The sequence below is a fragment of the Helianthus annuus genome, chromosome 4 (genome assembly GCF_002127325.2).
Source record: "Helianthus annuus cultivar XRQ/B chromosome 4, HanXRQr2.0-SUNRISE, whole genome shotgun sequence".
NCBI lineage: Eukaryota > Viridiplantae > Streptophyta > Magnoliopsida > Asterales > Asteraceae > Helianthus > Helianthus annuus.
In genome coordinates, this window is record NC_035436.2 from 161,565,562 (window position 1) to 161,637,650 (window position 72,089).

The window sequence follows — 72,089 nt, forward strand, 5'->3', positions numbered from 1 at the left end:
AGTTCTTATGGTTCTCACAACTCGTGGTGGTTCTTAATTGAACCAAAGCCCCCCCCCCCTCACTCTCTCTCTATCTCTCTCTCTCTCTCTCTATATATATATATATATATATATATATATATATATTAATAAAAGACTCTAATTAATGTCACATGACAATCTCTACTTCAACCTCACAATTTTACTTTTAATTTATTTGAAAATAAATTGGTTATCATTATCCTCCTTCTTCTTATTATTACTACTATTTATTATAAGTTATCTCAATTTTAAATTTTATGAGCTCTTCTTCTAACTTTAATTAATATTATATATTAAAACATCTTCTTAATATTATAAAATGATATTAGCAAATTATGGTTATTTAACCTCTTATAAATAAAACTAATAAAGCTTTTCACTAATTCATTGAAACTTATTTTGATAAATGGTTAATTTTGATTATGTATACTTACTCATGGGTAAGTATGGTTATGTTTGACGAATTTCAATTGTGTCTAATTAATTAAGACTATTACTAATCAAGTATCGTTATGTGACCAATTCTATCTAATCACTAATATATAAAGGCTAAGAAACAAGAAATCTTTATAAATATGTTACGTGAAATATACATAATATATAGAGATTAAAAAACAAGATGTTTTAAACCTAAAATCATAAATTATTTTTAACTTTACAATATTATTACATTTAGAGTTTACATTTATTAACGGTATTACAAATTTTTTATAATAATGTAGTTTATATTTCCTCAACCTGTGTTAGGGGTGAGCAAGAAAACCGAAATAACCGAACCCTAACCGAAAAACCAAAATAACCGAACCGAAAAAACTGAACCGAAACAAAAACCGACGGTTCGGTTTTCGGATTTTTAATAACCGAAAATTTCGGTTCGGTTTTCGGATAAACGTTTTCAATAACCGAACAAAACCGAACCGAACCGATAAGGTACAATCCATATATTTTTATGTTTAAGTTTAAATTGTTTAAGTGTTTAACCCAATGCTAGTAGAAAATGTTAATTTTATTCTTGAATGTTAAGTGTTTATAATTAAAACATTATAACTCAAATGATTTATTATTACCTATAAGATATAACAAAATTTAATATAAAATTAAATTTAATAAAAACTTTGAAGAAACAAAAAAATAGATTAGAAGGTTAGGTTTATGTAAACAATATTAATTAAAAAGGTTAACTAAAATAACTTAAACGTACACATATAAAATGATTGTTATAATATAAATTATACTTTTTATTTTTTGAATCTTACATAATTTTTTTCCAAAAACCAAAATAACCGAAAAACCGAACCGAACCGACGTAAAAACCGAAAAACCGAAACCGAACGGTTTTTAAAACCCAAAAACCGACATTTCGGTTTCGGTTTTGATTTTACCCAAAAACCGAACCGAACCGAACTGTGCACACCCCTAACCTGTGTGATAAAAATAATAAATGTATAAGATTATAATAATATTATATTCTTTAACCATGTGATAATGATTATAAAAACTTATGATTTATATTTTTTATATTTAACCCATGTAATACACGAGCTTATACCATGTGACATTTTTTCTTTAATCTAGGTCTTTTATTATTATTATTATTATTATTATTATTATTATAATTATTATTATTATTATTATTATTATTATCATTATCATTATTATTATTATTATTATTATTATTATTATTATTATTATTATTATATAACATAAAGGATATTTTCTAATAATTCTAATATTATTATTAATTAATATATAACATAAAGATATTGATCTAATTCGCACCAATCTAATCTAATTCTAATATTACTTGATTAATATATATATATATATATATATATATATATATATATATATATATATATATATATAGAGGGGTAGCGGCGTAGCTTGTTGCCCGTTTACCAACTATTTCGATGTAAATTTTTCTTCTTTTAAAGAAAGGACTATCAATGACCCAAAAAAAAAAAAAATATATATATATATAGAGGGCGGTTAACATACATTACGCCTTATCCTACATTAGGTATGAGATCACCCCAACCGTCCGATCTCGCAACCAATAAACACGGAGAAACTAATTAATTAAAAAAAATAAATGAAGTTAAAATACGTAATTAGAAGCGAGAAAGGTTAAAGTCGACAATTTCCATCTCAAGAATCCTGGTAATTCAGTGGTGATTATTCAAAATTAAAAGACTTTTTATAATTGATGCCAAACATAATATGTCGTCGAAAGTGATGATGATTTGATATTGTTGAAGTTGAAAGTGATGATGATTTTGATATTGCAGAAGTTGAAAGTGACGATGATTTTGAGTTACCTACAGGAGAATTAATGTGTCTTGCCATACGAAAACATCCTATGCGAATTTACTTTATTTATTCTCCCGTACCATTTAATAACATGCGAAATGTTTGGCTCATGATATGCGAATTCACTCTATTCCTTCTCAAAAACTAACAGTAAATAACATGCGAATTCACTCTATTTGAATGGGATTTCACAAGCGATTTCATTTGCTTGGGATTTCAAAACATGCGATTTCATTTGCCTTTTTATAACATGCGAAGATTGAATTCGCACAAGATCATACGGCTGGGATGATCGCGTACGTATCGTACGATAACCCCTATTGTATGTTACACTTTTTCTATATACATACATATATATATATATATATATATATATATATATATATAGTGGAGAGTTCAAATGAAAAAGAAATTACAAATTAAGAATAAAAAGAATAAAGAGTACAAAGGTAATTTGAACAAATCATTTAATGAGTCTGTCCTTTATTTTTGTTATTCAAATTAATGAATGTCTAGTCATTTAATGAGTCTATCCTATTAAAAAAATGTGCACCTTACACAATAAAAACAATCATGCACATGATCCTACATATTCAACTTTTCTTACACCATAAACACAACATTTCCTACACCATAAAAAAATGTTTGGGTGTAGGCAACAGAATGTGTAGGACCACAACATTTTTCATAAATTTGCGACACATAATAAAATATGTGTAGGACATTAACACTTTTAAATACTTTTGTCACTCCTAATAAAATTGGTGTATGACTTAACACATTAATGGTGGTGAAGAAGAAATTATTGTGTCATTAATGAGACTTGAGTAACTCTTGATAATATTTATTAGTATTCTATATCAAATTGTCTATCATACCCTTATTAATTAAAGCATTAATTAAAAGAGGACAAAAATGATATCTTGATTCACAACCATTGATCACAAAAATGTAGGGCTTAGATTAATTTATTTTTCTTCTTGCAAGAACATTCTTCTTAAATGAACCTCCCCCTATATATATATATATATATATAAATTTTTGTGAGTATAACTATAATTATTAATTAGTATATAACATAAGGATATTGATCTAATTCGCACGAATTTAATCTAATTCTAATATTATTTTATTAATATATATATTTATATAATATAAATATAAATTATTACTGAATATGGCTATAGAAAGTTGAAGAATTAACGAATATACCCTTTTGAATTTAAATTAATTTTATACAGTTACTAAATTCTATTTAACTTATGGTTGTAATCTATTTACAATCAATCATATATATAAGCTATTTTTCATTATTGTAAATAATATTTACATAGCGCCTCGGTTTACATTTGATCGGTGGATTAAAATATGGGACGAGTTTAGTTTTTTTAGTTGTTAACAATAACAAATATATAATTTAAAATTATAAATAGTGGAATCCCTCACACAATGCGGCAGAAATTCAACTTTGATCGGTATCGGTTTGATTTGTTACGATATCGTCATTCAGTATAGCAACTAAAGAAAAAACTAATGGAATAAATTCCTTAAATATTAGTATAAAATCTTGTGGTAACTTAAAAAATTAAATTATATTATCCTTTGCAAAAACACAAAACATGATATAAAAATGAAACTCATTAATGAAATATGTGCTCTAGCTAATATTAAGATTTAGACATATTAGCAGATTTATCATTTGTAGCTTTCCATTTCAAATTATTCATAATTCAAGTTGTGTAAATTATAAGTTATAACTTATGTATATATTGATAAATAACAATAATTATGTATGATATATTAGCATCTTAAAATGTGTTAATTATTTTGATTTTCTTCAAATTTCAAAGAAATTGGCATTTTTCTGATTATAGATGGTCTTAAACAATTTTTTATGGTATTTATCATTTTTATTTACGTGAAACCTTTTCTTTATTCAATCCGTTTAACATGCGGGTTCACAACCTAGTATATATTTATCAAAAATTGAGTGAAAAAACTTGTTATATATAATATTAAAATTGGAAAACAAGATTTGATGATGAAATATGAAATATAATATTATTTGGAATCATTTATTTTTTATAATAGTGATAACCATATATCCTTCTATGTAATTTTCTTTTGATTAAAATACTTTGAATGAATTATTGTTTTACAACACTAGAAAATTTGTGTTTTTTTTCATCAAATAAATATACATGGCCATCCACAAAGATCCATGAAATAAGTGGCCTCTAAAAATATAATAATTGTAACAGAATATATAATAAAAACTTAAAAATATTTATATAACCTTTTTTTTTTTATCTTAAATCAATCCCCAAAGAGAGCGGGGGCATGTGTAACCGTCTTTCATGCCCTTTCTCTGAGCCGGCCCTGTAAATATATAATAGGCACGTTGTAATTTTTTATTATTAACTTGTAACTTGTTTGATTATCCAACATTTTTAAATAGTTTTTGAATCATTAATCTAATATACTGTTTTTATTATAATTGTTTCAAAATATTATCTTAATGGATAAATCCCCACGTTGGTCATATTAGATATCTCAAGATTATCCTTTTTTTAAGCAATTGATACCTACTTTGTCGTTGAAGACCAGCTGAAGTATATATTGTATGTTTGCTAGAACATACTTCCTTGTATCAGTGGTTAAATAAACAAATTTAATATTTTGGGGAGTCCAATTGTTGACATTATATAATAGTTAGTTATAGCATAGAGTTTTTGACTTTACAAGCACAAGATAAATTATTTGATACTAACAAATCAAATATCAGCATCTAAACCTGAAGCACTTTTCTTCGTCCCAAATTAAAATCATATATCAACATCTAAATCGTAAGTACTAGCTATTCTTTGTTAATTTCCTGCACGCGTATGTATGTGCATAGAGAGAGAGACACATGTATGTATAATATATAGAGATTAGAGAGAGGGCAATCATTTACCAACACTAAATATTTACAAGAACACCAAGAAAGAAACATGAACCATTAAATTTGTTTAATCAGTTATTGATATTTTCTGTATTTTGTAGTGCTTATATGATACAAATGTTTAGATTGTAAACATAAAAAGTTATAAAACTAATGTGTTCATATGTATTTTTAAGCGGTGGAACAAGGCTGGAATAAGTGTAATGGTTGAATAGGTGAATGTTTAGCTTCTGGCTAGAGCCATTTGGTTTAATAAAAGTTGCCCTTTTTTGGTTAATGGGGAAAGTTCAAGAAAACCACTAGTTATCGCGAAAACTCAAAAACTAACTAAAAAAGTCTAAAAAACATACTATTTTGTTTTTTTTGCATACCAATTTTCGCTATTTAAATTATATAAAAAAAACTTTTTTTTCAAAAAAAAAAATTGTAGTACGCATGTGTATGTGTACTAAACATGTGAATTATTACACATGTGCACTACAATTTTTTTTTGAAAAAGGTTTTTTTATACATAAAAACTAGCGATTTTTAATAAAAAAAATTGTAAAAAAAAATTGGCGTGTTTTTCAGGCTTTTTAGTTAGTTTTCGAGTTTTCGCAATAAAAATGTTTTTCATTTGAACCTTCCACTTTTGTTAATATATATATATATATATATATATATATATATATATATATATATAGGATAATGCTAGATAAAAAACCCTAAAATTCTTAGAAAACTCTGGAAACCCAAATGGGAAGCCATTTTTACCCAACCTCCCGACATTTTTTTTTTTTTGAAAAAAATTACACATGTAATATACATGTTTTAGAGTGTTTTGGGCCAAAAAAAACAAAAAAGCGCCGAACGGATTTTTTAAAAAAAAAATAAACAAATTTCAGCTCCTAACACGTGTTAAGCAAAAAATCCATAATTTCGCTGAAAATTGCTGAAACTTGTTTTTTTTTTTTTTTTAAAAATATCCCTTCGGCGCTTTTTTGATTTTTTTGGCCCAAAAGTCTTAAAAACATGTATATTACATGTGTTATTTTTTTCAAAAAAAAAAATGTCGGGAGCTTGGGTTTTCTCGGGTTTTTTATATATATAGGGTTTTCTATCTAGCCCTACCCTATATATATATATATATATATATATATATATAGGGAGCCGCTAGAATGAAAACCACCCCGAGTTGTAAGAACCGTGAGAACTACACCCCACGGGTGGGCGTTCACCGTGATTTTTTTTACAACTAGATGTGTGTATTATAAACACAGCCGTAAAAAAAAATTTTAAACGTCGCGGCCGAGGGGGTAGTTTTTTACACCACAAGTTTGGTGAAAAAAAAAGAAAAAAGAAAAAAAATTAAAAACACCAAACTTGTGGTGTAAAAAACTACCCCCTCGGCCGCGGCGTTTAAAATTTTTTTTTTACGGCTGTGTTTATAGTACACACATCTAGTTGTAAAAAAAAATCATGGTGAACGCCCACCCGTGGGTGTAGTTCTCGCGGTTCTTACAACTCGAGGTGGTTCTCATTCTAGCAGCCCCCTATATATATATATATATATATATATATATATATATATATATATATATATATATATATATATATATATATATATAGGGTAAGGTTCATGCGAGAACCACCTTTATTGCGAGAACCAATGTGAACACAACCTAAAATAGCTAAAAAAACCTAACCCCCACCCCCCCCCCCAAAAAAAAAAAAAAAACCTAAACCCCCCTCCCCCAGCCCCCAAAAACCTAACCCCCCCTACACCCATCCCACCCAAGCTAAAATGCTAAAAACTAAACCCCAAAAAAATCTAAAAAAATAAAAAAAAACACACAAATTATTTTTTTACTATTTTTTACATTAAAATCGCTACTTTTAGTAGCAAAAAAAAATTATTTAAAAAAATATATTTTTTTGGCTACTAAAAGTAGCGAATTTTTTTATAAAAAATGTTAAAAAAAATTTTGTGTGTTTTTTAGGTATTTTTGGTTGTGTTCACATTGGTTCTTGCGGTTCTCGCAATAAAGGGTGGTTCCTAATGGATCCTTCTCATATATATAGGGTTAGGGGGAGCCGCTAAAATAAAAACCATCCCCAGTTGTAAGAACCACGAGAACCACTCTCCACCAATCAAACTTTACCACATGTGCACTTTTATATTATATTCTAAATGGTATTTTGGTCTTTTACTCCTAATGTCTAATCCCATGTCATATACATCTGCCATTTAAAAGATTTACAGATCTCCTCTCTCATCAAAATTTAAATCTCATCCATCTCTCTCCTGATTTGAACCTGCAATCCATCCTTTTTCTCTCTCTTCTTAACCCTTTCTTTCTTCCCCAACTTTCTTTCTTTGTTTCTATATTTGTTTCTTTGAAGCTAAGCAAACAGTCTCCAGAGAGATTTGATGAGAGAGAAAGGGAAACAGAGAAGGAGTTCGGAGAGAGGGAGAAAGACGGCGGAGGCCGGTGGCGATTCCCGGTGACGGCGCCGCCGTGAGCGATGACGATGATGATGATCGGTGACGATGACAGACGATGTCAATGATGATCATTATCATCTCAGTTGGTGGTGGGGGGTGTTGTTGGGGAAGACGTTGGTGGGAGGTAGTGGTCGGAGGCGAAAGACGGTGATGGGGATGGTGGAACTAAAAAAAACCCAGATGCAAAAATTTGAATCAGTCGACAAACCTGAAACTCAGTTGTGTTACTTCTTCTCATCTCATGGTGTCGATGAAGATGGTGGTGCTTGGTTCGGTGGATCTTCCCGACGGCAGTGGCGGCTCAGGTCAGTCGGTTCAGTCTCGTCTAAGTTCGATTTTACTTCAGGTCAGTTTCGATTCAGTCGTCTTTGTTTCGATTCGGCCAGACTCAGATTCAAGTATTAGTTCACCAGTGGTGGTGCTTGGTTCGGTGGATCTTCTCGACGGTAGTGGCGGCAGCCTATGCTTGTTCTTCGACGAATTCTCCGGTAACCCCCTTTCACTTTTCGGGTTAGATTCGTGAATCAGGTCAACTGTGTTCCGTATTGGTCAGATTTGGTTAGGCTCGAGATGGCCAGGCCTGGTCAAAGAAAAAAAAATTGGTTCAAGTCGGGTTTCAGTTCGATCAACAACAATCAACTGGAGGTTGGTTCAGATTACGGTCCGGATCAGTTTTGGGTGGTTCGGGTTCGCGACACGGTCAAAGTCAGTAACGAAAGTCAACTAGTCAAATCCTAGTCAACGGCAGTCAACTGTCGGGTCAACAGGTCAAACGCTAGTCAAAGATCGTCAAAAGCAGTCCACACGCGACCCGGTAAAGTTAACGACGCGAAAATTAGTTTTAGAATGATATAGTTATTTTTAGTTTTAGACTACGCGAATCGAGCTCGACCGATACCTCTAGTGTTTATCTATGTTTTAGTTTGTCGAAAATTTATTATATATTGATTGAATCAATTGAAATATTGTTGAATCTTGAAAAATATATCGACACTCATTTGTCGGGATCGACCAAAAACAAAGGAACCTCTGTCCATTTTTCTAAAGCCCGACAATTGAAACATATTTTGCTATAAAAACGACGCCTATTGGAATTCAAGGCATTTTTTTTAAATAAATGTAAGGTAAAACGTAAAAACGTAAAACGTAAAAACGTAAAAACGTAAAACGTAGAAACGTAAAACGTAAAAAGTTTAACGTAAAACGTAAAAAGTAAAATGTTTAACGTAAAACGTAAAAACGTAAAATATGTTAATGTAAAAAAACCGGCGCGTAAAACGTAAAACGTAAAAAACGTAAAAACGTAAAACGTAGAAACGTAAAACGTAAAAAATGTTAACGTAAAAAACCGGCGCGTAAAACGTAAAAAAACGTTAACGTAAAAAACCGGCGCGTAAAACATAAAAAAACGTTAACGTAAAAAACCGGTGCGTTAAACGTAAATAACGTTAACGTAAAAACGACGCGTGAAAAAGCCGGGTGTAAAAACGGCGCGTGAAAAAGTCGGGCGAAAAAAACGGCGTAAAAAAAGGGCGTTAAAAAAGGCGTTAAAAAAACGGCGGTAAAAAAAACGGCGTAAAAAAACAGCGCGTCAAAAAAACGTAAAACGTAAAACGGGCGAAAAAAAGGCGTAAAAAAACGGCGGTAAAAAACGGCGCGTCAAAAAAACGTAAAACGTAAAAAGTTTAACGTAAAACTTAAATTGTAAAAAGTATAAATTTTTTTTTAAAAAATTTGAATTTAAAGAAATTATGTTTTAAAAATAAAAGTAATAAAAAGTAATTAATGAATATGACAAAAAAGCAATTAAATATAATATATATAAAAAGACAAAAAAAGTAATTTTACTTAAATACCCTTTTCAATTAAAATATTAAAGACATAATAAGACAAAAAAAGACTTAATATTATTTTTAAATACTTTTAATCTCATCCATCCATCAACTTGATCTAATGGCTAGAAAGTGGTTCACGCAGTTCTTACAACTGGAGGTGGTTTTTATTTTAGCGGTCCCCTAGGGTTAGGTTAACGTACAAATGCCCTTATCGTACATTACGTACGTAATCATCTCAGCCGTCAGATCTTCATCCCACATTGAAATTGCATATTGGTTTTTTGTAACAATTTCGCATGTTGGTTTTTTAACATGCGATTTCATCAAAATTACCACATGCGAAATTGTTACAAAAACCCAACATGCGATTTCATCAAAATTACCACATGCGAAATTGTTACAAGAAACCAACATGCGATTTCATCAAAATTATCACATGCGATTTCATCCATGCTGTTTTATAACATGCAATTTCACTATATCGTACGTATTGTACGTTAAGCGATATTGTATTTTACACTTTCGCTATATATATATATAGGGGAGAGTTCATTGAGAACACTAAAAAAGTGGGGAACCGGGGAACACTTTTAAAAATTCAACTTAACATGTTAAAAATCAATTTTTCTAAAATTTTTTCGGTGCTTTTCCTTATAAATACATGTAGAAACATTTTTAATAAAAAAATAAAAAAACAAAAAAAAAATGTTTAAACAACAATTTAAAAAAAAATATATCTTATAAAATTAACTTAACATGTTAAAAATCAATTTTTCAGCTCTTTTCCTTATAAAAATGGGTAGAAACTATTCAAATAAAAAAAAATAATTTTTGTAAAAAAATAAAATTTAAGCCGTTTTTTTAACTATTTTTTTATATTTTTAGTATTTGATTTTTTATTAAAAACGCTTCTAAAAGTATATATATAGAAAAGTGTCAAATATTTTTTTCTAAAAATTGATTTTTAACATGTTAAGTTAAATTGTTAAGAGTGTTCACCGGTTTCACACTTTTTTAGTGTTCCCCAAAAAAGTAAAAAAAAAATTGTCGAGGCGTTAGTTTTGACTAATGCAAGTTTTTTTTTTACATGCTGACGTAAAATTTTACAACTGATAACTATTTTTTTTATCCGGGCATAAAAAAACTTGAATCGGTCAAAACTAACGACTCGACAATTTCTTTTACAGATATGTTTATAATGTTTTCATCTACATTTATGCAAAAAAAATTTGGCCCAGCTCGCGCCGGATCAAAAAGTTCTCACGGTTCTCGCAACTCGTAGTGGTTCTCATTTTAACTCATCCATACACACACACACAAGTGTATATATATATATATATATATATGTATGTATATGGGGGGCGCTAAAATGAAAACCACCCCTAGTTACGAGAACCACTCTCCACCAATCAGATAATGACACCCAAAAGGGTAATATAGTCATTTAATCAAAACAATCAAATCATCTATCTCTCCTCTTTAAAGTCTTTTTTTAAGGTCATTTCAATTTCTTTCTCTTCACATCAAATTTTGTTATTTAAAAAAAATTGTAAAAAAGTTTTTGTAAAAAATGTTTAAAACCGTAAAAAAAAGTTTTCGTAAAAAAATGTAAAAAAATTTAAAAACATGTGTGTAAAAAAAGGTTAAAACCGTAAAAAAGCTTTCGTATAAAGTTCTGTCTTTTGTAAAAAAAGTTTAAAATTGTAAAAACAGTTTTCATAAAAAACGTAAAAAAAAGTTTATAAAACATGTGTGTAAAAAAAAGTTTTTTTTGTAAAAAAAAGGTTAAAACCGTAAAAAAGTTTTCGTATAAATTTTTGTTCTTTGTTAAAAAGTTTTTGTAAAAAAAAATTGTAAAAAAGGTTTTTAGAAAAAAAAGTCTAAAATCGTAAAAAAAAGGTTTCGTAAAAAAAAGTTAAAAAACGTGTGTGTAAAAAAACAGCGTGTAAATATGGGACGAAAAAACAGGGCGTAAAAAACGGCTTGTAAAAAAACGGGTGATAAAACGACGCGTAAATACGAGGGCATAAAACGACACGTAAAAACGGGTCGTAAAAATGGCGCGTAAAACCTGGCGTTAAAAAACGGCACGTAAAACCAGACGGAAAAACGGCGAAAACCGTGCGTAAAACATGTCGTTGTTATATATGTAGCTTTATATGTTTTTGATTATATATCATCTGTCTACAACACTTTTTAAACTGACCAAGAATTTTTATAATGAGACTTTATCTAGATGCAGTCACTAAACACATTCCATAAATTGTAGCCATTTTTTAAGTGTTTGTTTTTTGGTGTCTAATCCGCATATATATCATCATTGCTCTTGATTTTCTTGAATATATATCTCTTAAATGTTAACATATACACTAACAACCGCATGTTGTTACCATCACAAAAATGCACACGATAGCGTGAACACAGTAGAACCATAATATAAGCGATTTTTTTACACATAACATTCCTAGAAACCAATCACAAAACATAAATAGACCACCACATGACCTCCTTGTATTTCTACATATTTATTCCAACACACGATCCGTCATGAGTGAAGCAAAATGATAGAGGGCATAAAAACGACGCGTAAAAAACAGAGCATAAAAAATAGCTCGTAAAAAACCGGCTCGTAAAACCGTTTTTTGTAAAAAAATCCTGACAAATTTTTATTTTTTGTAAAAAAAAAATCAAATTTTAAAATGTTTTTTAATTAAAAAATCAGATTTTAATAAAAAAACAATTAATTTAATAAGACAAAAAATGGAATAAAAAACAATATATACAAGAAGGCAAAACAAGAAAATTTACTAAACTACCCTTTTAATATTAAAATATAAAAAACATAAGAAGACAAAAAGATTTTAATATTATTTTTATAACGTTTAATCTCATCCATCCATTTTCAAAGATTAATGATTGGAAAGTGGTTCTCATGATTCCCTTAACTGGGGGTAGTTTTCATTTTAACGGCCCTCATATATATTAAAAAGGTAAATACAATAAAACCAACTTACTTTTGAATTATCTGAAAAAAGTGTTTTAACAATTTTTTACACCTAAAAAAATTAACATACTCTTTTTTAGTTTCACAAAAGACCCTTAACAATTTTTTTACACATTAAAGTCCCTAGACATGTTAAATTTAAATAAACTTGTGATTTATTTTACTTATTAATACTACTAAGAAGATAATTGAGATAAAATAATGTTTTACATTGGACAAATGGCAAAGCAAAGTCAGTTCAATGGTCGTCTTTTTTCCATGTTTTAATACCTTAAGTTAAAAATAATAAATAATCTTTTAAAAACAATATAATAAAAATATACGAGCATGGATGACGTAGCTCAAAATAAAATAAAAAAAAAACTAAAAACTTAAAAATCATCTATACAAATTTAAATCGTTTAAAAGTTATAAACACGTGACTTTTATTGCTATTATAATGTAATTTGTGAAATAATTTTATCATATTTCATTCGATAATAACTAAAAGATATTTTTTGTGTTCTACTTTAACTTGTCAAGGGAGTTATATGATAAAAAAATCAGAAAGTATGTTGATTATTATGTGTGAAAATTGTTAATGGATTTTTACGAATAATAACAGAAAGTGTGTTGTTTTTATACGTAAAAAGTTTGTTAAGAGACTTTTACGAGAAAAAACATAAAATATGTTGGTTTTTATGATATTTGCCCTATTTTAATTTTGTGCCGTTTACATACATATGTTTAATTTAATTTATACTATGCGTAGATTATATACATGAACAAACTGCTAAACTAATTTGTTTGAAGAAATTTTTTGTAAAAAAAAAATAATAAGTTTCAACCAATAAGAATGTTCCATTTTATTTCATTTAATATTTGCATTTATTTTTAATGTAAGGATATATTTGTAAACTTCTATATATAATTAATTTCTAGACTTCCTTTTTAATAGCTAATACATTAAATTTGTAACTTACTTTCAAAAATTTATTTTTTCAAGAAATAAAAAAAATTAATTTAGAGTGTAGGACAAATTACTAGGTGTGTAGGATAAATTACGAGTTGTGTAAGAAAAATTTAAGTTTGTGTAGTATAATTTTCAAGATGTGTAGCATAACTTTTTATGTGTGTAGGCAATGAAAATTAGTGTAGAGAATAATAGTCCTTATGAGTAATTAGAGGACCCGGGGCACTCCCGTGATAATATCACGGAATAAAGTTCGACGCGTTATATCCCACCGCCGGTCCATACTTCAACGCGTTAATCTTCCACGGAAACCGATTTTCGTGATGTATTCAACGCGTTATGGTTTATTTTTGTGAGGGTATTTGTTGGTTGGGGGGAAATTGTTGGGTGTGGTGGTGAGTGATGACCACCCCCACTAAAAATGGTTGTGAGTGATGGAAAAATGGTCAATGACATGGCGAAACTTGATTGGTGCTTGTGAGTGATAAATTCTATCACTAGTGAACCACCACTAGTCCCCTTAGTTACTTAAAATTGTAATAAATGAGATGAAAAAATAACTACTTAATACTTACAATTGTACCCTTTGTTCTTTTTATTATCAATTAAATTTTCTTCTCAAATGAACCTTACCCTAGCTCATAATTGGTAGCAAAAAATTAACAACCACCTATAACACTTATAACACTTTCCTTCTAAGAAAAAAATGAGATTAATAAAATGAATCGTTTATTATAGTTTTATAGTGACTCTATAGAGGTATATCCTATTTGGGTTCGGTCTATCAATCACGATAGTCACGTCCATTGATTTTTGGTCAAGACTCTTCACCGCCAACTCGTCTCATTAAAGACCTACATTTAACCCGCATTCAGTAACATATTTAAGAACTTTTGTCAGCGAGATAAACAAATGGATGAGGTTAGAACAGGTTAAGGAAAACGAGTCAGGACAAAAAAAAATATAAGAATCTAAATCTGTTTGTTAAAAGATAAATATGTGACATCTACTTATGAGGAGCCATTGGGTTCTAGCCCAGTGGTAAAAGACAAAGCCTCTTTAAAGAAAACTCAGTTCAAATTTGAGTAGGTGTAGTTTAGGAGTAATGTAGGTGAGGGTATGTATTAGTTGTTAAAAAAATAAATTATGAGAACTGGACAAATTTATTAGTTTCACTTCAAAATGAAGCTGAGATATACTCGATGTGAAAAGAAGAATCAAATTCTCTACATAAAACTACAGCAAATAACGTGTAATAAAACTAGGAGAGTGCAATTGTAATTTAGTCTATTTTCCTGGAAAGAAAAGCATTGGTGGGTTAAAACTTAAGATTTAAGGGGCCGGAAACATGGTATAACCACCCCCCCCCCCCCCCCCTGCAGCCTCGCTACAACATCAAGTAAATGAAGATTATGCATATATGCAATCAATCATGATTAGTAGGTTTATAATGTATATTTGACTAAACATATTTATCTAAGAGGTTAAAAATATGACTTGCTAAATACTAAATTACTTATCATTGTCATTTTTTCCTCCGGTGCCGGTATCACTTCAGGATGTCGATTCAACCATATGAATCGGTTTTTATCCACCTCTCTTGATAACCTATAACACGTAATAATTGCATCTCAACATATTAAGATTTGATTCGACTGTTAGATTTCATCCTTTAAAGTATAATTATCATCACCCATAAATAAAGTACCTCATATATAATTAACCTGCAAAAAAAAAAAAAAAAAAGAAAAAAGAAAAGAAAAAGCAAGTCAACCTCGGTCATAATTTAAGTTATTTAACAATGGAGTCAGTCTACGATCGTTTTATTTGATACAGAAAGATTTCCCTAACATCTCAAAGAAGGACCCCATTTAATGAACTGGAAGTTAGGCTTTACTTCAATAATAAAACATAAGCGTAAACAAAAGTTTTTCAAAACTAAAAAGCAGGTATGGTATCATGAATATTGTATATCTTAAACATATAATATACCAAATTTTATATATATCAAAGTTGCTTGTGATGATAGATGTCTCCATTTCTTTAAAGTGACTCTAGAGGCACACTTAAAATATTTGTGTCACAGTTTCAAAACGTGCTTCACTGCTTCTTGTTGATTGTTACCAATAATGCACTCATTATCTAGTATTATCGTTATCGATATTTGATCGATGTCGTAAGGTCGGTCAAAAATAAAGTTAAAAGTGTCCTATTCACCTTTTACTAGTAAAGGGCAAGTAGGGTGTCGAATCCACGGGGAATCAGTGGAAAGTATGAAAGTTCGTTGCTTTAATTACCATCTACGTCTAAACTAATTGCTTTTTGCAGTTTTTAGAATGATTGTGAAAACAAAATAAATTAGATTTGTAAACAATTGTGAGAAGAGGGACCAATCTCCGGGTTTTCAGGTTGTGTAGAAACACGGGTAACCTAATTACTACCAATTGGAAATCACATAGACATGATTTGCTAACTACTTGTTTTGATAAATAATTAACAGATAATATATTTGATTGCAATGATCCACGATCGAAACCGAAAGATTGATGCAACTGAATAGTAACCTAGATAATTACCAATCCTAGATTTCATAAACATGAACAAGTTCAATGGTTAAAGGTTGAAGACAATGACAACTTAGAATTTAATCCCAATTGTTGATGACAAAACCAAATAACTGATGAACAAGTATGCAAATGATAATCCAACAATGTTTAATCAAAAACAAATAAACAATAAAGATAAACTAACCGAATGATTAGTCAAATCTTTATCCAAAGGTTTGTAAAACTAAGTCAACTCGGTTCCTAACACAAACCCTAGTCCCGGAGATGATCATGGGTGGTTTAGCCGCTCATGTTCTTGATTTGATCTTCAATCTTGATGAGGAATTGCATGATTGATGATTGGATTGAGGTTTGGAACTCCAAAATTCGTCCTTGGGAAGTGGAAAACGGCTAGGGTTAATGATAATTTCGTTTGGGGAATGTTTGTGCTTAAATATGGTGGAAAAACAAGAAATTCGCAAGTCAGGTCTGGGTTCAGCGCCCAGTGCGCTGAAATCAGCGCCTAGTGCGCCAAATGGTATTTTCCTTCTGTGGTGCGCTGAAATCAGCACCTAGTGGCGCCGATTGCTACCGAACTTCCCGTTTTTCATATTTTGGCCTTCCAACTTGTGTGTATGCTTCCAATACTCCATAATGCTTCCCGACAACCTTCTGTCAAGCTCCAAAAGCCATCCGTTATGCTCCGAGTACATGTAAATCAAAATCAACTCAAAGTAACCCGTTTTCATACACATAATCATGTAAAACCTCATAATTAAACACTTTAAAACATGATTAAACACCCTCACATCACATCCCCACACTTACCTTTGATTGTCCTCAAGCAAACCAATACGGAACTACCCACCATAGTAACAACACCTCTAAGCCGCTTAACCAGTTCAACTATTTAAGTCCCAAGTCATACCCGTCCCATAGACTAACACAATCGAGATTGACAGTCCGACAAGCAATTGATGCAATTTCTAAAACTTAAGACTTGTTTACTCAGAACTAACATGCTTAGGATTACAACACATGCTACACGCCCCTCACAATAAACTCTCCTCTCGGTTTAAAAATTGAACTAGCGTGTAATGTGCTAGTATGTATAACACTCAAAACCAATCATGAAATTCTGTAAATCATAAGCTTGTATGACAATCACACCTCCACTGTATCATATAACACGGCACATATCAAAAGGACTTTCGGTTTTGGGCTTTGGCTACAGGTAGGAGATTTTTTTGCTTATATTTATATTTTTATGTGGCGAACAAACAAACGACCAAACCGTGACAACTTTATTTGCAAACATCATGGGTTGGTTTCTACCCAAGAACATAAACAATAATAAGAAAACTTTCTTTTTTTTTCTCTTTTTTTTTTCTTTCTTTTCAGTTGTTTTCTCTTTTTTTTTTTTCTTTTTCAGTTGTTCATAATTTGTCGTTCACGGTCGGTATCAAACAATTCACATTAGGTGGACAAACGAAAAGGTAACTAGGCTCAACAGGGCTACTAAGGGTGATAACTAGGTAAACATATAATGAACAAACAGGTGTACGGGATATCCTAATGCCTTTATCATTTACGTGCACATGTTAAACCACAGTCTCAGCATGCATCAAATCATACAAGTTCTAACACAGAATAACATGCGGCCTGCTCTCAACAAATGAATTCAATATGTAAAGCATTCTATCATTCTACAGGCTCAAAATCTCACCAAGAAAGGGTAAAAGGGTTGCCGACATGTAGCATATGCAATCTAAAGCATGTTACCCCTAAATAGACATCTCTTTTCACTTCTTTTATCCTTAAAACACCTGTCAGACCTACTCTCATGAAACTTAAAGGAACGACTATGACAAGGGACTATGTTAGTTTACTACCGGTAAGGAACCCATTAGTGATTGAAACGTTTGGTTTTCATATCCATTTAGTTCACTTAAGACGATGAAATTCTTTAAAATTTTCAAAATTTTCAATTTTTTTCGCTTTTCATCGTTTTCAATCACTTCAACCTCTTCAGGCCTTTGTCCAAACCTTTCCCTTCCCGGGTTTCCATATCCCCACACTTGGGCGACATTGTCCCCAATGTATCGTGCTTTTAAAATAAACCCGGGAATACCAACTAACAAACATCATGAGCGACCAATCCCTAACACAATAAGCAAAAACACATTCCCTAAACACCACATAGTTTAACACCACCAAGACACGAATAAAAATGCAATAATAAAAGTGGAACAGACTCCCCTGGTTTAAAGTGTAGAATCCTCATGTGCCCTGTTCCACCACGACCGTATAGCATTTCATTCGCAGTCGTGTCCAACAAGTACTCAGGTCAATCTCTACAGTTAGTGTTCAGATCATCCCCATCCAAATGGAGATTGAGTATGGACAGTTTTTTACTGAACTCTAATCCGCGCATTGTCCGCAACTGCAACTAGAACGTATCGGGACTTCACCAAACATCCCCACACTTGGACCATTGCATCCGTAGAGATTCATAACCTGGTAACCTGCAAAACATACTCACACAAAAACAAAACAAATATACACTACTCTACATCCTCGGGCTGCCTCCCGAGAGCGCTAAGTTTATTGGTCTTCAGCCAGACCGTACCTGATGTTCCCTTATGGTGGTCGAGTGGGATGCTTGCATCCCATGGTCTCTATGTAGGTACCCCGCCAATGCTCTAGTAAGTCATCCACTGTATTCCACATTGGACCGAATAAATTTAACCTCCGTTTTGCATTATCAACTTCAGGCGGTTTCTTTTTCTTCTTCTTCCCTCGTGGCTTCCCTTTGTCCGTTTTAAACTCCTCATGAGCCACACTTTCCTTTTTCCTTACTGCCTTGCTCCCTGCCACTTCAAACCTGTCAATCATAAAACACTCATGTTTGGTTTGAATCTCCTTTGCAGGAGAGACTTGCTTATCACCACTTTCAGCTTTTGAGTGTTCACCTGTAATAAGAGGATCAGTAGCATTTGAAAACACATTTAACCGCAACTCGCGGTCACCAAACCTCATACTTACCGTTCCATCAACACAGTTTATAATTGCATGAGCAGTCGCTAAGAACGGTCTACCCAGAATGACTGGAGGGTGCGTGTTCTTTGAACTTGTGGCACAATCAAGAACTAAGAAGTCAACTGGGTAGTAACACTCTTCTATTTTCACAATTACGTCCCTTACAATCCCCCTCGGACACATGGGAGTCTGATCAGCCAACACCACGGTGGTGTTGACTTTTTGTAGCGGACCAAAATCATATTGGTCATACAGACTCCCTGGTAAGATACTAACACACGCTCCAAGATCCAACAGTGCCCTGTCTATTTTAAATTCACCCACTTGCACTGAAATGATGGGTGCTCCTGGATCTTGGAGTTTTGGGGGAAGGGTACCCAACAAAACGGCATTCACATTTGCAGTCAAATCAAGTTTTTTAGGAAACTTGTGAAGTCGTTTTTGGGTACTTAACTCTTTCAAACACTCAACCTGATCAGGATTCTCTTTAATCGCATCGAGTAAGGGTAGATTAATTTTAACTTGTTTAAAATTCTCCCACCTTTTATCCCTTGGTGGGCCCCGTTTACTCAAAACAAATGTTTCAGATGGTTCTAATAAAGCCATAGGATATGGAACCTTCACTTTCTTACCATCAACTTCCCTAAACATTTCCTTTTCACAAAAAGATTTTTTCAACTTAGTGCTTTCCTGATCATGTTGAGAATCTGATTCAGTATCAACATCCTCCACCATCTCCTCAACTAATTGTGATGGTGGAGCTACCTCAACGTTGCCAGTTTCAAAAGTTGGACAAACACTTACCGCATTGATGTGCACATTTCTTCCATTCTTTGAGCTAGATGACTGATGTGCTGGATTAACTGTGGTAGTGCTTGGCAACTTACCTGGATCTCTTCTCAGCTGAGCTAGATCTTCTGCTAGCTGCCCCAACTGCTTCTGCATTGCTTCAGACGTTTTGTCCCGAACTTCATTCTCTTTCTGGACGTCCTTCATGAACTTCATAATAGCATCCAATTTTTCATCACTCGTTCCACCACTAGCACTTGAGGAGTTCCCTTGCTGAGTACCCGGATTATATGGGCCCTGATTTTGGTAATTACCTTGCGAGTAATTACCTTGACGACTCTGATACTGCTGGCCTCCTTGCATAGGTACCTGAAAATTAGGGTTCATTTGATTAGCAAAATTACCGTAACTAAAATTGGGGTGGTTTCGCAAACCTGGATGATATGTATTCGATTTCATATCATACTGCTTTCGTTCACCGAATACTTGGTTCACTTCTTCATTCGGACCCATCCTTGCGAGACACTCTCCAACCTGGTGTCCTAACTCACCACAATCTGTACATACAGCGAATGCATTAGCTGCCCTAACTTCAGTTCCCTTTCCCAACTTCATCTGAGCTACCTGTCGCTCTAATAGCAAATTCTGTTGTTTTAATTTCTCAACCCGTTCTTCAGCTTCATAATCAACTGATCTCGCTGATGCTGATCTTGCTCTCCTGCTAGACTGCGCCTGTCTCTTAGAAGTAGCACTCTGTCTCTCCAAATATGCCCAATCTGCAGCTTCTGTATTCGTGAGAAACGTCCCATTACTGATAGCTATGAGATCTCTTACATCATCAGGAAGTAGCCCATCGTAGAACGCTTTAATCAATTCCCATGTCTGAATGCTATGATGGGGGCATTTACTAAGCAACTCCTTAAACCTTGTGAACGCCTCATGGAACGCTTCCCCTGAATGTTGCTGGAATGCTCTGATTGCATCCCGAGCTTCACTGGTTCTATTCATGGTGTAGTATTCCTCCAAAAACACCAGCTGCATCTCTTGCCAAGTGTATATACTACCTGGAGGTAATGTCGCGAACCATTGTCGAGCTTTGTCTTTCAAGGTGAACTGAAACAACATCAACTTTACTTCATCTTTTGTAAACCCCGAAACCCCAATTGTCTGACAAATTGAATCGAAGCTTGCAATATGCAAGTATGGTTCTTCAGTTCTTTTTCCATAGAATTCCGGCAAATGGCCTAAGTATTGAGGCCTCACCTCGAAAGGTCGATTATTGTTCCCAACCGGTGTAACTATAGCTGATGAGTTGGGTACTACAACTGGTCGACAGTGACCTTCAACGCCTTGAATGGGTGCCCCTTGAACGACTTGTGGGACACCATCCACAAACTGTATCTGATCGCCCCCAACCCGATTAATAGCTCTTTGATTCCCCGCATTGAATCGTGGGACTCCATGTTGAACTAGATTTTGTGGAATCGGGCGCGGGATGTGATTTCTTTGGTTGACTTGTTGTTGTACTGGGTGTCCTTGATTCACGTTGTACCCCTCATCGTATCTGTAATCCGCGTACCTCCCATCATACTGATTCTGATAATCATCTTCTTCCCAACCAGATTCCCAAGTATGCACACTGCCTTCTCTGTGTTGAAAACCCTCATCATACCCGTGTTGATGCTGTGGTTGGTTGAGACGAATAATTTCCCCATGTCGGAGATTCAGATTTCCCGATTGGTTTTGTGGGCCTGGGTTGAATTGTGGAAATGGTTGTGGTGGTGGTTGATTCTGGTTTTGGTTATTGGGCTGGTTTTGGTTTTGAGGGATTGGTGGATCTGGAATGGGCGGGATTGGTTCGTTTTGTGGAGCTTGGTTTTGTGGCTCTTGGTCAGCCATCTCGTTAGCTGCTTGTTCAAGGTCTTGAGCAACTGTTGACGACTGAGCTTTAGCTTTCACTGCTGAACGTAGAAGAACGCGATTCTGTCGAGCAGTCTTTTCTATCTCTGAATCAAACAAAAGCGGTGATGATTTCTTGGAAAACCTGGTATGCATGCAACACGAGAATCACCTGCACACAGATAAACAAGAAACCGAGCGTAATACTGAACGAAACAAATAAAAGACAAACAAAAAGAAATATTTTTGGATTTTTGGGTTTTTTTTTTCTAATTTTTTTTCGAAAAACAACTAACTAAACTAAGCGCACCGATTCCCCGGCAACGGCGCCATTTTGATCGATGTCGTAAGGTCGGTCAAAAATAAAGTTAAAAGTGTCCTATTCACCTTTTACTAGTAAAGGGCAAGTAGGGTGTCGAATCCACGGGGAATCAGTGGAAAGTATGAAAGTTCGTTGCTTTAATTACCATCTACGTCTAAACTAATTGCTTTTTGCAGTTTTTAGAATGATTGTGAAAACAAAATAAATTAGATTTGTAAACAATTGTGAGAAGAGGGACCAATCTCCGGGTTTTCAGGTTGTGTAGAAACACGGGTAACCTAATTACTACCAATTGGAAATCACATAGACATGATTTGCTAACTACTTGTTTTGATAAATAATTAACAGATAATATATTTGATTGCAATGATCCACGATCGAAACCGAAAGATTGATGCAACTGAATAGTAACCTAGATAATTACCAATCCTAGATTTCATAAACATGAACAAGTTCAATGGTTAAAGGTTGAAGACAATGACAACTTAGAATTTAATCCCAATTGTTGATGACAAAACCAAATAACTGATGAACAAGTATGCAAATGATAATCCAACAACGTTTAATCAAAAACAAATAAACAATAAAGATAAACTAACCGAATGATTAGTCAAATCTTTATCCAAAGGTTTGTAAAACTAAGTCAACTCGGTTCCTAACACAAACCCTAGTCCCGGAGATGATCACGGGTGGTTTAGCCGCTCATGTTCTTGATTTGATCTTCAATCTTGATGAGGAATTGCATGATTGATGATTGGATTGAGGTTTGGAACTCCAAAATTCGTCCTTGGGAAGTGGAAAACGGCTAGGGTTAATGATAATTTCGTTTGGGGAATGTTTGTGCTTAAATATGGTGGAAAAACAAGAAATTCGCAAGTCAGGTCTGGGTTCAGCGCCCAGTGCGCTGAAATCAGCGCCTAGTGCGCCAAATGGTATTTTCCTTCTGTGGTGCGCTGAAATCAGCACCTAGTGGCGCCGATTGCTACCGAACTTCCCGTTTTTCATATTTTGGCCTTCCAACTTGTGTGTATGCTTCCAATACTCCATAATGCTTCCCGACAACCTTCTGTCAAGCTCCAAAAGCCATCCGTTATGCTCCGAGTACATGTAAATCAAAATCAACTCAAAGTAACCCGTTTTCATACACATAATCATGTAAAACCTCATAATTAAACACTTTAAAACATGATTTAGCACCCTCACATCAATATTGTTATTATCGTTATTTTAACTATCTGTTTTTAGACAGCAACTATAATTTATTAAGAAACTAAGCAGTTAGAAAATACAAGAAATCAATAACATTAATACACAAACCAAAACATAAACTCAACACCTCTAAGCTAGAATTTAAGAAAAGGGTGTGCATATTGGAACACCAACTTGTCTATTTACACATCAAACCCTACCTGTACCTACGCTGCGTATAGGTCTAGACGCAGCATAGGTACAGGGTAGGTACACGACCAGTCAGTCAACCTCGTACAATGTCAAATCATGCAGATATACGCTGCGTATAGAGCCATACGAAGCCATTATACGAGGCACCTATACGCTGCGTATAGAGCTATACATAGCGTATGTCAGTCAGATTTGATATTGATACAATGTCGTTCAGGCACGTGAATAAAGGTATGCACCGAGTATGGAGCTATACGAGGCTTATAATTGTGAATTTGAAACACTATTTAGATGTCCATCAGCATACGACGGAAGGAGAAATATATTGCATTCTTCACTTCCTCGGTTATTCACTTCATCGGTTACTATTTGTCACACGACTGTGAAACTATTTGGGACGGCAATTATTTATTTAGACAGTATTTTAACAACTCGTGGGGAGTGAATGATGCTAATGAGGAGGAGGAGGTTGTGTCTGGTGTCCCTGTTGATCAAAATATACAGTTTCCGGACTTGAACGAGTCTCCGACTCCACCTGTTGATGAACTATATTACCCGGCGCATCAAGTGTATACGAATTACGGATACGGGTGTGAATCTCCGCATGTGCAACAAGGTTATAATCCGGATGGATATGTAGGATACGATGAGCATGCCCCTGTTGATAAATCATATTACTCGGCACAGCAATCGTATCCGGATTACGGATACGGGTGTGAAGGTTCTGACGTGCAACAAGATATTTCGGATAGATACGGAGGACGAGGTGATGAGCCTCCGAACACACCACTGTATGATGATTATCAACCCTATAACCCAGGCAATCTATTTCAAATTAATCAAGTATCACATTAAAATTTGTATTATTGTTAAAATATTATTAATATTATTTTAATCATTAATATTTATATTATTGTCATAATATAATTATTAATTGTATTTGTATTGTTGTTAAAATTCTTAATATTATTATTATCATTATTATTATTATTATTATTATTATTATTATTATTATTATTATTGTTTATATTATAATTTGTATTATTGCTAAATTATTATTAATATTATATTTGTATAATTGTTAAAATTTGTATTATTGATTAAATATTATTAACATTATTATTATTATTATTATTATTATTATTATTATTATTATTATCGTTTGTATTGTTGTTAGAATTATTAATATTATTATTATTGTTAAAATTTGTATTATTGTTAAAATATTATTAATATTTATATTAATATTAATATTATTATTATTATTATTATTATTATTATTATTATAATTATTAATATTAGTATTGTTGTTAGAATTCTTAATATTATTATTATTTTTAAAATTATTATTATTATTTTTAAAATTATAATTATTAATATTTTTTTAATATTATATTTGTATAATTGTTAACATTTGTATTATTGTGAAAATTTATTAATATTATTATTATTGTTACTATTGGTAATATTGTTATAATATAATTATTAATTATATTTGTATTGTTGTTAGAATTCTTAATATTATTATTATCGTTAAAATTGTAATTATTATTATTATTGTTAAAGTTATAATTATTAATATTTTTTAATATTATATTTGTATAATTGTTAAAATATGTATTATTGTTAAAATATTATTAATATTAATATTATTTTTAATATTTGTTTTATTGTTATAATATATTATTAATTATATTTATTTTGTTGTTAGAATTCTTAATATTGTTGTTATTGCTAAAACTATAATTATTAGTATTGTTAAAATTATAATTATGATTTTTGTTAAAATTATAATTATTAATATTTTTGTTAATATTAAATCTGTATAATTGTTAAAAATAAATAATATTTTTATTTTTTAGTCGAAGTCGTCCGTAACAAGCGTCGAAACTGTAACGAGTCCAAAATATATATTATTTTTATTTTTTTAGTCGATGTCGTCCGTAACGAGCGTACGTCCGTAACGCGCGTCGAAACCGTAACGAGTAAAAGTATATAATATTTTTATTTTTTAGTCGGTGTCGTCCGTAGCGCGCATCGTAATCGTAACGAGTCTAAAATATATATATTTTTTTTATTTTATTGTCGAAGTCTGATTAACTGGTCTCCTATGTGCAGGTATCTTCACTGGCTGATCTCCTCTTCCATCACCGCTCGTGGGAAGAGCCGGGAATGGTGTACGAACGATGACCTTTTTTTCCTTTATTGCCTCTTGTACAAGAGGCCGTGCGCTCTCGCACATTGGCGCAATACTTCGCCTTCACATATCAACGACAGGAGGGCAGATTATTATACGGCGACGCCTACGTCATTGTGATAGCCTTTTCGTTTGTCTATCACTCGGAGAGTCACCCGCATTTACGCTCGACGATACAGCCGAAGAGGTTGGGGTTGAACACGCTATCCGTAATGAAGATTATAAAAAAGTTCCCACCTGACGAGAAGCGTTTTAAGGGTGTAGATGGTCGGCCCTTCGTGCCAAAGCAACTGGTAGCACAGTTCGACCTGGTATATCCCCCAGTTATGTCGGAGGAGGTGGCAGCGCATGAGCAGGATATGTACATTCCGGACCTACAACAGCCGCGCGGACCACCCGGGGCGCCTCAGTTCCCACGACATGTTGGGCCCGGTCCTGCCCTAGGATATGCGGCGTATCAGCAGTTGCGTCACGACATTGACAGGCTGGCGTATGTGATAGAGCGGTTAGCTGAGGAGGCGCATGAGCGTCGACAGCGTGAGGGGCTACCTCCACGATACTTCATTCCGGCTCGAGCCTGGCATCATCATCAGCAGTAGGATCCGCTGCCATAGTATTTTATCTTTTATTATGTATTTAGTTATATTATATCTTTTGTTATGTATGTACAAACTTATGCTGTATATATCATATTCAGTCATATGGAAACAAAATAGTATTTTAATTTAAAAGGTATAGCATGGAAACGATATAATATATTCAAACCGTACCCGGGTATTTCAAAATAATTAACGTTATAAAAAATTAGAACTTGTATAATATTTTAATTTAAACGGTATAGTATGGAAACACGGTAGAATATATTTGAACCGTACCCGAGTAACTTAATATAATTAACGGTATATAAATCTTAAACGGTATAATATTCGAACCGCACTGAGACTTGGTATAATATTTTAATTTAAACGGTATAGTATTGAAACAATATAATATATTCGAACCGTACCCGGATATTTCAAAATATTTAATGGTATAGTATTTTAAAGTTATAGCATTCGAACCACACCCATACTTGGTATAGTATTTTAATTTAAACGGTACAATATTTTAACGTTATAGCATTGGAACCGCACCTATACTTGGTATAGTATTTTAATTTAAACGGTATAGTATTCAAACGGTATAATATATTCGAACTGTACCCGAGTATTTAAAAATAATTAATGGTATAATATTTAAACGTTTATAGTATTCGAACCGCACTAGACTTGGTATAATAATTTAATTTAAACAATAACAATATAATATATTCGAATTGTATATAAGTTTTTCAAAAAAATTTAATTTTAATGGTAAATAATATTAATGGTATAACATTAACATTATATATTTTAAGTGATTTAACGTTGGAACCGAGTGAGAATTTATAACACAAATACACCAAAATAACCAAACAAAATTCTGATGGGTTATATACGTTGCGTACAGAGCTCTTAGCATATATAAACCCTAGTTGTCTGTGCCTATGATTGTTGGGCCAAGCTCTGAATTTCATGCAACCTATACGCTGCGTATAGCTCAATACATAGCGTATTAAAACCCTAAGTGTGCAAATATCAATAGTGTGGTCCTAATAAAATATCAATCCAAGACATCACTCCTCTAAATGATCACTCTGAACACCAAAATAATTGCCGGCTAACCAAAATACCGGCCAGACTATCGCAATATATATGATCAAAAGTGAGCCGAGCTTCACAAAACCGAAAGAACGCTAAAATAGCCCTTTTAACTAAACACCTATGGGAATAAACCATGACATAAATTATCATACCATGGATTTGTTAGCCACAACCGGACATCATCTAGATAAGAATGACTTTGAGGGTGTCGCCATCGTGTTCCTATGGATCGCAATTTATTTTAATATCCCAAAAGTGAATGACCCTCCTAGATTGGTGATTATGATCCAATTAGCCTAGTTAGGTGTAGTATAAAACGATTACAAAAGTCATCACCAATTGACTTTTAAAAGTAATTTTTCCACTTGTTAGCGAAGTACATCCTACCTATATAATGTATTTTTTTCACTTCTACAAGTAATTTTTTCACTCTACGGATTAACAATTAATCAACACTTTAACATAGACCTTAAGTGTGAACCTTTTGAACTGGCCAGCCTATATGAATAGAATATCAAATTTTAGTTAGTTCGTACGTTTTTTTTAACCAGTATTTAAGTTGTTTATTATTTGATTCTGTAATCTGTATATGTGAGCATACGGAACGTATTATATTTGTTTGTATACTATATACATTTCTCTATTATGGTGTATATGTTTTCAGGTTTTTTGTTTTTTTGGGTTTTAGCAATTATTCACGCCCTGCTTGTGGTGTGCACATATAATGTATATATGTGTCGGCCCTTGGGGGCAAAAGTGAAATTGCACTAATTTTTACGTTATTTTACTAATTTCGTGAAAATAACGTTAAAAGCGACGGACGGTTAATCATGCATCATGTGGTGGCGTTGATAGCCGAAGACAAGGGGTAGATGCACTAATCAGCCTTTGTACCGATTGCTAAGTGTTATTTGTCTTATGTCCAAGGCTTGATGCAAAACTACTATCGGGGGTCTCACTGGAAGTAGCTCTCTATTTCTACGAAGTAGAGGTAATGTTGTCTATATCTTACTATCCTCAGGTCTTACCTTAGTTTTGCTATTGATGAGATTTAGTGGATATGACGACGATGATGGATTTTAGGAATTATTGTAAAAGAAAGATGCCAGTTAAAAGATGTCAATTTAAAAATTAGAGTAAGTTACAAGTTTTGTCCTTTACGTTTACACCAAATTGCAGGCGTTGTCCTTTAGCGCAAAAGTTGACAAAATCTGTACTTAATGTTCCAAAATCTTGCACGTTATGTCCTTTAGATCAAACCCAGTTAGATTTTTTAGTTAAATATGGTCATGTGCCTTGCACATGAGGGTATTCTTGTGATTTTATATTCTCAGGGACTATTGAGTAAATAAATTATAACAAGGGACTATTTCTGTAAAACATAAAAAAATAAAAACCTTTAATATCTCTCTCTAAACTCATCTATCTATCTCTCTGTTCCTCTCTAAACCGAACTATCGAACCCTAACACACCTAAAGTATATGGTCCATAATCTCATACACTTTGCACGCTTATTCTTTATGATTACCACCAAAACTTTGTTGAATGCAATCCAGTGAATCCACCGAATCCGTTGATGCGATTTCTCTATTGAAGATTCCTTCAAAATTTCACAATGATGTAGTTTCTCCAATGAAGATTCCTTCAACTTTTAACAACCAAATGATGACCACGATCAAGATTTTTCAAAATGGTTCCCATCTACTTTTCGATTTTTGGTTCTTGATGAAATTTAGGTCATTTGCAATTTTGCATCCATATGTTAGTACCACCCTCAACCACCACCACCACCACTCTTCATCATCTACAAACATTTCCGATCGCAGACCTGCGATAACTACGCCACCGCCGTACACTCCCCCGTCTCCGATCTCAGATCTGGTCTGTCGTCACCAATCTTAGCCCGGTTCTGTCGTCTCCGATCTCAGATCTGTTTCATCGTCTCCTATCCCAGCCCTGTTCCGCCGTCTTCGATCACATACCTGTTGTTATATTTCAAGATTACCGTCATCTCCTATCCCAACCTTTACTCTTGAAAAATGCCCTTTTGAAAAAAATGCCCAGCCCTGTTCTTTAACATATCTGAAAAGATGCCCTGTTGTTATATTTCAGATGATCACAAACAATGCCCTTACTCTTGAAAAAAATTACCGGAGTGGTGAATACGGTCTCCGATCTCAAATATGTTAGAGAGAGAAAGAGAAGAGAGAGGGGGACTTTCAGTAGTTGTGAGAGATAGAGAGAGATATTATATTTCTTTATTTTTCAATTTATTACAAACTAGTCCCTAAACATAAGTTTTTTTTACACAATAGTCCCTGAAAAGATGAAATGACAACAATGCCCTCATGTGCAATGCATATAACCAGATTTAACCAAAAATTCTAACTGGGTTTAACCTAAAGGACACAACGGGCAAGATTTTGAAAGGTTAAGGACATCGCCTGTAAAATTTTGGCCAAAAGAACAGCGCCTACAATTTGGTGTAAACATAAAGGACAAAACTTGTAATTTACTCTAAAAATTAATGCTAGCCCCCAAAAAGGGTGTTTTGTGGAACCAACGTTGCAAGTAGTTAAAGAGAAACATGTGGCCTTCGCATTCACTTTATCGGGTAATAATTACATAAATAATTTCTTAAAATTTATTTTTATATGAATAAAACCATACTATGTACTATAAAGACTCATTATAATAGATATTGTTGAATAAAAACTTTACTATTTAACATTTTTTAAACACGGACTATATGAAACAATCATCAATTTGGTTTGATTGGACACGAACGAAATAAATAAGTCGGCTTTACTCTTATCATCCAATAATATTGTGTCACATGCCTACGAATAAACGAATACGCTGGCTATCTCACCTACTTGGTACAACTTTGTTGTCAATATCCCCTACTCCAATAGCATTGCGTCATGTGTCCATGAGTGTAATCAAACAATCATGCTAGCTCCGCCCACCTCAGCTCAGTAATGCTAGCTCCTTCCCCTTCAATAAAAATGTGTACCACTTGTCGGTTAGGGTGAACAAAAGCAACAGTTTCATCTACTTAAACTAAATCAAGTCGGCTCTTTCTCCCCATCTAATAAGAATGTGCCACGAGGCCAAGAGCGCACAAATGAATCGAAACCCCCCACCCAACTCGTTTATTGGCTCCACCCCTCCTCTAATTAAAACATGTCAAATTTTCAAGAGTGGGCATAACTTAGCTCAATTTTTAAAAAAAATTCTCAACACCCTAACTCATACAAGTTATGTTACAAAATAATCAACTTATATTAGTTGCCTTACTTCACCCTTAACTCACAATGAATGAATAATCGAGTCAGGTCTACATTCACAAAGATAATTTGTAGAAAACTAGAGGGGTGAATAGGTTTTTATAAATTTTTCTTTGATTAGCCACTAATTTTGAATGGTTTAATCTTGTTTGAAACCCAAGAATAATAATAGATAATGAATGGAACGAGTTAAGGGTAAGAAAGACAACCGATTTGTAGAGGTTCAAAAGGGATGTAAACTAATCTACGTACGTCCTCTCCCCGATTCTCCAATCGAGACTTTCTCTGCTAAAACATTTTCTTAAACGGAAGAGATCATCGGTACAAACTCATCACTAAATGAAGGTAGTGATCACCTTCTTTAACCCACTATGACTATAGTATGTCTTTACGTTTCTTCTCTAATACAAGTTAGTGATCATCCTCTTCACTAGCCAGATAGAGCAACTTGCTTTACGTTTCTTACAAATCACTATATTCCGACAGTGAGCACCCTCTCAACGCTATCTTCTAATAGTGTTTTACATTAATCACCAACCAATGATGAGACCCCTTACAAATGTATCACTCAACACGCTAGTGATAACTTCATATACAAGAATCGACTATTTAAGTTGAAGCACAACTTCTTATTTTTGCTCTTATCTTTAATCTTCAATCTTCAAACTCATTTTGATTGGATGTGTAAATATCAAGGGAACTAGAGAGATATTAGTTAGATGTGTATTTGAAAGGTTTATGAGTAAAAGGGGTAACCAAAAAAGGTTGGAGGAGGCTTGTATTTATAAGCAGGGCACAACAAACAAGAAAAAACAATCTAAACCAAATTGTGGTTAGTCCCATGGTCGATGTATCGACCATGGAATGCCCAATTTTTGTCTTTTGGCTTGTTTGGAATTTTGAACGTTGTGTAATGACTATAATCTGCCCTCAACACCTTTCCCACACCCATGCCTCTGGTTTATTACCTTCCAAAGCAACCATTTGACATCTATCAAGGTATATGTTTTCTTTTCAAAGCATGGTAGTGGTTTGATAAAGTATTGGTTTCTTTCTTTCCATTTATGGAAATTCTTTGTCTCCCATCATGATTACATTACACAAATGAAAAGAAACTAACTAGACTCTTCCATTTTGAAAATTCAAAGTCTTTCCAATTGATTACCAAGTTGTTTCATTGAATTGGGACTTTACTAGTTAAGATTAGAGAAAAACTAATTTGTTATCTTGTAATTAAGCTTTGATTAATTATCTCTCTAATCTCCAACCAATTTTCTTGATGTCTCACGCTTTGATCTTTGTAAATGATTTTTCCTTCTTGAATGTTGTAGTCTTTGAACCTATATCACATGTTGCTTTGATCTTTCACCTTTGCACTTGGTGTTTTGTTGCATTTGATGAGTATTGAAAGTGATAAGTTATTGCAATTCATATCCCGATCTTTGAACATTGTAGTCTTGATTTATTATTTTACGTATTTTGATCCTTGCACTTGGTAGGTCTTGTATATGGTGTTCTATCTGCTTTGTGAATCATTAAGTGTTAAGTGCCATATATGTAGCATATGCAATCCTAATTGGCAACCATTAATACAAGTGATAAATTCAAGACATTATCAAAACAAGGAATCATTTGGGATTTTAATCATTTCATAATCTTTCTTAAACCTTGTTTTCCTAACATAATATGTTCCCCTACAAAATCAAATAACTTAGATTTTAAAAGCGTCAAATGAATTTATATTAGATATGTTACAAAATGATAAACTAAAAACTATTTGAATTTTTCCTTTTTTGCTAATATTTTGGATTTTACTACATTGGCCTGTTACTTATCAAATACAACTAGGATTGATCCATTTTCCTAACAAATGGATTTAAATGACCGCTTCTAAGTTCTAACATATATGATTTGAACTTACAAACACGTGTGTAACATCCTACTTGCCTAGAAATACGAAGAGTAAATAAAAAAGCTTTGGATGGTGACAAACGTCCTTTCTTTTGAAGATCCTCTAAGGCCACCCTGAAAGTTCATCATGAATTCAAACCGTTTGTGTTGTTATGAATTCAAGATTGTTACTATAACTTTTATATATTTCTAATAATTATTACTATTTTTGTTTGTTTCTTTGACTTACAGTGAAGTGATACTCAGACATCATGGGTACATTTTGGGTGATAGCTCAAACAATCTGAACAACATTAAGATGAAGCACCTTCTCCAACAATGTCAACTCATATTTGAAAGCATTCAAGATACAAAACCTAGCCATAACATCCAAATATACAATCCCGCACATACAAACCGACGTACGTATTCATTCTTCATCATGCTCATCTGTGGTTTCCTCCTACCAATGCTTTACCGAAGTGTGCACTTTGCTGTAGTGTGCACTTCTTACTGAACTAGTGCACACTTTACTGAACTAGTGCACACTTTACTGAAGTGTGCACTTTGTTGTAGTGCACAATTTATTGAAGTGTGCACTTGGCTTATCAATTATAATTAAACTACATATGGTCCAATACGACATCACTTACCTTGATCCTACCATTACTTACCACCTCTTATTATGTTCCCAATCTCCTTGCTTTCAAGACTTCATTACATAATAATAAATTAAGTTTGAGAATCACTTACCTTAAGTGTCGCTTCCTCGCCGCCTTTTGACCACTTAGCCTTTCGTGCTTGAGTCCAGGCTAATGTGATTCCTATCCTTTCATGCCATCATGTCCATAGCATTGTTAGTATGCATGTTTATCCATATCAACATTCATTTCCATCTCTTATTTACGTTGAGTTTCATTAGTCAATCATTCATTAACATGCAAAAGACACGAATTGGCAATCACATTGTTCAACATTCACGAAATCCAATTCGTCATCATACATAACACAAAATTGGTCTAACACATATCGCATGATCTTTCTCTAATCTTACATTTGTGTCAAATAGCCTAAGCATGCTATTCATACATTATTGACTTTCAGAAAGTCAAATGTCTATCAAATGAACTTCCAACTTAGGAACATATGTCCATATTGATGTAATAGACCATACTAATGACACCATATACATTTCATACTCATGTTTTAAGACACATACTACCGTATAATCACCTAGATTACACACACACACATAAACAACTTCCATTCATATTAGTATTTTCATAATCCTACATGTAGCAACATAACCCATGATTAGCTAACCCAACTCATTATTCTAAAATTGCTCCTTCCTAATACATTTGCATTCTTCACAATTACTTCATAAACATTTAAGAAATTAATCAAAAACATGGTGTGCATTGCATCATTCAAGCATAAGGTACCACTCCTAAAGCATACTTCTACCACATCATTCTAACAAATCAAATCTTCCACGTGAACTATATCTAAAACACACTTCTCATGTTAGTTTACTATCAAATACTTCATTATCACTTTCTAATCAAAGTTACCCATTACTTGCATACAATTTCACATATTATTGTCATTTAGACATTTCATCCAATAATTGGTGTGCATACTAGTTTCTAAACATAATGTACAAGTATTTCATGCTTTTTTCCTACTTATCACTTTCATTCATCAACACAAGTAAAAAAATCAAACAAATTCCATCCATACTCAATTTATCTAACAAGAACTCATCACATATAACATCATACATCAAAAGGTGCACAAGAATTGGACAAGGGTGATTCACTCATATCATCATCCTTACTACTACAAGTGGATTTCACCCCAAAACATCAAATTACTCAAAATCTCGCATTAATTCTTGTTCCATATGGTGATTGTAACGCATTTGCATGCTTAATTTCATACTAATTTGTGGATTGATCATAAATCACTTTATACAAATGACCAAACTAGATTCTACAACTTTCCACATGATTATTAGCATTAGATGGTAAGGATTCTTCATTCATGCATTAATTTCAACACCAAATTTGATCTTGATTTGGCTTAAACTTGATAAGTTGAACCAGAGAGTTCTTCCTTTCTCTCTCTAGACATCGATGCACACACACACACACTAAATAATGCATAATTTTGACTATAAATCCCCTTTTGTTGACCATTTTCATGATTTCCAAAGATGTCACAATTGGCCCTTGTACTTTCCTTCATTCTTTCTATTTAACCATTTATGGTAACTAGGTTAAACAATCTAGTTAAGTTATTTCACACCATAAATCAAGTAAACGCCATGTTAATTATAACACTGGATTTTGGGGCGTTACAATTTAAGACAAGAAATCTGTTTCTCATCATTCATAGATCATCATGGCATCGTTTTGGTTGAGAATCTAAATAAGAATCATTTCAGATCTGATGTTTTGTGAGTTTTAGGGTTTTAAGGTGAAATTTTTGTTTTTACAGAAAAATGGTTGATTTTTTACGTGTTATTAAGGTAATGAATCGTGGACTATGTTTCATGGAAGTAAAATGAACGTTTTGGGCTTACAAAAAGTTATGATTTTAGGTTAAAGACAGATCTACTTGGATGAAGGTGATGAATTTAGCAACAATGGTGATGAATTCGGAGATACTGATGAATTCAATGGCACTGATAGGAAAGTATTAAAGATGATGGTGTCGATCCCTAGGTTTGCCAATGATTGGTGACATGTGTCATGGGTGACGGTTTCGCCAGTTGTAGACACTCCCGTTTCCTAACTTTCAATGCCGCCAGGGAGCAGGTTGGCGACAATGTTAGTATCAAGCCCTAACGAGAGTTAGGCAACAATGTGTTGATCGGCCTTGTCACCAAAGACACTAGCTGGAAACACTGCCTAAAGGAAACCTGAGGTCATCATGACAATGTGGCCATGATCATATCACGCGACATTGTTGGTGACACTCATGTGATAGTGTTAGAATGTGATAGGGTTTTGTGTGTTAAATTCTCGTGCAGATTAAGTGACGATTGCAATATTATAGGTATGGTAGCACACAATTATCGACTGCGAACATGTGAGTTTCTAGATCTATCTTACCTTATTGTTTTGGGGCGGTGTACATACTCACGATATTTTCAAAGTACAATGATAATGTTATTTTCTTAAATGTGATAGACTGAGAAATGGTTTTAATAAAGTCACGATGCATTTTTAAATGACAGTGAGTTAGAGTGGGAAATGTAAAGGTTCATGGTATGCATATTGCACAGTGTAGACAGTTGGTTACCTACGGGGTCATATGACAGTAGGAATGCGTTTGTCTGTTGACAGTGGTTAATCAATTACGTAGTGTATATTGTGCATGTTATGGTTACAGTACAAAAGTTGTACTCATGTTACATGTCAGTTTTGTGGTATGCTTGTATGTGCTTATTTGCGAATGTGTGCATTGGCTGTTAATTGTTAAGTTCATAGTTACCAGGTTAAACTAGAAATGACTCAACGTAGCTAACTTTTAGTATGTCAGGTGGTTCAAAGAAGTGGCTGGCTTGAGGCAAGGTTCCCCGTTAACGACTGGTATCCTTTTTATTATTGTTACTTTAATAAGACAATGTTTTAAATTGTTTTTCGTTGGATTGTAAAAACTTAGATGTTTGCGCTGCATTTTAATTAAAAGTTTTCATTTAGAATTATTTGCCTAAGAATAATTCAACATATGAGACCTTCGGATTTGGGGCGTTTCACTATTTGTTTATTATTTTGACTATCTATTAATGTATTCCTTTGTTTTGCGTATTACACTTAATTTACTATTTTGTTTATTTGTTTGTTAATTTTTTAATTTAGTTATTTGTTTAACACTAAATCTGATTTCTCAAATAATTTGTACTTGTTATTAAAAAAGGACTAAATGCACAATCTTGTTTATTTTTAGGTAAACATTTCAATATTATTTTCTAATGAAAATGAAAATATTTTAAAAGAAAAATGATCTGATAAGCGATTGTGACATTTGCTTTGATCGATATACTTAAATACGAAATAATTATAAATGGAGTTGTAGTTTTTATTTACTAAAAGTTTGTTGATTTGAATGAAAGAGCCATTTTATATTTTAATTATTTATTTGTTTGTTTATTAATTCAAAATATATGCTTTAATCTTATTCATTTAATGTAATATAATTTAGTTGTTTAAAATAGGTTTAGGGGAGTTCAGGGAACTTCATTCCGCCTATTCAAGGAAGACTACAAAAGTTTAGTGAAAAATTATGCACGCATGCTGTGATTTGTTATTGGTTAGAGAAGATGATCGAAGTTGAAAGATAAAGTCCTCAATCCTTATTGTGTTTTAAACAAAAGATTCTCAATAGTTTCAAGCAACCATGCTTGATGGAGATGTCCAAGTGAGGTTTCATGACCTTTCATATTTTATTCTCAAATGTGTTTTTAACTTGTATATTTGTGGATTGAATTATGTTCTTGGTCGGGCTAAATCGGTTGATATAAAACTATGCACTTGATCGGGGTGCAAGCCTGCAAGATGTCTAACTAGAAAGATCGGGTATCAAATTTTATTATAAGACTACCGGTATGGGAGGGGTGAGAGGGGACATGAAATGGTGGTGTGGAACTACATGTGGCATAAACTTATTTATTTAATTTATGTTGAAAAAAATCAAAAAAACAAACCAACAAATCAGGTTAAGCCACATCATCTCCACCATCTTCTCCACGCCATGGGAAGAGGTGGTCTGCCGGCGTTGGCCCAACGCCTCACACCCACACCGTATAGTCTAATACAAATGCATGTCTTATAAACACAATAGACTTGTTAATATTATATAAAGATCATTAAAATATTATTTTCCTAGTAGAATTAGTTAACTGCCACGTATAAAATTTAATTGATTATAGAATTAGCTAACTGTCACGTATAAAATTTATTTGATTATCTTTGTGACACTACTTGGTTAAAGGCAAGCATTGTTTTCTTTTTTCTCATTTAAATTAAAAATAAAAGATAAAAAATTTAAAAGCAACTCATTTATAGATGGGGACTATCAAGATATCCATTGACATGATAATGTGTAGCAAAAAAATCACTATATTTAACCTCTAGAAAAAGACCCTCATAAAAAAATACTACAAAAATTATATTGATAACATTGTATTTTGTTTTAGTTTAACTTTAACATAAAGCTTCACAACTTCATCAATCTTGGTTTGATAAACAACGCAATCCTAATTCATGCCTTTGAATGACAAACCGACCACCTTAGTTGTTTGGCGTGCATATATAACCAATTGTATTCAACATGGCCACACCATAAGCTGCAACATAACTTAATGTTAGAAATATAGTTTATATTTATGTTGTAAGGAATTGATTCTTTCTTAATAAAGTGAAAGTAATATAAAAACACATCCCTGCATTGTAGAGCCTTGATACTTCAGCCTTTGCATGACAAACAAAATCCTCTGTGTTTCATTTCAGCAACCATGGAGACAATTTTAAAGTAAGGCTCTAACTATCTGCACACCATGTTTGCCTATCTGCACACTTAGGGTTTACCTACGCTGCGTATAGGTCTATACGCAGTGTATATAAAGCTCAATTTTTGTATTTTTTTTATGTATTCCTTTATATACGCTGCGTAGGGACCTACATGGAACCTATACGCTACTACACTTTACAATACGATGCAACACGATACGCTACTATACGATACGATATAACACCCATATAGGTCTATAGGTGTATATATGTCCCGTATAGGCCTATAGGTGTGGTTTAGGTCCCGTGTAGGCCTATAGGCATATACAAGACCTACATGGAACCTATACGAGACTTGTACTATACACTATACGATACGATGCAACACGATACGCTACTATACGATAAGATATAACACCCGTATAGGCCTATAGGTGTGGTTTAGGTCCCGTGTAGGCGTATAGGCATATACAAGACCTACATGGAACCTATACGAGACTTATACTATACACTATACGATACGATACGATACGATACAATACGATACGACACTATAGTATAGGTCACGTATAGGCCTATAGGCAGATACAAGACATATATGAGACTTATACGAGGTTTATATGAGACTTATACTATACGATACGATACTTAAAAATGTCAGCATATATAAAGGGTCAAAAAGTATATTTTTACCACAAGTTTGTGGTTAAAAATAAAAATTACCCTTTATATACGCTGCGTATAGATCCCTACGCAGCGTATGAGACAAAAATGACACAACTACCCTTGTATTTGGCTTCGTATAGCCTCAACACAAGGGTATAAAGGACATTTTTAGACCTTTATATACGCTGCGTATAGGTCTCTAAGCAGCGTATATAAACCTTGTGAAAAACTGATGCTTCAAACCTACCAAAATGACCCCAAATTTTCAGATGGTTTATATACGCTGCTTAGAGACCTATACGTAGCGTATATAAACCTTGTTTTCTGTGCAATGATTGGTTATTAGGCACTGAGATCCATGGTTTATATACGCAGCGTAGAGGGTTAATCCTATACGCTGCGTATTGACCTATACGATGCGTATATAAACCCTAGTTTTGCTAGGGTTTGGTGTGCCAATAGGCACATTAGTGTGCCAATAGGCACACCCTAAAGTAAATTGGTTAATTCCAATGCGAAAACAAACAAATGTCATGAAACAATTTTCGTAAACTCCAATCAACACCAGTACTAAAACAAATAATAAAAAGGATGACACAATTAAGAAATATTATTGGTAAGGAAGTGACTGACATTGTAGCTGCTTCAATCCACACAACAAACATACATAAAAATTTTGTATTGATCTTATATAAATAATAAAGCTTAACTGAACCACTAACCTGGATATCCATGAGAAAGATGACGACCGGTGAGAGGAGGAAGGGTTGGTAGAAGCGCAATGGAGATGCTACCGTACGATGTACTTCGCTGCCGGTGGATCTGTTTGTTGGCTCCATTAGGGTTTGAAAGCTTCAAAAGATTGTGTAATAATGGATGGCGGGTCGGCTCCCTTTTTCTCTCTCTATATCTCTCGTTAGTCTCTTGTGCAGGAAATAGGAATGAAGAAAACAGTAACAAAAGGGGTAGAATAAAAACTTTCACCACAAAAAAGGTCTTGCCAAAACAAAAAGCAGCCGCTATAAGTTAGGGTTTGTATTAAGGCTCAGAGGAGGTAGATGGGAGTTAGGGTTTGAGTTTCAATAGTATAAAGGAGAAGAATCAAAAGATGATTTACGGGTTGTGTAAAATGATTGGAAGATCAAAGAGATGACGGTAGGTTTTTAGGGTTTGTGTGGTAAGGAATTGAAAAGAAGCGTGTTTTGCAGGTCTTTATAATCGGGTCATAAAATGGGTATCTCGGATCCCGCATAACCCAAAATAATAATCCATCCTTTTCCCGCCAAAAAACACAACCTAGATGCCCTAATCAAGTGACATGTGTCCCAAATTATTTTCGTTTATTATATATAACTAGCGGTAAGACCCGTGTGCAACACGGGTGGCTTTTAGAAAACCATGCATAACACATATAAATGATGAATATGGTTATATTTATAAATAGATAAGTCAGTCAGTAAATACTTAAAGTTTAGAGTATAAAAAATACGAAAATATACGATCTATTAATCTTTGTGAACGAAATAACATTTGCATTCAAGCATGTTCTTTCTCCAAAATACACTGTTTTAACTCAACAGTAGTTTCAATCCACTTCATTCTCCATAAAACACTGTTTTAACCCAACAGTGGTTTTAAAGCACTGTTTTAACCCAACAACGGTTTCAACTACTGTTTTCTCCACAAAACTCTATTTTAACCCAACAGTGGTTTCCAACATCTGTTTTTATCCATCTGTTGACCAAAGTCAACGGATGTATCAACCATTATTTTATTTTCAAAATCTCTTCACAACAACAGAGCTTTCAAAAGATAAACAGACCTTTGCCACTATTACAAGCTTTTAAACTCTCAACCCTAAATATTTATTTAATTAATTTAAATAACAAACATGGTTAATAATTTTAACACAACTAATTATATAAAATATGAAAATGTCAAACAAAGCTAACTATATAATAAAGAAAGTTCAAAAAACCAAACAGCATTCAGTAAAATACAACATAATAATTTCTAATCAATGGGCGAAACAGTAGTCTCGATAAATAAAGCTCCTTTCGGACCATTGTAGTTGTTAACATGTTGGAGGTATTTCAAAACTTCATTGCTCAGATCAACTTGAACCATATCCCCCTAAATGCTTGTTATCAGCCGCTTCTTGTTTTCAATTATATTTGTCCTTCGGCGCCTATCTACATAATCAACTATACGAGGATTTGAAGAAACACGGAATCACCGCTGGGATGATTGGACCGATTTCTCTGAGAGGGTAAAGAATCGCACCTTGTTCTTCCTCCTGAACCTAGATCTGCAATGGAGAAGAGAAGAAAGTGGAGCTGTAGAGATTGCCGATAGAAGAAGATTCTCCTATTTCCAGCTACAAAAGTGTGGCGGCTCCATTTCATCTACCCTAATAATGAGGTGAACACCTCTTTATATAGGGGATATGGGCCTCCCCTAACCTCAATGATACAGGCCCAGTTAGGGGTTATCTCTACAAGCCCACAACCTAGTGTAGTGTAAACTACAACGCGCTAGGCTTCGCGGGTTAGTACGCAATAATAATAATAAATATTATAATAAAAGCAATAAGTAATGGGAATATCCGACCGCTCGTGTCGGGTCTAATACCATACCCCATCAAGTCCCCCAGTCTAGTGCTGCTCCCGCGTGCAAGCGTGGGAGGAGTACTAGACTTGTTAGGAGTGCTCGAAAGTAAAGATTGGGTTTTAGGCTTACCTGTCGCCCAGGTGCGGGAAAGTTGCTTCCCACGATTTTTACGTCTGTCTTTAGCTGTGAGTAGAGATAATGGAGTAGTGACTATCCCCCGATTGTTCATCGTGGAAATTGGTTGGGCAAACTTGACGCACACTGATTGATTGCGGGCAGTTGCTAATTGTACTGGCACATTGCCATGAACTTGTCATGGCTTCGCGTACGTGGTTAGGTCTTGTGCACGAGTCTTGGAACTGGCTGAGTTTTGACGGTTGAGTGTGGTTAGGGCCCAACGTGCGTATGAATTATGCAGTATTTGGGACCATACCCCTTCAGGTCCCCCCAGTCCAGTGTTGCTCCCATGCGCGGAAGGCAAGTGGGTGGAATTCTGGACTGGATGAGTGTCTTCCTTTCGGATGATTTTCAAGTGTGGCCCAGCTTTAGCAGTGCACACACAGTCGTGTGGCTACTCTAAAATATTCACCTTTTGGTGACTTCGCATGGTGTGTGTGTCTTAGGCCATGAAGCATACGTATATATATATATATATTTTTTGAATCTGTGTAAATTATTGTCTACAATATTTGCACGTGTTAATCCACTTTGAACAGGTTATCGCGAATGAGAATTGGCATAAAGTTGCATCAGGATAATGAAGTGGAAACCCGAGCATGCGCTAATCCTCTGGTGTGCCACAACAACAATGTGGCGTGAAGCAAGGAGATGTGACTTTTCTTGAAGATTGTAGGTGTAAGCGAAACTTTATTTTAGCCAATGTGTTTTTGCGTATACCAAAGTGGTGCGTGCATTTGTAGCACAGTTTACGTTTTGTAAGCGTTTTCATATATGGCTAAGCATGCGCGCGCGGGCGACACACACGCTCGTATGTAAAGCAGCAGGGCCGCATGGAGATTAGCGTGCTTACATGTGTAGCAGCAAGCTCGCCTGGAGACTGGCGTGCTCATATGTAAAAGGGCCTGCACGCGCGGCGACTTACATGCATGTGTGTTCGCTCGTAAGCAAAGGAGCATGCGCGCATGGCGACTTGTGTGCTCGTATGTAAAAGAGCCTGCGCGTATGGCGACTTACGTACTCGTATGTAAAAGAGTATGCGCGCATGGCGACTTACGTGCTCGTAAGTAAAAGAGCATGTGCGTATGGCGACTTACGTGCTCATATGTGGAGCAGCAGGCTCGCATGGAGGCTGAGATGCTCGTATGTAGACCAGCAGACTCGTATAGAGACTGAGATGCTCGTATGTAGAGCAGTAGACTCGTATGGAGATTAGCGTGCTTGCATGTGTAGCAGCAGGCTCGCCTGGAGACTGGCGTGTTCATATCTAAAGGAGCATACGCGTATGGCGACTTACGTGTTCATATGTAGAGGGGAATACGCGCGGCGACTTACGTGTTCATAAGTAGAGGATCATGCACGTATGGCGACTTGCATGCTCGTATGTGGAACAGCAGGCTCGCAAGGAGACTAGCGTGCTTGCATGTGTAGCAGCAGGCTCTCCTGGAGACTGGCGTGCTCATATCTAAAGGAGCATGCACGTATGGCGACTTACATGCTCGTATGTAAAGGAGCATGCGCACTTGGCGACTTACGTGCTCGCTTGTAAGTAAATGAGCATGCGCGCGTGGCGACTTACGTGCTCATATGTGAAGGAGCATGCGCGCGTGGCGGCTTACGTGCTCGAATGTAAAGGAGGATGCGCGTGTGGTGACTTACGTGCTCGCTTGTAAGTAAATGAGCATGCGTGCGTGGTGACTTACGTGCTCATGTGTCAAGGAGCATGCGCGGATGGCGACTTACGTGCTCAAATGTAAAGGAGTATGCGCGGATGGCGACTTACGTGCTCATATGTCTTGCACCTTTTTAAGCCTTCATCGGTGTGCGTGAGGATTGCTTGCCGCGTTTTCCCGATTTAATGTATGGCCAAATCTGCAAATGTCATTATCGAATGCGGGTGTATTATGAGGCGCCCCGCCTCATGTTAGCATAAGTTGACAAGATTGATTGTAATAACGGGTTTTATATATGGAAAGGATTGTACTAAACGTTGTCCTTATAAGGAGCTTGTTCTATGTATCCCTATTCCGTAATATGTGAAAACAATTTTGACCCTCATAAGGATGTTACAATATGCTAGTTTTTTATTTTTATTACTACTAAATAAAATGTTAGTAGCGTTATGTTAAAATATTGGTTGTGCATAACCAATACGAGCATAATATATAGATATAATGCACTTTATCACTTTTTGTCAAAATAGAAACTCGACAAAGAAGGGACCTTTTTTGCAAATGGTCTTTTATTTAACATAGTTATTATTTAATTGGATTTATTAAATTGGTTTTGAAAATGTGTATAGGATGGCAGGTACTACTGACATCATGATGACAAGCACTTTGCTTAAGTAAAAAGTAAAATCCATGAGCTGGATAAAGATAATAGCAAGTATCTTGACTTGTTTTTTCATTTTATTAAATGATTTGTGGCAAACTTTGTAGAAAACGAAAGTTTTAGAGAACAGTCTCAAATTCATTTGAATATTAAAAAGGGCGCGAGACGAGCATGCATGGGTGGCGCGAGACTTGCTATTTGAATATTAAAGATGACGCCACACTGGGATTGTTTATGATATTGCTTGGTGAAATACGGTTGACTAGCATGCATGTGTGGCGCGAGACTTTGCTTGCATGCAGTGGCGCCTTCTAGCGGGAAAAGGTTTACACTTTCTTGACACTGCGTTATAGCGGACAAAGGATGCTCACGCGGTCGTGTCCGCGCATGTAGAAGTGCTTACGCGGCGGGCGTGTCCGCGCATGTAGAACTTACTCACGCAGTGTGACCGTACCTGCGCATGAAGAACTTGCTCGTGCACGAAGGCCTGTTCACGCGGGGTAACCGTGACCGCGCATGAAGGATTGGTCACGCGGCGTAACCGTGCCCGCGCATGAAGAACTTGCTCACGCGGCGGGGCCGTACACGCGCATGAAGAACTTGCTTGCGTATGAAGGCTTGGTCACGCGGCGTAACCGTGCCCACGCATGAAGAACTTGCTCGCGCATGAAGGCTTGGTCACGCGGCGTCCCCACGCATGAAGAGCTTGCTCGCGCGTGATGGGTGTTGTAATTGTTTGAGACATAATAGAGATGAAGGCAAAGTTGTACCTTGTTTGAAGCTCACTTGCGTCACATGTCGGAGAAAAATAGTTCATCGTGCGCGGGGTGATACCAACAGGATGGACCCCCGGTGCCGGTGACATGTAGACGTGCGACCGGACGTTGTTATCGTGCAGATTGTTGACGAACATGGCCGATTTGCGCGGGGGAGGAAACATTGTTGTGCCACCTTTTTGTGAACTCGATACACTTTTTGTGAACGTGAGCTTGATAAAGGCTAACCATGGCTTCCCTTATAATAACGACAAAGCATGTATATAAAGTTAAGGACATCTGGTGCACTGTTGCCTGCTGATGTCAGAAAATGTTTGTTCCATAAAGGAAGGACATGCAATTCAGGGTTGTACCGCGTGGAGCATGTGTTGTACATTTGTTTTGCAAATTACACTTTTTACAAGGTTGCCACACTTTTACAGGCTGTCACACCCCCCTTTTTTTTAATAAAAAATGAACTTTAATGCTTTTGAATATGTTATGATATGTATATCATTTTCCCCCACTTTTGCTCAACAAAAATAGGTTTGAGAATAATGCAGTTGTTTAATTAGATCAGGTAATTGAAAAAAGCAAAGAGGTGGAAAATACTTTCCGGTTTTTGATTTTCATGCCGGAAAAAAGGGTGTAACTGAAAGAGAACCCAGAGTTTCAGTTTTTACCCGGATATTTTGTGTAAAATCAGATCTAAAAGTTCTCAACTCTTTTAGAGTTTGGATGAGCACATTAATGGAGTTCTCGATCCTAAAATTAAGAATGCAGATATGAAGATTGACATGAAAGATGCATGTGCAATAAGGGTTATACCTGGTGCAACATGATTTGTAACTTGACAACTGTACACATTTTCTTTAAAAAAATGTTTGCAAATTAGAGAATAATAATAATCCATTCTTTGAATGGATCTGGATCTTTGTGCCAAAAATCAAATCCCAGGATTACTACAAAACTGTAATGATTATCCAGGTGTGGATAAGGAAACCCCCATAGAAGTTAAAAGAAAACCCACATATGAAGTGGTTGATCGGAGATCATTTTTGACACTCAAACCCAAAAACAGATCTGAAAGAAGGAACGGAGAAGAAACAAGTTGTGATTCTTAGATTTAGATTTTGAACCGGTGGGCGCCAATGAAGAAACACAAAATCATCGCCGGGATGATTGGACCGATTTCTCTGAGAGGGTAAAGAATCGCACCTTGTTCTTCCTCTTGAACCTAGATCTGCAATGGAGAAGAGAAGAAAGTGGAGCTGTAGAGATTGCCGGTAGAAGAAGATTCTCCTATTTCCAGCTACAAAAGTGTGGCGGCTCCATTTCATCTACCCTAATAATGAGGTGAACACCTCTTTATATAGGGGATATGGGCCTCCCCTAACCTCAATGGGCCAGGCCCAGTTAGGGGTTATTTCTACAAGCCCACAACCTAGTGTAGTGTAAACTACAACGCGCTAGGCTTCGCGGGTTAGTACGCAATAATAATAATAATAAATATTATAATAAAAACAATAAGTAACGGGAATATCCGATCGCTTGGGTCGGGTCTAATACCATACCCCATCAGGATTATTGAAAGCAAACACCTTGATCCAGCCTTCTTCTTCATATTTGAGCAAATCAGTAGTTAGCACAGCAGACTTTCCAACAACAATCAAATGCAGCCTCTTTGCGATGGTAAAAAAATGCCCTTGGCAAGGATTGACTCCGATACTCTCGGGAAAACGAAGCATTCTGAAAGTCTCAGAAAGAACATCGAAAGCAACTATGTTCCTCTCACCTGGTGGATACCAAGAATTTGAAACCATGAAATATATGGTTTTACCGGAATAAATTCCGGGAGATCATGAATAACTGCTTGAACCATAATTATTTACGCTCAAGAAATTTATTGTTCTCCACGACTCACGACGTCGTGAGTAAACACGAGCAGTAACCACATTACGGTAACATCTGATGTGAAGCACTTTCAGATCATTGGATTCATCAAAATACATTCCACCTGTATCAGAGTTTCGATCATGACTATTATTTAAGTAGTCGTCAGACAAAAACTTATAGTGCCTGGTTGTTGGATTCCAAAGGATCAGCTCACAACAAATCCGTTCATTGCAAACTAACAACAACCCATTAAACGACGATAGAATACGTAAGAAGGTAGGGTGGACATTGTTAGGAAAACTTATGGTTTTGCTTGTAACGACATCCAAATTATAAGCTACTATGTTGTCAACGAGAATTGACGTGTCTTTAAAGGATAGTAATTTCTTTTGTAGTGAATTCCCAATTCGGAGAGAATGCATCATCTCAAATGCATGACTTGACAGTTCCCTATGAATATTTTTGGAAAGACATTTCAAACGACCAATAGCTTCTGCAGGGAGCCTTGTGAAAATTTCATCAACGATCATTTGAAACCCAATGTTTTCCATTTTCTAATCTATATGTTCTACAATAAAAAATACAACAAATAAAATATAATTGTATATGTAAATGTTTATAAATAAGAAATAAGGAGGTTACTGTATATATAAATATACCAAAAATTTAAAAAACAAACATCATATTTGTAACTAAAAAACCGATCATAATTTTGATGAATAGAGTAACTACAATGACAGTTAAAACAAAGAATTTTAGGATTAGATAACATAGATTGTTGTGGAAGTAAAATTTTAATCAGTATTCTTGTTAAACTTTAGGATTCATAATTTGATTGTAAAATCTCAAGAGAATCATAAAAAGAGACATTCTTACAGAGGTCAAGTGAGACTAACTTACAATTAAAGAATATGATGCAACGATGCTTCGGTTTGTGTCTTGATATCGTGGTGAACAAATGTGTGTTTGAAAGCCTAAGAGATTGTAATGATATTGATAAACAAAAAACTTTGAAGATGATTGAATAGATGGATGAAGGCGGTAATGATGAAAGCAGTTTCCCAACGTAAGGCAAAAATATTTATTTTATATACCCAATGAAGGCGATAATGATTAAATAGATGATGAGACTAAAAAATATGATGCGACGATAGTTAGGCTTTTAATGCAAAACATTTTAAAAATAAGTTTTCATGGGAAAACTATAAGATTAAATATCAAGAAACCCAAAGGACAAATTTCAAACCTTCAAAAAAAAGAGGTTATCATAATTACAATTAACCTTTTTATTTACAATAAGACGAATTTTAAACACTATAAATGATTATTTACCATTCTCCGTATTTCAAAACTTCAACAATTGTCTTTTAAAATTTTCACATTGTTGACTTACGAAACATCTGTTCAGGTACAATTCAACATCCACATAATCTAAATCAAACTCAGATACAATGAGAAGAATGCTTTTATCATCATGCTTTTATAAAGATTGCAATTACATCTAATAGCCTAACAAACTCCCTACATCTACTATTAACCTAAGCACCATTACATTGAAAACCTCTGTTAAGCAGCATCTACTGAATATCATCTGTTGTTCTTTAACATTTGTTGACCCATAGCAGACCTTTGCTTCTTCAAACTTTCTTCAGACTTTGTCTTTATCAACAGATGATCACTTCAAACAGATGTTCTCTTTGGGCAAAATTACCTTTGACAGACATTTAGAGTAGCAGATGTTGAGTATTTTTAATTGACAAGAGGAAATTCTTTAAAAAACTGTTAACTTACCAAACATCTGTTCAGACACAAATCAACATCAACATAATCTAAATCAATGATATTATACAGTGAAATATCTTACAGCCCGAAGGTCAGATTTCAATTAATTGTAGGTTAAACAATCTAGCAGGAAAAAACATGTACATTTTAACATAAACATGTAAAATTATATTTAAAAACAACAGCTTTTAATGCAAAACATCTAATAGCCTAACAAACTCCCTACATCTGCTATTAGCCTAAGCACTATTACATTGAAAACCTCTGTTGAGCAGGATCTATTGAATATCATCTGTTGTTCTTTAAGATTTGCTGACCCATAGCAAACCTTTGCTTCTTCAAACTTTCTTCAAACTATGTCTTAATCAGCAGAGGATCACTTCAAACAGATGTTCTCTTTGGGCAGAGTTTACCTTTGACAGACATTAGAGGAGCAGATGTTGTGTATTTGTAATTGAGAGGAAATTTTTCAAAAAACTGTTGACTTACCAAATAATAAAAAAATAACAAAATTTCAAACCTCTGGCATAAAATAAATAATAAAAAAATCTCTTCATTTAAAGACCAACAATACTCTACATAGTAAACACATGCTTCTACAACTTCAGCAGACACGGATGTTGGGAACCTCTATTAGGCAACAACAGATGTTGGCAACAGTAGCAAGTCAACAGCCGTTAGATTGGCAGAGGATCACTTCAAACAGATGTTCTCTTTGGGCAGACTTTACCTTTGACAGACATTTAACGTAACAGATGTTGAGTATTTGTAATTGAGAGGAGGAAATTCTTCAAAAAACTGTTGACTTACCAAATAATAAAAAAAATAATAAAATTCAAACCTCTGGCATAAAAAAATAAAAAAAACATACATCATAAACACATACTTCTACCACTTCAGCGGACACGGATGTTGGGAACCTCTGTTAGGCAACAACAGATGTTGGCAACAGTGGCAAGTCTATAGTCGTTAGATTAAACAGAACTTATGAGAACAGACAACACCCTTCAGTAGTGGATGACTTTTTAGCCAAACAGAGGTTTAAAAAACAGATAGATATCAACAGACTTCTTAGCTATTTATTAAGAATGGACTTTTGATGTTTTGAATACATTATTATGCTTGACGATGATTTCGAGCAGATGTTCTCTTTTGACAAACTTTAACTTTGACAGATCTATACAGTAACATAAATTGATTCTTTATAATTCTTCAAAAAATTGTTCAAGCACAATTCAACATCAACATAATCTAAATCAAACTCAGAGACAATTTCACATCTACATCAATATCGATCTGCAATACTCAGATTATATTAAAAGTTACATAATAATACTTATGCACCCTAAAATTAGTAAAAATAAAATGCTCCACAAAGATTAATAGGATTAAAATTTATTTATGACATTAAAAGATCAACAATTACATCGAGTACTGAACAACGAAACTTTAAAATCTAACAACAAGACCAAGAAATTCAAGAATCTAACAGCAAAAATTAAGAAATTTTAGCTTCAACTCCATCCTCAACTTGCTTGATAAAGAGCTGCTTTAAATCATTGGAGTCTGCAGAAGTGTATGCATCTTATATGTATACATTCTATACATCAAAATTCCAAACTTTATGCATCTTTTAATATAAAAAAGGAAGGAAAAAACAAACTGAATCTACTTATATATCTTATTCAATAAAATCTTATCTTACAGCAGAAGCAGATACTTTCTTGCGTTTAGTAGGAACCACTGTAGATTCTACATCATAATCATCTGCCCAAATCATTCATAATCATCATTTAGTCATAACCCAGATTAATTTCACTGTACATTTAATAATCTTTCTTTATATTTAATTTAATACTATCAATATCCATATTAACATATTCTAAAACCATTATGGCTCCACAAATGCTTCTACCACTGGTCGCTCGAAGAAAACAGAGCTGAAATATATCAACAGTTTAAAATAAAAATTATCAACATTATCAACAGTTAAAAAAATCCACAAACTTAAAGTAACCCGCAGATGCTTGTATGAATTTCAAACAACTGTGATTAGACTGAAATATAAAGCGAGAATTAGAGTAGATCAGTTCAAAATTTAAAAAATCAAAATTACAAAAAAAAACATAGTTTCAACGATGTTGGAACAATGATGCTGGAACAATTGTGTGAAGCACAAAGATCTGTAATCGGAGAGTTTGTTACAGCAGAAGCAGAGAGTTTCTTGCATTTGGTAGGAATAACTGTAGAATAATCATCATCATCATCTGCTCAAATCATTCAGAATCATTATTTAGTCATAACTCAGATAAAAAACAATTACGAAAAATCAAAATAAAAAACAAGCATAATTATATATTATATATGACATTACCATCATCAAGGCAAACGACATATCACTAAAATTTGTTCTGAAAGTGGGTCAGAGAGAGCTTCGATTTTCTCTTTTCCTTTATGAATAAATGTCGAGTATTGAGAAGAAGGGATTTGAGGAAGAGATACATTGGAAGTGTGGTTTGAAAATACAAAAGCAGAGAACACGAGAGTGTAAATATGAAGGGGGAAATGAGAAAAAAACCTTTATATAAGTAGATGATTGACAGAAGTGAGAGAGTGACATGCATTAATTGCAAATTACGTATTCCCAGACATTTTGAATTTGAAATTACCGGTAATTTCAAAACATCTGCTGACATATACGCATCCCAAAGGACCTTCAACCTCTGCTGGCTTTAAAGGATAGATATGGGCAGAGGTTTTGGATGGCAAAGGTTTATATAGATTTTAAATGATTTTATATATTAAGACTTATGATGCAGTAATGACATACGAAAAGCATTGTTGGACAGCCTCTCTGTCTGCCCCATCAGCTTTTCTTATGTCACTCTGCTTTCTCCTTTTATCTATCTATTATACTAAAGCAAAATAAAGGTTGACTTTTTGACTTTGAGGTGGTTGCTTTCTTTGGCCAGAGAAATGGGTATTTGGGCGCCATTCTTATCTTCAATATATTTCCTTCAATTTCATTCAATGCTCTTCATTGCCCCCAATAATTTCCACCGCCTTCTATCTTCATCTTCTAATTCAACCTACATATACTTCGTCCGTTTCTTCATCTTCTTCAAACGATTTCTCATATTTTTCGCTGAACCATATCGAAATCTGTAAGTGTATATTGTTAATTCTTAGTTTAATCGTTATTTTTTTTCCGAATTTTAAGTATTTTTTCAGAATCTATTTTCCGGTTAAATAAACCCTAGCTTCGATTTTGGTATATGTTTATGTTATCTATCTAGATCTGTGTGGATAATAACTTTTGTTCTGTTTTTGATTAATTTTCTGAAGAAATATTGGTCTGTTGTAGAAACCCTAAGTCCGATATCTAATCCAGATCTGTGTTTTATGTTTATTAAAATTTTGTTATAGATATTGAATTTGATGCTTACTCATAGTCCTAAATCCGATTGTAATGTTTAATTTAACATTATTTTATTTTTATTATTGAATTTGATGTTTACCCAAATTCCGATTGTAATTACAGATCTGTATGTTATTGTTATTGAATTTGATGTTATTTGTTTGGAAATCCCTAAATCTCAATTTTTTTTAAAAAATGTTTAATTTTTTTTTTGAATCTGTATTCTATGCATCATAGGTTATTTGAATGCATTCTTTAATTGTTTTTTTCATTGATCATTGTTATTTTATATTAATCCTGTATCTTAATTTCATTCAAAATCTGTTTATTTTTTAGTATAAACATTATTGATGTTTTCCATTATTAATCCTGATTTATTTCAATGCATTCTTTTTAAATGTGTTTGATTATTTTGTTAATTGATCGTTTTTATTTTATATGAAGCATGTATCTGAATTTCATTCAAGATCTGTTGATTTTTGAGTATTAACATTACGGATGATTTCCATTATTAATCCTGAATTATTTGAATGCATTCTTTTTAAATGTGTTTCATTGCTTTGTTAATTGATCTTTGTTATTTTATGTTAACCCTGTATCTTAATTTCATTCAAGATTTGTTGATTTTTGATAATTAACATTACTCATGATTTTCATTATTACTCCTGAATTCTTTTTTGTCATTCAAACCTGTTGTTGTAGGTTTCCAATATGCCTGGATCTTCTTCATTAAGGTATGTTTTCTTTTTATTATTCACTAACTTATTGTATTATATATTTTGAAATATTGTTTATTGCTTTTGCTTTCCTCATTTATCATTTGTTTCGAACAACAACATTTTAATGTTTACTAACTTATTTTTTGTATAAATTAGTATTAGAGATCCCTGTTTCTGTAGGCATATGAATAAAGCAGACGAAGTTATTATGGTAAGTGATATATTATTACATATATCCCTGTTTCTTTTTTTTTGGTTGTTATCATTAAATCATATTTATGATAATTTATTTTTTTATTTTTTTAAATATTAAATTATAATTCATGTTCCACTGTTTCCTTTTGTTAGTCTATTCCTTCTGATGCTGCTTGCAAACTGTGGGGTGTGGGTAAAGCCCCTACAAATGTTATGATACATACTGATGATGGCCGGATTTTTAATGTTTGGTTAAGCGAACCTAAAGGAAATTTGTTCTTTTTCCAAGGATGGTCCAAGGTAACCCAACATTTGCGACTATCCGAAGGATGTTTGGTAGTATTCAATCCCCTAGATTGTACTACTTTTAAAGTAACATATTTCCTTGATGGTGGTAATGGTAGCTCTTTTTGGACATATCTGCTACGTACATCATCTCATTTTTATGTAAGTTATTTTTTACTTTTATTTAACTTAAAGTATTTTTTTGTTCTTTATTGATATTAAAACTTATTTATTTTCTTTCTTATCTGTTTTATAGGTCATTCCTGAATTTATTCTGCCGAATTCCTTTAATACATCCTTTGATGTAATATCCACTATAATGATGGAGAACAAAACTTTTCACTTATGATTGAAACGTCTGACGGTAAATTCGGTTTTACCATTGGTATTGACGTTATTGTTAGTCAGTTGCAATTAGAGCCTGGTTGTTTTTTGTTATTTACAAAAAAATTAGGTAATAATTTTAATTTAAAAGTTTTTGGAAAAAACGGTGTTGAAAAGAACTTTCTTGATGTGGATGTCGATGTGGTAAGTATACATTTGGGTACTTATATAAATTTTTATATATATTGTTTCATCTAATAAATGTTCTATATAAATTGCAGCCTTTTGTTGCACCTATCGATGCTTTAAATGAAAGTTACGAAGAACCACATGGTCCTGTTCATCGGTTTTCCCGTATGGCTGCTACCGATTTTGTAAGTTCTAATATCTTTTTACAAAGTACAGGAATTTAATTGTTAATATATATATTTTTTTTACCTTTTTTATTAATTATTTTTTATAACAATACAGATGCTTCCCGATCGTGTTTCTGAAATGGCAAAACTTGACCTTTGTTTAAAAGATATAACTGTCAGACTTTTGAACCGGGATCCCCCAGTGCAGTTTAGCAACGGTATTATACGTGAAAGGAAACGTGAAGGTTTTCGATATGCTTTAAGGCATTGGTCGAAGTTCATGAAAACTGCTGGAATTAAGGTCCGTGACACCGTTGACTTTTCTTTTGACGAAAATGAGCAAGTGCTAAGTGTTATAAAGGTTGTACCTTACGTTACGAGTAGTAATTAGTTATTTGACATGGTTATTGTTTTTTCCTTTTTGACCATTTAGATATTAACTTTTGATATGGTTTTCTGGTTTTAACATTGTTATGGTTTTCAACATCAATATAGTACATTTTATCATATCTTGAGATTTATTTTAACCACTATAATTGCAATCTGTATGATAATATCATATTATTAAAAAACCCATTGTGTAAGATGTTTAATATTAATTTTAAGTTATTTTATTTCCATTAAACATATACATTAAAAACGTTAAAATAAAACCTTTTAAAATATATACCAGCAATTATAATTTATACCAGTTGGTGATATGTACATATAGCAGTCATACTTAACATGTTGATATAAATGAGTTGATATATTCAGATATTAACATAGCTATTAATTTTAATAAATATGCCATTACTGTTTATATACACATGTTTATTAATATTATCACTGAAATACAAATTTCACTTAATTTACTTTGATATTTTCTTATTTTTTTAATGTTATTCTAAAAGATATATATTATTTCATAAATTCATATTATATATTCTTTATCAACTTTTTTTAACACTCATTTTTTATATGTCATTTACAAATCGTTGTGGATCCTCATGGTATTTTTTGATATTAATGGATCTATATTGAAAACCCTTTTAATTTACTGTTTTGCTTGGTGGATGTTCATGCTATGTTTTGATATTAATATAAATTTAGTTTTTTAATGTTATCTTCATCTCTGATGACTACAAAGTAATTGGAATAGGACTCGATTGAAATCGGTGGTACAATTTGAATGAATTTAATGTTTTATCTAATAAGAAGTGTTCAGTTTTGTATTAATTTATAAATTTACAGTTCTAATTCGTGGATTTTTATTCCATGTAATGTGTTCAGAGAGATTACAAGATGAACTCGATTTGCCTACGTGTCATATTTTTACTATTAACGAAGAGAGGAAGACACAAAGGATGTGTTAAATACAATTTAGATGATACATGTTCAAGGTAATAAGAAGAATTCCTCTGTTGAAGAAGAAAACAGTGAGAGTGTTTTGCTTGTAACATGGAGGTGTCATTGATGTTGTCGAGGAGTGTCAGGAATTGCTAAGTGATATTGTGACAATCCGAACTTTCAAGGTTTCTGCCGTTTAATCCAGTAATCCCAACTGATCATTATTCTTACTTACCGTTTCTTGTTTAGATGAAACTTGTCTTATGTTTTGGTGTTATTATGATCTGGTTTCACCTAAATGCCCATTATAACCCCATTATAACATTACGCTTTTTATTTGGACCGCACATGTACCGGGCCACATGCTCACACTCTAAAAACCCCACGCTATCCTCTATGTGTATCAGCCCAGTTTATTAGAGGCCCAAACAAGATATAAGCAAACACAAGTGGGTTCGGCCCACACATGTTCCAATTGGGTATGTGTATACGGTTCCATGCCTTCTATTGATAAGAACACAAGAAATAAAAACCCTAGTGCACTCCTCTTGCGACTAGGCGACCAACGACAGAAACCCTTCTCCTTCAAAATCTCCCCTTCTCGCTGCAAGCAACCCCGCCTTATCTTGTATCTAGGTTAGTCTGCTACCATTGTTTAATTGTTGCATGGTTTTCTTGGTGTGATATCATGTTGCATGTATGTGATTGTAATATGTATGGTCAGAATGCTATGTAGAGTTTTGTTTATGGATTGATTGATGCTGATTAAATGATGGAATACTGTTAGTAATGAAGTAATCGGCTAGGATGTAACTATGAAACCAGAAGGAGTGAAGATGTTTAATCGATGATTTAATGATTGTATCTGATGATTGAGTTCATGATATGTTTTGTTCGATTATGTGAGGGTCTCGGTCATATGCAGGAATATTAGGGTTAGATGAATAATAAAACTGCTGGGTTTAAGTCGACGAATCTTATGATAGTTTCGCCATAAGTGGGTTCGCCATCCCCTTAACTCGACTTTAGAGATGTTTCGTTATGCATGAGTTTCGTCGTAGGGATGTATAGAAACAGTTCTGTGTGTGTGGTAGTGTGTAATAATCCAGTCCGAACCCGGATAATGTTAGTTATTATGTTAATAGTAATGCCATTCTATGATAGAGTATATATATGTATACAATGGCGGCCATGTGTGAGTATTTGTAGTCTGAGTCAAATCAAGCATGTGCATATTATTACAATGTTGTCAGAATAGTCAAGTATTAATATTAGGTGAATTAAATGAAGAGTAGTGGATGCTATTGTTTGAATCCTTGCTTTGAATTTGTTTTCTTGTTAATTGATTAAGCTTTATCAATCTACTACACACGTTAACCCTTGTCGGCCACTGATCCCTTATATATGTGATTGTAAAGTTCCATAAGTTAACATGCCATCATGTGTTTTAGCTAGATTCATTAGTCATCATATAAGTAAGCGGCCCAATAAGTTGTCAGCCCACTCAATTATTCGGTCCAATAACCTCCTGAATACTTTGATAATTGTCGGCTCAAAAGGGCAACCATGTGATGATGGCTCAAAAGCCCACTCAATGATGATCCATTGTTGTATTGTCATTATTAAACTAATGAATCAAATTATGAAATGTTGTCAACTTATATAAGGATGGGTAGGTAGTCATGTGCACATGTTTAGGTGGGGGGCCGAAGACTTGCTAGACCACACACACTCACACCTATTAGTTAACATGTTATGTAATGGATCGATGATGTGGGGTGATAAGTGCATGCATGGAAGTTGTTATGTAATTATATGATCTTGACATGTTGACTAGTTCTCTGATGATGACCAGGTTATAATATATATATATTCGGTTAGAATGGTTCTTGAAAACCTCATAAACACTAATCTCTTATATGAATTAATTATATTCTAGAGACGGTCTGATGATGTTGTCATGACTTAAACTATATGAGTGTTACATTAAATCAGATGGTATGTGATTATGGAATATGTGAATTAATTGTATGTGAAATATGGAGTGATACGCGTTGTGTTTGTATGTAAACTGATTGTTATATGTGTAACCATCATAGGACTCGGTTGACCACTGTTGTTAAACGAGTAGATAATCCAACCGAGCAAACCAAAGGTGACTTCACTACACTCGAGCATGCGTCCCAGTGGTTGGGGACAGTCAGTGGGTATCCCGTGGAGGGATAAGTCTTTTGGGTAAAAACGGGTATATTGGTTAATATTCTCATCTATCATTCTTGTAAGTCCCTTATGTTGTTACCTGGAGGGTAACGGGTATTAGTTGGTAGCGCTACTTAGGTTTGGCACCCTCACACCGCTCCTAGAGAGGACGGATGTGAACTAATGACCCAGTCGGGCCCAGTACTGGATAGGAGTACGTGGGAAAGGGCAGTCATGTACATCAGGAGCCGTCTTGTTCGGAATTGAGATATTAGCAATATTACTTGCATTGTCAGTGAACTGTTTTACATACAACCGGTAACAAACGTTTTCTAAAACTATGAACTCACTAGCGTTGTCTGATACACTTGTTGCATGCTCGCAGGTCGTTAGACTATATGGATTTGGAACTTGCGGTCTGAAGTAGCTGGAGTGGTCATGGGTCATGCAGATTGGATACGAATGATGGGTTTATTGATCACATACATTTAATTTGAAACAGTTAACTATGTTTTCTTTACTTCCGCTGAACATGTTGGTTTTCATTCAAACTTATTGACGACACTTTTTAGTAATAAATAATGATTTTATTTAACTCTTGTGATTGGTTCAATATGATTAGTGGCTCATTATTGGTTTTTCACACGCCTAACGGGGACACTCCCTAGGTGGTATTTTGGGGGTGTGACAGTTTGGTATCAGAGCCACTGGTTATAGTGAACTTGGTTTTAAAATGTTTTCATAAAACCAGACTATAACCGAACAAGTTCTGAATACGACCATGACACTCAGCTCCAGACTGCAAGGTTCGTCTCTCGTTTACTCATTGTACTTCATAACTAGTGAACACTTACACATGATATTGCATGTGATTGCACGTTTAGCGCAACAGTATTAATTCATGTATTACTTGCGTGTGTTATGTGACTGGTAAGGTAGTATTTCCCTAAACACTCATGACTCACGTTTCGTAATGCTCTTTGTTTGCTACTCGAGTTGGAGGAACCATTTGACATGAGTTAAGAGGAACTGAGGTGAGCATGCAAATCGCAGTATTATTGTGGGTGCACACATAATAATAATATGGGGTGCGTGCGAGTCCCAGTGAGGCTTAACAAGTGAAAAAGGGGTTCCGTTCTGTTATTAAATCGATGTGAAACACAACAGTCTATAATAGTCATAGCAGTGATTCTCTCTCACTTGATCGTGATCTTTTTACTTCACTCTAAATCCTTATGAATCTCGATGCTAACGAGTATTACCTGAACACCCATCTGAACGCCTAGCGAACTGTGTAGAATGTTAGGTGCTTGTACGAACGTCCCTGAGATGGATGCCTCCGCGTCAAATGATTGGTCTATACTTTCCTCACCTATCGTTGTTTGTTAGAACCTAGCGCGTTAACGTCTTAGACCCTGAAGTGCGATCACTTCTGCAACGCTCTAGAAACATACCGTGTATCACTCAGTCAACTCGCAAGAACGATGGAGAAGAGGACGAGCGTAATACCTTACCAACCTTAGTATTGGACGACCCTGATTACCAGCAACGAACATCAGCAGTTTGACGCTAATCGAGTCTTTAACCCTGGTAAGCGACCTATGGGAGTCGACTCTTTCGAATCAATTTGAGCATAAGCAGTGACAACTGATTACAGTGAGGGATGTGTGACTACCAGCACAGTGATTAGCGCTTTAGGGCGTGGCACAAAATGTGGAAAGATGGACTTGGTTGAAGAAAGATCATAGGGTTCCGTTTCAAGCAACGGCAGTATAGGCAACAGTCATGGCAACATCAGGGTACTTGTAATAGTAGCCTACAGTATGGAAATGAAGGTGTCTACGGCATGGATTGGCCGTTGATAATTCAAGACGACAACAACCAGGGGAACGATGACAGTATTGGGAATCCGCATGATCGTAACAACAACACCGGTAGTGGTGCTTATGGAAGGGCATTTAGGATTGACGTAGGCGACACCAGGCATAATAACAACATGGTAGCTTGCATAGGTAGCCAACCGCTTCGTCTCGATTCTGTTTAACCCTGATGCTTCTCGAAACCAAACCTGTTATGGAACCGGCTGATGGCAAGTCAATTGAAGCCTTGTATGTTCTTTGGGATGCAAGCTCGACCTTGTGGGACAAGTGTTCGACATCGACCTTCCTTTTTGCTATCCTTGATAGTCTCGATGCAGTAGTAGTGTAGATTGGTTATCTCGATATCGCATAAATATACCTTGAGGGAAGGAAATTTTGCGTCACTTTATACTTTGAAGCGTCAGAGTGGTGTAAGGGTTGGCATCATATCAGCAATAAAGGCCCAGAAGTGTCTACGGAAGGATTATTCCGCTATGATAACACTCGTTACTGATGATTAAGACTAAGGAAAAGTGGATCGAGGATCCACCAATCGTTCGTGATTTCTTCTAAGTGCTACACGAAGAGCTATCAGGTTTACCTTCACATCGTCAGGTGAAATATCAGATCGGTATCATGTCAGAATCAGCCCTTGACACTAGTGTTCCTTATTGTCTTACACCAGGATGGTTGCAGGAACTGCCTAATCAACTTCAGGAACTATTGGGCATGAGTTTTATCGGACCTAGTTTTTTTTTCTTTCGCTTTGGGGAGCCCCAGTTATACCAATAAAGATAAGCCTTTTGTGTGTGTGCTAATTATCGAGAACTCATTAAGCTTGCATTCGAGGATTGTTTTACGAGCGAACTATTATCAGATGGAAGTCAACGGGGAGAATGTTCTTATAGCGGCTTATCAAACGCATTTCGGCCATACGACTTTGTATTCCATGAACTTTGGGGTAATCATCACACCAGTAGCTTTATGGATTAGATGTACCGGCCGTGCTTATAAAGGACGGTTGGAATCATTATCAAGAGAAAGGAACAACATGGGCGGCATATTTATCTTATTTAGAGCTCCTGAAGGCGGAGCCACTACGCACGAAGTCTTGTTAAAGGTAACTTCTGGATTCGAGAGGTACATCTTTGGATATATAAACAACGGAGTGGGAATACACGTGGATCTCGCTATGATCCATTTTGTTAGAAACAGGTCAACACCGAAGATTTCTTCGAGGATACAATAATTTTTGGTTTCGCTAGATACTATCGCAGATTCATCACATGATTTTCGAAGATCGCACGGTTTTAATCTCTTTAACACAGCAGGGTGCCGTGTTCATGGAAGACAAAACAGGAGGACGTCTTTTCAGCTCTCGAATCCCAACTCTGCACTACACTGAGCATCGCCTTTACCCGAGGGTACGGGTGATTTAGTGGTATACCATAATGCTCCGAATCAGAGTCCCAGTTACACACCTACACAACGTGAGGGAGTGATGACTTACGTGATGGAGATACAAAGAGGAATTGCACGACACACAACTGGCGGTGAAAACCGTGGTCTTGGGATTCTAGATGGAGGCATTACTTGGACGGTACCAGATGCGTTATTTAGACCGATCACAGAGGCCTCTCGTGCACCCTTGTTTCGAGGAGCTAAACATGTAACGACATCACTGGATGGGGCTATTGGATGAATACGACCGTGAAACCTGGACGTGCACGAGCTTTGCAGCCTGCTATCGACTCTAACATACCTGATCAGGCCCGCCTTGCCCAAACTGAAGAACTGAAGGAAGAGAGTTCTCAAGATAATCCCATGTGGGGCATGGGGAAGCAACCTTTGGCTGGTCGGATGATATTTGCTACTTCGTGGAACGAACACGGACCTCACTATTCAGCAACATTAGGGAACTGGTGCAGGAGAAGCACCCGGATCTCGATATCCTAACCATCTGAGTTTTGATAGGACTTATTGAAACCCGAAGACCATGTACGAATGACCGGGCCTGAAGGCCCACATACCCACGCATGAGAACGAAGTTTGACATGTGGGAAAGTCAAGGTCGGATATTAGTAAACAGAAACACATATATGGAATGAGAATAGACTGTCATGGATTTTGTCACTAGTCTACTTACAACTCAAAACAGAAACATTATCCCCTGAGTGATCATTGATGGACTCAGGTTACTAGCACTCTTTCTTGCAATCAAGAAAACTGACGAGTCTTCACGGTTGTGAATGTTCCCCTGAGAGAGGCGGCTTTTAGGCACGAGGTGCCAACTCCTGTTACCTCTGAAATTGATCTATGTATGATTTATGTCAGGCAATACACAACACCCTTGGCTCACGTCCGGACTAGAGCATTGCTTAGTGCCGTTGGGCGAACGATTAGAGAAAACGAACTCTCCCGGCACTTGAAGACATAGTGCGAGCATGTGTGTGATTGACTTAGTAAAAATTGGAAAATACCTACCTTTGGTTGAGTTTACTACAACAGTTACCATTCTAGCATTCGAACAACTATGCTTGAGACATTTTATGGACAATAACGCTAATTTCTTGTTGGATTAGGGTGGGTGACAACGTAATCGCAGGTCTAGGACTTGTACTTGAAACGCTTGGGAAGATTGTTTGGATCAGAAATCGTTGGCGGCAACGAGTGACCGTCAGGAGAGTTGTAAAGCTTAGGAAACACTGGGAGTTCGCTGTAGGCGATCGCATCATGTTAAAAACCTCACCCTGGGAGGGTGTGGTACGCATGGGAAGCTCGACAAGCCTAATTTTCGTTACGTTGAGTTATCCAGAATTCTGGAAAGAATCGGTCGCATGGCCTACAAACTCGAGTGACCCGACGAATTGGGTAACGTGCATAATATCATTTATGTCTCGAGTCTAAGGCAGTGTTTGCCCGATGAAACACTTGTGAACCCTTATTGGAGTCTAGGGTTAATGACAGGTTACGGTTGTTGAGGTGTCTACTGAAATCATGGGCTAGGACATCAAGATTCGTTAGCATAGTCGAATTCCAATTGTGAGAGCTCGTTGGAACTCAAGACGTGGACCGGAGTTCGCGTGGGAACGCAATGATCGGAGTAAGCTCTAGTATCCTCAATTATTCAAACGGTTGTGTCAACTGCTGATATCATTGCTGAATTTCAGGACAAAATTCTCTTTCAAGTTAGGGATGAGGTGGCACCAGCGAAAAACCCACAGTCATCTTGATTTAACATCTTGTCGTTTTGGGTCTTGCCGTTTTGGGTTACTTGTCAAATTTCGGGACGAAATTTCTTTCAAGTTGGGGATGATGTGACAATCCGAACTTTCAAGGTTTGTGCCGTTTAATCCAGTAATCCCAACTGATCATTATTCTTACTTACCGTGTCTTGTTTAGATGAAACTTGTCTTATGTTTTGGTGTTATTATGATCTGGTTTAACCTAAATGCCCATTATAACCCCATTATAACATTACGCTTTTTATTTGGACCGCACATGTACCGGGCCACATGCTCACACTCTAAAAACCCCACACTATCCTGTATGTGTATCGGCCCAGTTTATTAGAGGCCCAAACAAGATATAAGCAAACACAAGTGGGTTCGGCCCACACATGTTCCAATTGGGTATGTGTATACGGTTCCATGCCTTCTATTGATATGAACACAAGAAATAAAAACCCTAGTGCACTCCTCTTGCGACTAGGCGACCGACGATAGAAACCCTTCTCCTTCGAAATCTCCCCTTCTCGCTGCAAGCAACCCCGCCTTATCTTGTATCTAGGTTAGTCTGCTACCATTGTTTAATTGTTGCATGGTTTTCTTGGTGTGATATCATGTTGCATGTATGTGATTGTAATATATATGGTCAGAATGCTATGTAGAGTTTTGTTTATGGATTGATTGATGCTGATTAAATGATGGAATACTGTTAGTAATGAAATAATCGGCTAGGATGTAACTACGAAACCAGAAGGAGTGAAGATGTTTAATCGATGATTTAATGATTGTATCTGATGATTGAGTTCATGATATGTTTTGTTCGATTATGTGAGGGTCTAGGTCATATGCAGGAATATTAGGGTTAGATGAATAATGAAACTGCTGGGTTTAAGTCGACGAATCTTATGATAGTTTCGCCATAAGTGAAGCCGACGAAACATCAGTTTCGCCATCCCCTTAACTCGACTTTGGAGATGTTTCGTTATGCATGAGTTTCGCCGTAGGGATGTATAGAAACAGTTCTGTGTGTGTGGTAGTGTGTAATAATCCAGTCCGAACCCGGATAATGTTAGTTATTATGTTAATAGTAATGCCATTCTATGATAGAGTATATATATGAATACAATGGCGGCCTGTGTGAGTATTTGTAGTCTGAGTCAAATCAAGCATATGCATATTATTACAATGTTGTCAGAATAGTCAAGTATTAATATTAGGTGAATTAAATGAAGAGTAGTGGATGCTTTTGTTTGAATCCTTGCTTTGAATTTGTTGTCTTGTTAATAGATTAAGCTTTATCAATCTACTGCACACGTTAACCCTTGTCGGCCACTGATCCCTTATGTATGTGATTGTAAAGTTCCATAAGTTAACATGCCATCATGTGTTTTAGCTAGATTCATTAGTCATCATATAAGTTAGCGGTCCAATAAGTTGTCAGCCCACTCAATTATTCGGTCCAATAACCTCCTGAATACTTTGATAATTGTCGGCTCAAAAGGGCAGCCATGTGATGATGGCTCAAAAGCCCACTCAATGATGATCCATTGTTGTATTGTCATTATTAAACTAATGAATCAAATTATGAAATGTTGTCAACTTATATAAGGATGGGTAGGTAGTCATGTGCACATGTTTAGGTGGGGGGCTGATGACTTGCTAGACCACACACACTCACACCTATTAGTTAACATGTTATGTAATGGATCGATGATGTGGGGTGATAAGTGCATGCATGGAAGTTGTTATGTAATTATATGATCTTGACATGTTGACTAGTTCTCTGATGATGACCAGGTTATAATATATATATATATATATATATATATATATATATATATATATATATATATATATATATATATATATATATATATATATATATATATATATATATATTCGGTTAGAATGGTTCTTGAAAACCTCATAAACACTAATCTCTTATATGAATTAATTATATTCTAGAGACGGTCTGATGATGTTGTCATGACTTAAACTATATGAGTGTTACATTAAATCAGATGGTATGTGATTATGGAATATGTGAATTAATTGTATGTGAAATATGGAGTGATACGCGTTGTGTTTGTATGTAAACTGATTGTTATATGTGTAACCATCATAGGACTCGGTTGCCACTGTTGTTAAACGAGTAGATAATCCAACCGAGCAAACCAAAGGTGACTTCACTACACTCGAGCATGCGTCCCAGTGGTTGGGGACAGTCAGTGGGTATCCCGTGGAGGGATAAGTCTTTTGGGTAAAAACGGGTATATTGGTTAATATTCTCATCTATCATTCTTGTAAGTCCCTTATGTTGTTACCTGGAGGGTAACGGGTATTAGCTGGTAGCGCTACTTAGGTTTGGCACCCTCACACCGCTCCTAGAGAGGACGGATGTGAACTAATGACCCAGTCGGGCCCAGTACTGGATAGGAGTACGTGGGAAAGGGCAGTCATATACATCAGGAGCCGTCTTGTTCGGAATTGAGATATTAGCAATATTACTTGCATTGTCAGTGAACTGTTTTACATATAACCGGTAACAAACATTTTCTAAAACTATGAACTCACCAGCGTTGTCTGATACACTTGTTGCATGCTCGCAGGTCGTTAGACTATATGGATTTGGAACTTGCTGTCTGAAGTAGCTGGAGTGGTCATGGGTCGTGCAGATTGGATACGAATGATGGGTTTATTGATCACATACATTTAATTTGAAACAGTTAACTATGTTTTCTTTACTTCCGCTGAACATGTTGGTTTTCATTCAAACTTATTGACGATACTTTTCAGTAATAAATAATGATTGTATTTAACTCTTGTGATTGGTTCAATATGATTAGTGGCTCGTTATTGGTTTGTCACACGCCTAACAGGGACACTCCCTAGGTGGTATTTTGGGGGTGTGACAGATATCATTTCCTTACACTCCTCGGCAATGTCAATGACCCCTCTTTAAAATTCCATTAAATCTCTCTCACTGGTTGCTTCTACAACATAGGTTTTCTTTTTGTTACCTGAACCTGTATCATCTCAACTGTGTTGACTGACCCTGTATGTGTTGTTACATCAACATTCAATCATCATTTTTTTATTTTGATCAACATAGATCATCCCATTTTTATGTAAGTTATTTTTTACTTTTATCTATCTTAAAGTGTTGACTATTCTTTTTGATGTGGCTATTCTCACCACAGATCTCCTCTATATTTCCTTCAATTTACTTAAATTATTGAACCGCCTTTTTTAGATTATGTATGGAAGGTTGCAATCTTATTCAATAATTATGGAACCGTTTCCATTTGTCTTTCCTATACACAAAATCTTTCTTTTATTCTGATGTTTCATTCGTTCCCTGCAGAAGCGTGCTCTGTTTTTCGTTCATCATCAGACATCCAAATACAAGTATCGGTAAGTATATTTCACCTCTGTTTGTTTTTTTTATTTTTTATTAGATAACCCCAATTATGTTGTATGATTTGTATGTTGTTGTTCATTTAAACTAATCTGTTAATTGGTTTAGATATGAGATTTATAGCATTTGGTTGATGTAATTAGTCTGTTTATTGTTGTTCTTAGACACCGAAATTGATTTCTAATTGTTTCTGATTATTCAACTTTTGTTATTTTACACTTCATTCATTCTATCATAAACTCTAATCGCTATTTTTTATTACCTAGATGTATTTATGTTACCATGTTGTTAATCTTTTTTCAATATAACATTGTTATAATTACAATTTTTTGTTTGTCTATTTTTTATTTTCTTTCCAGATATGGAAGCTGGGTTTCTGGTTCATATGACGGATCCGTATAAATCCGAGTTGGTTAGGAACTCTGCTTTATTTGCCAACTTGATTTTGTTAGATGTTATAAATTTACTTGGTTATATGTTTATATTGTTTTTCTTATGTTATAATCTTTTTGTTATATTTGTTTTCAGGAATTCCCTAAGTGGTATAATTCATTGATAGATGTTCCTAATTATCCTGTCGGTTGTGTAGATCTAATAACAGATAGTGGTTCTAAGTGGTCTGTTGTTATTGAATCCAACACAAAGGGGGTTTTTATAATTCAAGGTTGGGTGGCAGTTATTATAATGCTTGCTGTTGAGCATAATGATTTGATAGTATTTGAAAAAGTGGATTTAAAAACATTTAAATTGAAACATATCAAATTCCACCATGGCACATATGTCAATTCTATGTTCTATTGTGTGATGACGGATACAGAATTAAAAGATCTGGTATTATTCTCATCTTATTTTTATTTTATTTTTTAAATTATGTTGTTTCATTAATTTTACTAAATATTCTTTTGTTCAGCTGCTTCCATCTGGCTTCATGGAAAATTATTTCAAGAATGATCCCTTGGAATGTCGTTTCACAATACGTTTTCAAAACAAATTGGTTTGGACGGTATACATTGTACGCCGTTTTGGATATTTCAAATGATCTTCATCTGGAATCAGGGGATTTTGTTATATTTGAATTATTGGGATATAATGATTTCAGTATTTCAGTTTTCTACAAAGATGGTTCCCATCGTATTCATCAACAGCATTTAAGAGTACAAGAAGTAATTCAAGTTCAACATCATGGTATTTTAGATGTTATAGTAGAATCCCCTGTATGTGCGGCTGATTTTTATGAGCTGAAATGGGTTTTAACGACCCGTTTTGTAAGTTTCTTCTTTTAATTATTTTTTTAACATTTTTTATTGTTATACGGTTCACTTTATTGCATAATAATATTTGTTTATGTTTTTTAATGTAGATATTTCCAAAAGAATTTGCGTCGAACGTTAACCTTGCCGACATAGGATTCATGAATGTTGTGTCTGGAAATGGCTTTTCCAATACTTTGGCTCTCCGTTTCGCCTAGGGTAACAAAAAGCTTAGATATGCATTTAGAGGTTGGACAAAGTTTATGCGCCAAGCTGGTTTGGAGGATGGATATCTTTATCTACTTCGTTATTATTTTAATAGTGCTACCTTGATGATTACCTACGCAACTTAGGAATATTAATGTTTTTATCATGGATATATTTTCATTTTACTTTTTAATCATATTGGAAATGATAATAAAGAGTTCTTTTGTTTGTTTACACATCTGTGTGTTTTTTCATTGTGTTTTGAAGTTTATTTTGTTTTATGTATGTCGTTTAACCATAATGTATTACCGTTTATCCGAACAATTTTTTTTTACCAAATTTATCTTTTAACCACTGTATCTTAATACTATTTATATAGTATTTTCTTATGTGAGAGCATTATGATATCTTCATACTACGTTATTCTATAACATATTTTTTGTCAGAAGTTGTTAATATGACATATTAAATTTATAGTATCTATTCCATTATGCTTCATATATATTATTTATTAACGAACATGAATATGCCCCTTTTTTTCTCCAGTTGATTCGTTTACAGACCTATAATTATCCCAAAAACTAAAGAAATATATTATAGATATGGATATGGATTCACATTATATGGATATGCTCCTGAATGTGTGAGATATCATATTATAGGTATTGTTGTGCAGTGCTATACAAGCCTCAATAACATCTTTTGTATATTGATTTCAGTATGCGTGTCGAAAAAGGTTGTCAGTGTTGAATTTATAACTGCTAAGGTTGTAGAATGCTAGAAAGCTTCAGTTTCAATCAAAGCTAAAGAAGGAAGTGGAAATTTCAAAGCCGTTTAATAAGGTGGTTAGTGGCATTTCAATTTACCAATTTTTTTTTCATATTAACCGATTTATGGACACGTACACTTATTGACTGTATTTTTAGAAAATAATATTATTTGACATATTTCCATGTTCATGGTTTGTTATAATTGATTTTCTGTATATTTTAATTTTGTAAAATATACAATGTTTACTTAATTAACATTGTCTACCTATTATAAATATTGTTTAAACATTTCACATTCAAATCATTCTTCTCTACTCAGAAATTTTCTATCACTTTTTATAATCCTAGGTAAGAATACCATTGACTGTTCTATAAGATATTGATTGATTGATTGATTATTTATTACAATGTGTTAGTATATATTGTTTTTTTTTCTACTAATCTTTCATGATGAATTCTATGCAGAAATGGAACATGCTACAATCACACTGTTGAAGAATTTGGACCTCAACGTTGATAACTACACCATCAGAATACGCATTGTTCGTTTGTGGACAAGAGCTGATTTCAATAACGCTAGAAAAGTTTATTGCTATGATATGATAGTCATGGACAGTGAGGTAAGCTTTCATAGACGTATGTTTTAATTTAATATTATATACAGTTAATTCTTAAAGTATGTATTTTTTTTTATAAAATAATGCTGTTCTTTGTCAGGGAACAAAAATACAAGCTTTTGTTTTGGCTAAAAACACATCTGGATATCCACATCTTTTAGAAGAAAAGCGTTGTTTGACTATTTGAAATCCTTCCTTGGGTGAGAATCGTCAAAAGGTCAAATACGCTCACGGTGGTTTGAAGATTAACCTTAATAACAACACCGTTGTTGAGGAATGTCACGAGCCTATTGGTTCTGAATGGGGTTTTGATTTTACTCCCTTTGATTCTGTTGTGGAGGATCCAACAGATGACAACAAGTTTTTTAAAAGTCCAATTGGTATCATATATCAATTAAAACTATATAATACAACATAACACATTTTGTGGCACCCGCGGAAAATCCATAGTCATCCTGATCCAACACCTTGTTGTTATGGATTACTTATCAAATTTCGGGATGAAATTTCTTTCAAGTTGGGGATGATATAACAACCCGAACTTTCAAGGTTAGTAACATTGAATCTTGTGATCTTAACTCCTCTTTGTGTTAAACGTTCTGTTCGTATAACTCCGTTAAGCTTAATTGTGCGATAACTTATTAATTAATGTATTGGCAGTTTGGGCCGCACATCTTCTAGGCCGCATGTTCACACTTTAAAACCCGATCATGTATCGGTCCAGAACATCCCGAGCCCATTACACACTTGTATGTTCTCATATTTTGTATATCTTGTAATCTCAGCCCACACTTGAAATCAATGATCCGAACCTTTTAAACCCGGTCCACCTTGGAGTTGTTTGTACCCTGGCCCAGGTTATTAGAAGCCCAAGCATAATAGAAACATAAGTGGGTTCGGTGGCCCACTTGTTCCGAATACATATGCATATGTTTTCATGCATCTCCCATATTGACACAAAAGATAAACAAACCCTAGAAACACCCCTCTTGCATTCATGGTGGTCGGCGACCAGGAAACCCCCTCTCCTTCTAGAAGCTTTCCTTTGATTTCATCTCACATCCTGGTTAGTAAATCACTTTCGTAAATTGTTTTAGTCCTCCGGTGGTATTTGATCTTTTGAGTACTTGTTTGGTTAAGGTGTGCATGATCAAAGAGCTCAAATTAATGATGTTAGTAACCTGAATTGTTAGAGGGAAATCGCTTAAGATGTTAGTTGTGCTTGATAACGATGATTCCTGTTACGTTAAATGTTAATGATTATAAACAATGATGTCTGCTGAATTGATGAGGATGATTTAGGTGGATGATAATAAAAAAAATGATATTGATTCATGTTGATGCGTTTATTTGCTGGGTTTTCTTTGAAACGTACAACCATATGTGCCCAGAGTACAACCTGGTCATGCATATTTAAAAGCTTAAGAATAAAGAGATGATGTCTTTTACATGTTTTTAAATAATGGAGAAGAATGATTTCAACGGGTTTAGGTAAGAATAATGATTTCGGTTGAATGCTCATATCTGTTGACTGTTTGAATGATGATGATGAAACTGACCTCCGATTCACTATTTTGAACGATAATGATGATGATGGTGGTTATCTATTTAGTTGTAGTTAATAATAAGAATGATGATTGATGATTGAATGTGAATATAGTGCACAACCTGGGCATAGTTTTGTCATGCATGTGATGTGTTTTAATGGTGGTACAACCCTATATGCATAAGGTACACCACAAAGTAAAGATGCATGTTTTGAATCTGTGTATTAAAGGAATTTGTCTTATTTAGATGGTAATATGATGATTGATTTAATATTAAAACAACTATTGTCTCATATGTTTGATCTTATAATATGTGTGGACCTATATTTTTGGGCCATGTATTATAACGGAACATACAGGCCTGACAACAACATTATCGTTGGGCCGAGGTTCAGTAGCCCACAAAAACAAATTAATTAAAAACATAGCGGATGGGCTGGGTATTCTGGTTGGGCCGCCGGCATTTAAGCCCACCTGGGTTGGGTTTCATTTAAGATGGAACCTACGCAAGTAAATGAGTATATTGGGTAATAGTGATTTGTTAATAAAAGGATCTTATGAATATAGGTCTATCGGGTTATATTGGGTTGTATTGGTTTCGGTAGAGGAAGTAAGGTGCAGCAGCATAAGTGTTTTGGGCTGGCCTTGGGCCGAGCAGCCCAAGTGCTGGCACAGTTCGTTGGGCCTAGTTTAAATTGGATAAGACTTGTTTCTTTTGGGCCGGTAGCTTGTTTGGACTATATGTTTGTCGAGCCGAACATGGTTAATGAATTTTCATACAATGTGCTTAACTGATTAGACTAGTGTACGGAATGATGAATGCCACTACTTGTATTTTTGTGTACAATATCTGATGAATAAATGAGGAATGATACGTAATGAGCTTGTATGCAAACTGACTGTTATGTACAACTATCATAGGACTTGGTTGATCATTGTGTACAACGAGTAATTAATTCTACCGAGCAAACCAAGGTGAGTTCACTGCGTTTTTCCAAGCATGCATCCTGGGGAGGGATATCGGGTAACGTTCCGGGGAGGAATGCTAGTTTATTGGGATGTTTGTTATTATTACTCAGTTTCTATCACATAAGACCCCTTACATCTACCGACGGTTGCCGGGGAGGCAACGAGGTTATTAGTTGATAGCGCTATTAGGTTTGGCAGCCTCACACCGTACCGGGGAGGACGGGCGTGAACTAATTTCCTTAAAGCATGACCAATGTTTGGATAGAGACATTGGGGTTGGGCAAACACATCTTGTAGCCATTTCGGTAATCGAGTTAAAAACAACATCAAATCAAATCATCAAATATGTGAAACGTTTTAATCTGGTAACTGGTATCTAATCACGTTAACAAAACATTGAACTCACCAGCGTCGTCTGACACACTTGTCTGCATGCTTGTAGGTCTATAGGTTGATATCAGTTGGAACTTGCTGTCTGGGAGGCTAGAGTAGTCATGGGTCGTGACACATGGATTTGCAATACAAGTTTATTGGTTTACGAATGCATGGTTTATGAAATACCTTACAATAAGTTATGCTTCCACCGTATACAATAAGTTATATGTAATCTTTTGTAACACTTTATGTTAATGAAAGAAAGTTTTATTCAAACAGATATATGAGTTCAATGTAATTGGTGGCTAAGATCCTGGTACGTCACACGTCCCGCGGTGTTTCCGCAAGTGGTATTTTGGGGGTGTGACAGTTTGGTGTCAGAGCCACTGGTTATAGTGAACTTGGTTTTAAAACGTTTTTATAAAACCAGACTATAACCGAACAGTTCTGAAAATAAGAATACGACCATGACACTCAGCTCCAGATTGCAAGGTTCGTCTCTTTCATCTGTTGCATACATTACATGACTAGTACACATTGTTTATGACGTTATATACGAACACACACTCGTCACTATAGCATAATTTCACGAATTGCTCGTTTATTGTATGATGCATGGTTGGTGTGTCGTAGTCCATAGATTCTTGTGACCTTATCCTTTGATAACCTCTGTTTGGCA